The 72,089-nt window shown below is 37.9% G+C and overlaps 3 protein-coding genes across 6 annotated transcripts in view; 1 reads left to right on the forward strand and 2 right to left on the reverse strand.

The window, feature by feature from the left end:
- Window positions 1-5,435: 5,435 nt before the first annotated feature.
- Window positions 5,436-39,279, reverse strand: ppp3ccb (protein phosphatase 3, catalytic subunit, gamma isozyme, b). Of its 2 annotated transcripts, XM_039676119.2 has the most exons (14): window positions 38,904-39,279; window positions 28,846-29,043; window positions 27,639-27,763; window positions 22,142-22,253; window positions 18,678-18,823; window positions 17,662-17,801; window positions 17,436-17,513; window positions 17,229-17,323; window positions 16,894-17,019; window positions 16,459-16,536; window positions 13,046-13,130; window positions 12,169-12,266; window positions 9,485-9,511; window positions 5,436-7,631 (listed from the first exon to the last, which is right to left on the reverse strand). In XM_039676119.2, exons 1-14 carry the CDS (start codon window positions 38,953-38,955, stop codon window positions 7,456-7,458), a joined length of 1,536 nt encoding a protein of 511 aa, XP_039532053.2. In that variant the 5' UTR covers window positions 38,956-39,279; the 3' UTR covers window positions 5,436-7,455. The 2 variants fall into 2 exon arrangements, with proteins under 2 accessions (XP_039532053.2, XP_039532054.2); XM_039676120.2 differs by lacking the exon at window positions 9,485-9,511.
- Window positions 39,280-42,090: 2,811 nt separating this feature from the next.
- Window positions 42,091-53,683, forward strand: htr7b (5-hydroxytryptamine (serotonin) receptor 7b). The gene is made up of 2 exons (XM_039675794.2): window positions 42,091-42,723; window positions 51,011-53,683. The coding sequence occupies exons 1-2, from the start codon at window positions 42,257-42,259 to the stop codon at window positions 51,759-51,761; spliced, it is 1,218 nt and encodes a 405-aa protein (XP_039531728.1). The 5' UTR covers window positions 42,091-42,256; the 3' UTR covers window positions 51,762-53,683.
- A 9,487-nt stretch (window positions 53,684-63,170) lies between these two features.
- Window positions 63,171-72,089, reverse strand: part of dmtn (dematin actin binding protein) — a 19,249-nt gene continuing 10,330 nt past the window's right edge. For all 3 annotated transcript variants that reach the window (XM_039675408.2, XM_039675407.2, XM_039675410.2), the window contains 11 exons: window positions 71,144-71,267; window positions 71,009-71,053; window positions 70,777-70,920; window positions 68,938-69,047; window positions 68,572-68,677; window positions 67,672-67,736; window positions 67,121-67,169; window positions 66,902-66,909; window positions 65,814-65,879; window positions 65,427-65,507; window positions 63,171-64,329 (listed from right to left, as the gene is read on the reverse strand). In XM_039675408.2, coding sequence (XP_039531342.2) covers window positions 64,216-64,329; window positions 65,427-65,507; window positions 65,814-65,879; window positions 66,902-66,909; window positions 67,121-67,169; window positions 67,672-67,736; window positions 68,572-68,677; window positions 68,938-69,047; window positions 70,777-70,920; window positions 71,009-71,053; window positions 71,144-71,267 — 912 coding nt within the window. In that variant the 3' untranslated portion in view covers window positions 63,171-64,215. The remainder of the gene's footprint in view (window positions 64,330-65,426; window positions 65,508-65,813; window positions 65,880-66,901; window positions 66,910-67,120; window positions 67,170-67,671; window positions 67,737-68,571; window positions 68,678-68,937; window positions 69,048-70,776; window positions 70,921-71,008; window positions 71,054-71,143; window positions 71,268-72,089) is intronic.

Here is a 72,089-nt window from a genome sequence, read left to right on the forward strand (position 1 = left end):
TTCAGTACAGTAAAATAAAAATGTCAGGGACTAGATCATGGAGAAGGACAGAATTTAATGCGGTTTTTAAAGCATTAATCAAGACCAAAAGGATCATGTATTGTTCTGCGAGTCTTGTCCAAAAACACCCTTTAGCAATACAACACAGCATACTCAACAGTGCACGCTGCACTTATTATATACAAGTCAAACTCTTAGAATTTGGTTATATTGTAAGATACACCAGAAAAAAAAAATAGCTGTACTGTAGGATGAGCTTTCAGAAGGATTCCAAAGACAACGGCCTTGACAAAGACAGTCCACGATAAAGAGAAATAAAATCACAAAGAACAGCCAAAAGTAGCCACGCCAGTATGTGTGGGTGGTCAATAATGCTCTGCAAACCCTTTACGCCACAATGGGCAATTGCAAGAATCCAACTGTTCAGCTATTGCTAGCACACACGCATATCAACACAGAAACCAACCTTCTTTTGACAAAGAGTAACATGCACAGAATCCACTCATTCGAAAATAAAAACAGGAAAATAAATATATTTACACTGTCGTTCTAATGTTTGGGGTCTGTCTACAACTCTGCATAGCCTCATGAAATGAGTATGATGTGTGTGGAGGTATGGAATGGAAATACATGGTGAAAGGCAGATCGAATGCAATGATTGGACATTTTTTGGTCCTCCTGACCTGCAAATGGCTATCAATACTGTAATGTACCTGTGCAAATGGCTATCAACTTTAAACAATGTAGATTGAATGTAACCAGTTTTAAAAATAGGCTAGCTCTCTAATAAGTGGAAGTTCTTCTCTCACTTTCTGAAATATTTATTTTATTTAGCTCTTCTAATAGCTCACCGCCATTGTGGGTTGCATTGTTTTACTCATCTTCCTGTATATCGTGGGAACTATTGAACGTTAAACATGACCTTACTTGACCATGTCCTTCACAGCAGCAAAAGAGAAAAGTTAGTTTTCTTCATTTACTTAAGAAAACACAAGTGATGCTCGCCTCCACAATGCTAGGCAGAACTGTGGACAGATATGAAAGCGGGAAAAGATTTTTAAAAGCATCCGTTGTCATCAGATTACAAAGCCATTTATTACAGGTACAGATAAACGGTCCCTCAGATTAAATACTGCACATGATTACTATTTCATCTATTGGATTAGATAATCCCATTTCTCATTCAGCATAATGGATGAGACTGGCTTACATTAAATAAACCAGTGTGTTGTTAGTACAATAGCATCTATACACGGACAATGTGCTTTCAGAGGATTATTAAAAAAATGAGCTTGTGAAGCCAATCACAATGACATAGACAAAAAAACCCACAGCAATCCTGACAGCAACTAGCTTGAATTATCCACCTAGCGACCAAAAGCGATGTTAGTGATGACCCTGCCCCTGCAATACCTCACTGTTCAACAAGAGGGTGCTCTCCACTTGAGATCCTTGCTTGAAGCTGGTGCCATATGTGAAAAACAACAACAACACAAAAAAAAAAACATTCTGATTGGTTGATAACTTCTGGCAACATTAAATCCTGTATCCCTCTTACTTTCCAACACTGAACTATTTAATCGGAATGTGCAAGACTTTCACTTCATTAACTACAATAGACAAATAACTAAGAAAAACAAAATGTATTAAAAGGTAAAAGTATGTGTGCTACAACTACAAGCCAGTGCTTTTATGATTATAATAAAATACTATGAAAATATAATAAGACTACAATAACAGTTTGCAATATCAAACAGTACAACAGACTTTCATCAATGCACACACCAGTTGTGGTAAACGGAAGCTCAAGCATTTTTCTTTAACGTGCGAGAAACAATGAGGTTCATTCTAGTGTTACGCATCATGTTTGAGCTCCCGCAAGAACCAATGAGGTTCGATTGAACTTCTGTTTATGGTCACTGATCAATGTTTATATGTGAATAGAAGACTAAATTTAGTCTGTTCGTCATATAAAGCGATCAAGTCTGTTCAGATTCAGAAAATTTAAACTTAACCGCTCAATTCATATGGATTAGTTTAACAAACTTTTTGAAGTGTCAAAGTGGTAGTTGCGTAGCTGTCAATGGAGGAATAATCACTCAGATTTCATCAAAAATAGCTTAAAGGAGTGGTTCACTTTAAAAAAAAAAAACTTTTGCTGATAATTTACTCACCCCCATGTCATCCAAGATATCCATGTCATTCTTTCTTCAGTCGGAAAAAAATTAAGGTTTTTGATGAAAACATTCCAGGATTTTTCTCCATATAATGGACTCCAATGGGAACCAAACGGTTCAAGGTCAAAATGACAGTTTCAGTGCAAAAGGGACTTGTTCAAAGGGATTTAAACGATTTCTGACGATGAATGAGGGTCTTATCAAACGAAATGATCGCTCATTTAAAAAAAACAACAACAAAGTTTAAGTTTTATAAGCTGAAATGTTCGCCTTGCTCTGTTCTGTAATGAGCGTTTGTGACTCTCCTATTCGAATTCGTTTATCAAAATGAACAAATCTTTTGTTGTGTCATTTGGTTCATTCAACAAACGAAAAGATTTGTTCATTTTGATGAACAAGTTTGAATAGGAGTCACAAACGTGCATCACACCCTAACCCTAACAGAACAAGGCGACCATTTGATCTTATAAAACAAACTTTGTTATTTTTTTTTTTAAATGTGCGATCGTTTCGCATGATAAGACCCTTATTCATCGACTGGTGTCGTTTAAAGCCCTTTGAACAGTTTGCAGTTTGCACTGAAACAGTCTTTTGGACCTTGAACCATTTGGTTCCCATTGAAGTCCATTATATTGAGAAAAATCCTGGAATGTTTTCATCAAAAACCTTAATTTCTAGAATGCCATGGGGGTGAGTAAATTATCAGCAAAAGTTTTTTTTTAAAGTGAACTACTCCTTTAATTCGTGTTCTGAAGATGAACGAAAGTCTTGGTTTGGATAAAGTTTAAACTATCCCTTTAAACAATTTTAAAATAGTCTCACTTCATTTTGTATACGCACACCCATGGATATGCAAACTAGTCCCCATCTCCACTCACTCACACCAGCTCAGATCACCTGGGTGACAGTAGTAAACGCTATACAATGCCTGGCAAATGGAAATATTGATTTAATTCAATTATATATTTTTGAACCAGAAATCAAAGCATTTAAAACATCACATTAAGATCCTGATTTGACCTCAGGGGGTCTTTAAATAACACTCATTCACAAGCGTTAAAGAGAAATCAACAGGATGGATGTACTAGATCTAGATCACTCAGTCACTCATCTTTGTAAAAAATAATTAAGTAAAAGCTTCATATTTTCAACTGCCACAACATCAAGATCATCATCATACATCATCGATGATGATCTCCACCCTCCTGATGCCACGCAAATAAAGGAAAGAGAAAAATTACCTAATTAACTGCTTTTTTTAATACTAGTAACTGCTCAAAGGTCAAAAAGGTCTGTGAAGAAAACTTGCTGAATGAGTCATAAAAAAGAAAATGAATCTGATAACCTCCGCACATTCAGCAGCAGACTCAGTCTACGTACATTTTCAATTCAGAAAGATGTGGTAGTACTTTATAGGCTCAGTTACACTTAAATTATACATTATCATATTAAATTGATTAACCTCGCATGAAGAGAGCTTTATAACATACTAATTAAAAAACAGTGTATAATTGCAATAATTGGGTTAATCAGTTACAAGTAATAACTATCTAATTTATTGTAAAATCATACGAGTGGTTTGTTTTCCTGCAGGACTTTCAATGTATTTTCCACGTGATCTGCTGACTGATAATGGAAAACTGACATTCATGCTTTTAGCACTTCTTAGAATTATTCAGGTTGGTCGTGAACGAGCAGGCTTTAAAATGGCATTGAATAGGTGAATAGAAATATGCAACAAACGCAATTTCAAGGGCCTGCTTCAGTTCAAGGCCCTTCAATAAAACAAAAGCATGATTTTATTTTGTGTTCAGCTGCATCCTTCACACCAATCTAGTCTAACAACGCCATTCAACAAGACCTTCGGATTTGAAAACTGAGCTTTTCAAATAACAAACCCACTTTCAGGGTATAACACAACATGGACGCACCATTTTATCATGTTGCTGCACATGACTAACATTCATGCACAGATGTAGTTATTAAAATATCTAATAGCTTGATAATACAACTAAATATAAACGTATTCAAATACATGTTACTGCACTGTAAAAAGTGACCAGTTGACAACTTAAAAGATGGGAAACCAGTTGCAATAAAACTAAGCGACTGAACAAATTAAGTAATGTGAACTTAATTCCACAACTTTTTTTTTTCAATCACGCATGGTTTATTTAGTAAATTAAAGCCACCGGTTTCCTCACTTTTTTTAAGTAAAGTATACTAATCAGTTTTAATGGTTATTTTAGAATTTTATCTATATCAGTTTTCATTCTAATTTTACGTGCTTGTCATTTTTTCGTTTTATAAATCTATATTTTTATTTAGCTTCATTTTTATTCCAGTTTTAGTCATTTAAGTGCACCAACTTCAACCTTATTTTAGTTAAGTGCCAAGGCAACACTTATTTTTTTATAACTTTAACAAGTTTTTATTTTATTTTATATGTTTATATTTTATTCTAGCTTTGCTTTATTTCAATTGACGAAAAAGGATTTCAATAGTTTTAGGCAACAACAATGTCTTTGTGTGAAACTTAGGCTTGTGTCGGCATGTGCTTGTTTGTGTGGGCTGTGTTCAGACAGGTAACTACACTAGCTGTCCTTTAAGCACAGAATGTTGAAAATGTGAGTGTCGTAATCATAGGAAACCTTGGCGAGCACAGACAAGGATAAAAAAAAAGAAAATGACAAAGGGAGTTTCACAAAACACTAGATAGCCATCAATCAGGAACTCAAATTGTAAAAGCAGATGCAATATGCAGAATCTGGAAACACAATTTAAAGCAGCCAAATAAAGAAACAACACCAGTTTTTTTTTCCCCAACATTTTTTGTATTTCATTTTACTTTCATTTTTAATGGAGCGATACATCAACATAATTCGAGATTTATAGAGGCCTCGCAATACAAGTACTTGACACAAACTCCTCCTTGCCCTCTTTTAATAGCTATTAAGAAAAAAGATCTTAAACATTTTTAGTAGATTCTGCAAGATATGTTTGGAATTTGCAACAGAAGCCCTCCTATAACGGGGTCAGTGGTCCGAACGCCCCCAATTCCTCTCCCATATGAAACAAAACCCTGCCCCTTCCACCAAAAACCCCCGACTCTCACACCAGACATCCCCTTTTAAATTAAACATGAAGGAAACTAAACAAAATAACAGTTTGCAGAGGCTCATAACATAAAACAAAGACTTGAAGAGACAAACACTTAAAAAGAGGACACAAAAGGTGGTCATGATCTTTTGGTACCTGTTTAAGGATGTAGGCCTCCCTCATATTGGTTTTATATCGCAAAGAGTAAAGCGTCAACAGGTGTTTTTTTTTTCTTTTTCTTTACATGACTGCATCACTGATTTGAGCACTCACCTCTTCTCAAACAAATGCAGAGGCAGTGATCATACAATCAGCAGTTGTTTTGTCAATGATCAAAAGCCATATATTACATTAAAACACTGATTTTTCTTTGGATGAAATTTACTTTAAACACAGTTATGATAACATGTAGGTTTACCCTCGTCAAGTCTCGTATTACGGTGCGCCATGAAAACGGAGTGTCGCGCAAGGCATACAGAACCTGAAATGCTTGCGACGTTAAATTAAGCAAAAAATGTGCGAGCGACTACCTCAATGCCTGCACACAGAACTCTCGCTATAGTTATTAGCATGGCACATGACCTCAAACGTGTAGCGTATGGGAAGTCAAGAGTCTTTTCGCAGCGAAATCTCCAGTCACTGGATTTTATGCAATGATAACGGTACAGTGTAGAAAAGAAAAGGAAACAAAATGTCTGAAAAGACAATTTGGTAAACAGTTCTTGCAAAACCTGTCCTTCTCAAAACACTCAGTATAGTAAAAGCAATCAAAATAACATTGTTTTTCTTTAGGTAAAAGCAAAAGATGAGGCTTTAGTCAATCATATGTGTGGAAAATGGTCCACTAGAGAATACAGGCGTTTAGAAGAGCGTTCTGCTCAACTATAGAAATACTAGCGCTGAATATACTTACAAGTTTGTTGATGCAAACCTTTATAGGTACAAAAATTAGACAAATTGAAAAACAATGAAATGGGGTGTAATGTTAAAAACATCCAACTGGTGGGCTCAAACAGGCAAGCGACACTTTTCGGTTTAACTGATTTCATTTAGTCGAGATGAGACGGGATGTTAAGGCATGTATGCTTATTTTCTGAGATGCTTAACGTTTCACCTCATCCAGTCGCATTAATCATATACATTATGGGCGGCAAGAAAAACGTCTGTGTAAAATCATGGCAGTTAAACCGTGCCTTTTACCACTATGGTTCTAACAAAATGCGTCTAAAAGTGTTCAAAATTATGGCAGAGGCCGATAAAAGCGCGACTGACTACAAATTGAAGAAAAAAAAGCAAAGAAAAAACAAAAAACAAACTCCTCCAACCATCTTGCGGGATGGCTTTTGCTTTTTCAACTTATTGATTACAAATCAGTATAGTAATTTGAGTTATGAACAGGAAAAAGAAAACAAATGAAACAAAGTAAACATTACATTTGGTTGAGGGAACACTTGAAAATGTACATGTACATATAAATGTGTCAACACTTGTTATTAATGCACTCCCCTTAGCTATAATTGGCATTATGAAGGTTTTTTTTGTTAGTTTTTTTTCACATTGTTTCAATAAAACCTTTTTTTTTGTTTTGCATCAACAATTATCATACTCGCTTTGGGTATTCACAAATAAGCATTCTATATAATTATGTCAGCCAAAGAATTCCTTTGCCAAGCGCACAAACAACGATAACGTAATTCTGCCGAGCAAGTCTTGGTTGTTTAAAAAAAAAAAAAAAAGAAATGTCAGAAATAAATCTAATTTATAAACGTAAATTTACAAAATGGATTGTTTTTTTTTTGTGTGTTTGTTTTTTTAAACTACTGAAATCTAAGATGACCTTACACCACCCCAATGCTATGTCTATATATATATATTCTGTTTATGTACACATGTAATATTCATCACGTATGTATTCATTCATCTCAATTTTTCCACCATTACAGATCTTACATTTCTTATCATCTATATCAATAAATAAATAAGAACCATGGTTTGTTTTTTCACTACGCCCTCTTCATGGTATTGTGCGATTCTCCCCGAAACGGTCCTGGAGAGTTTTGCATGTAGGGGGCATCACCTCTACCAAAAAGAGAGAGAATGAGAGGAAAACAGAGGGAGAGAGAGGGGGAAAAAAAGAGACAGAAAGGATGAGGGAGAGTGCTAGGTAGCTGCTGGGTTACTACGCCTGTGCGTTGGTGCCGTTCTTGTCGGGGGAATTGGCTGCGTTGATGGAGTTGGCAGTGCTGTCTGGCTGCACGCTGTCCCTGCGCGGAGGCATTCGCTCGTTTATCCGGTCCAGTCCACGCGCTTCTTCGAAGCTTTGGATCTTGTGTTGAGGGTTGAAGCCTTGGATGGCTGAAAGTATGGAAGCACGAAGTTAGATTGCTTAGAATGCTTATGAAGTGACATACAACAATGACTGTTTGCTTTCGTTTTGGGAATTACTTGTGCATATTACCGTGTCAGTTTACAAGATTAAACGAGCTACGTTCAAGCCATGTCGTAATTACATCAACACTATCACTGTCAAAGTGAATCTCTAGGGGACTGGTGGTACATCGGTCATGTAGTACAAGTCCGATCTCTCAGGAAAAAAAAGAAAAAAAATCTACAAGCTCTATAATGACGTAAACACTTTTTACAAGTAGGCATCTCGTAATTATGGGAATTACGACATGGGGTGAAAACACCGTAAGATTTGAGATTTTCAAATCCCAAAAGGGCTGCAAAGTTATCTTGTAAACTGAAAAAAAAAATGATTGGAAATTAAACTGAAATTGCGATATGGATTTTTAAAATGTAAAGGCTGCGATTGAATTAAATAAATGTATGCACATCAATGAGTGTTTCAGAGTGTGTCTTTTAAACGCAAACAGCTCAGTTCACAGGAAATGCCACACAAATTCAGCTGAGCTCGGGTTGCTTATAACGTGCATTTGGGAACGCAACATGCGCCAGCCATCTTGCCAAATTTATAATGAGAAGTACTTATTAACTGGCTATACAGGATTCCTATGGTTTTCCGCCAAAATAAAAGTTTAGTGGTTTAACGTTTGAAAATGAAGTAAGAGATAATAAATACTATTGTAATTTTACATTGATATATTACAATAGTAACATTAATTATTTTGGTTAATATTTTTATTTAGTAGTAATAATAATAAACTACTTTTTTGTAGTAATATGGATAAAACAACGAAAAAAAAAAAGAAAAAAAAAATTTGAGGCCGGCAAGTATGCAGGAGTGATCCAGCTCTCAGATTTCATCAAAAATATCTTAATTTGTGTTCCGAAGATCGAGAACGAAGGTCTTACAGGGTTGGAACAACATGAGGGTGAGTAAATACTGACAGAATTTTCATTTTTGGGTGAACTATCCCTTTAATGAAATTGAAATTAGTCTCTTTCCCACCCACAAATCATGCAGTCCTACATTCCAACATTAACTTATTAGACTTGAACATTTCCAGTCACTAAAGTCGCATGACAACTAAGAGAGGGCTGTTCTTCCCCAAACAACTAAACAAATCAAGCATGAGAAAAGTAATAAAAATAAATAAAATAAAAAGAAGTTGAGGGTGTACAGTAAGGGTACGATTAATTTGGATAGTATTCACCAGAAAAACGCTGATGTACCCACGTGAAGCCTGACATTAAAAGGCAAAAACAGGCCTAGATTTGAGTTTATTTGTGTGCTCTTTGGTCAGGAAGTGAAACTGATAAAAACAAAGATTCAGTCTCATGCTGTGGTCTGCTCACACCCCTGCCTCTGGCTTCCCCCTTTAAACAGCTGTGACTGAAGCGCTGGCGTTCACGAGTGTGAGACTTTTTGAAACGCCTCTCTCAACGGCCAGATCTACCAAAGTTTATCCTGAGATAGTTTACCCAAAAACAGAAATACAGTCATCACTTCATTGTGTCATTTTTTTATCCGTTTAGTGGGCCAGAAATAACATATCACCTTTAAATGCAAACAGACAAAATGCAACAAAACACCACAAAGGAGCAACAAACAAATATCTCAACGTGCAAATCAAACTACATTTCTAGCTTTAAAAGTAACAAGCATGTGAACTACATACACACAAATACATAATGATATTGGTGACTACAAAAGGACGAAATGCACACGAACGACAGACAGTAAATCACAGGGGGAGGGTAACAGACAGACAACACTGAGAAGGTTTCACAGATGTCTTGCATACCTTGTGCTTCCTCTGCTTCTATGGTGGCTGTGTAAGCATGAGTAGTAGTGCCATGCCCAAAACGAACGGGGAAAGAAAGTGAGTCAAGTTATCAATGCAATCACAAGTACATTCAAACCCCCTCCCTGTTGCCCATTCATTCATCTTCCCCTCCCAACATAAGCCCAAACGCTTCACATGCCACACAGGAAGAAACCTAAAAGAGGTTAGTTTAGTTGCTTCATTCAGGACATAAACAGATTTCAAAACTAGTTTTTACTTGGTGAGGTTTGTTTTTGAGAAACCATGATTTGAATCTGAGACGCAAGGCCTTCTGAACGACTCTTGACATGGGCAGAGTCTATTTTTACAGCTGAAGGTATACAATAGCCAAACAAGGAGAGGCTTTCGCCGTAACATGTACTGTATACTGTATGTATGAAGAGTTTATTTGTGGCCTTCACAGGAAGGAGAGGCAAGACAGTTTTGAGCGATGTGTTGCTTTATTTCTATTTTCAGCTTCTGAAGAATCTTATTATTTACATCCCCTTCCCCCAGTGCGCCATCAACACGTTACAATCACAAGACGGTGTTGCATTTTATTGTGCCTTGACGTCTGACCAATAGAGCAAGGCCTTTCAAAATGTAATGTCATAGACCTCTACATATGAAGAGTCCCTTAGAAGTGCACAAATAAATACCCATTTATACTATGGCTGCACGATACAATATTGGAAAATATTTTACTTGTTCTTTTGATATATATTGTGAAATGAAGACAATTTAACCCAGGGACCACAATGGAAATAAGTCTTAGGGCTTTATTGTGTCATCCCTGACTATTTATGTATTTTTAATGTATGACACAGATTACATTTCATATTTATATATATATATATACACACACACACACACACACACACACACACACACACAAGTCGTCATATATTTATATATATTTAAGTCGTCAATTGAAAATCAATCAAAACCAGATGACTTGAATAGCTCTATTTGAAAAGAATGAATCATTAAAAAATTGTTCAGGTGATTTTTTAGGGGAGATAATCTGCATAGAAAATAAATTACATATAGGGATGCGATGCACAACATTGTACGTCATGATTGTTTTGATTTGCTTTAAAATATTATTTAAATGACTGTGCAAAGTAGTGCAAAATGGCTACATAAAATCATATGGGCTACATACAATTTTAATGAGAACATTATTTAATGTTGAGACTTGTTTTTGTAATCAGACTCTCAAAAAAAATAATGAATTTTAATTTAGATTTATCGGCGTTGTAATTATCGGTATCGGCCAAAACGTTCATATAAATGCATAGATCAATACAACAGAACAGAAATACAAAAGTCTAACTATTCATGTACAGAAATTGAATCAAATGTAAAATTACACTATATGATCTGTAACAAATATTAATTATATTTAATTTATACATTAAAGCTACAAAAGTGATTTTCCCTGACATTTGTTTGATTAACAGCAGCAGGTTTATTCGGATGCTGTTTTCAATATAAAGACACGCATCCGTTTTCTCTCAATTGTTTATGTTTACAAGGACACTCACCGAGAAGGGCGTTTTGACGTGTTTATGTCCGTTTAAGCACAAAAAGACGAGAAAGAGACCTAAATTCGATGTTCGTGCGCTGTCTGCGCACAGAAAACAATGCACGAGCCCCGAATTAAGTTTTCGCATGTTCTTGTGCTTGAATGTTTTAAACTCAATTTAATCTATAAACTGAGGCCTTAAACAAGTGCAAAAGATAAACGTTCACTCTGTGATGGTTAAACTTAGCAATCAATAATGCAAATCACATGCATTCTGCTGCGTACGGACCTCGGACCAACTTCGATCCCAACTTGTACAGCATTTATTTGAAATAGATTTTCAAGGTAACAACTTAAAGTCTATGCTTTAGAAAACCAACTAAATTGAGCAGTTTTGGCAGAACGGTGGTCTTAGGAGTGCAGTGCTCAGACATGTTAAGCTATTGTGCTCATATGGGAAGCAAGCCAATTTATTCACCCTAACAAACAAGTGTTTTGAGCATGTGAAACTAGTGATTGTGATATCAGTGTGTTTCCAAGTGGATATTAAGATGTTCTGAGTGGTGTTTAGCACATTGCTAGGATGTTTCTAGGAAGGGCGACTAGTTTAATCAAAAACAAACCTGACCATGTTAATGTGGCTGTGAGTAGGAGGGCAGCAGGGTGCAGCAGGCGGGTGAGTTTTTACATTAAAGGCCAGGAGAGGAAGCGTGGCACACCGACAGGCACTGTTTAAATTGGGTCATATTGCGTCAGCCATAAGCTCACAGGAGCCCCTCTCACAGTGAAAGCATCACCCATAGCAGATCCTTGGCACTCGCTATGATCTCAGCAGTGCTTGGAAGTTTTTTAGGTCCCTGCCAGGGCAGGAAAACTGAAGCGTGTTGATTGAAATCCCCTTCATGACCAAACCCTTCTAAAATCTTCCCCCTCTAAACGATATCACTTTCTATAATGGGTGTGTTTCACAGTGAGAGAAGCAGAGCTGCCGGGCAAGGCGGTGACAGCAACAGGGTGAGAGAGAGTTATAGACAGAAAGACTGAGAAAGAAAGAGCGTAACAGGAGCAGGGGGTTGGTGGAGAGCCGGTTACACCCTCCACAACACCACTCAATAAGGCCAGGAGCAAGACTTACCGCTCTGTAGGGTCTGTCTGCCTCCTGACAGGACACCCAGAGGCAACGTCCCAGTAGGAGTCAAGCCCTTTAACTGCAACACACTCTCGTTCTCCTCTCTGAAAATATAGATTTTCTGTATTTACATCAATGACAAATAAAAGGGTTTTGAAATGTGCAAAGCTCTTAGAAACATACTCATTGTATTCACCATGGTTTCATGTGGACTTTAATAAAAACAATTGAAAATGGTATAGCAAGGTATTTATGGTATTAATTTATTGAATTGAATTGTCATGCGGTCCAATCAATAAAAATAAATAAAAATTAAGACTTATTGACCAGGAAACAGTCATGAGTTTTTCTAAATAAATACATTTTTAGGAAACACTTTATTTTTAAGGTGACATAGTTACACATGTACTTACTATAGTAACAACAGTAAATTATGCATAATTACAACTAAAACTAACCCTAAATCAATCCCTCATCCTAACCATAACTGTATACATGTAGTTAATATTATTCAGTACTTATTTGAGTACAATGTAAGTACGTCACCTAAAAATAAATAAAGTGTAACTCTTTTATAAATAGATTGACCAAATTCATATTTTACAAACCTGCATCGAATGCTTTTAAAGAATAGAATTTTCCCCTTTTTTTTTAAATATATATATATATATATATATATATATATAGGCATCCTGTAAAGCTGGAAATACTGTCACAATATTTTTTTTTTCTGGAAATCATAGCTGCAAGTTTTTTTTTTTTTTTTACAGCAAGTATAACAGGATATTTTTACAGTGGTCAACATCTGTTGTGCAGAAAGGAGAGTGTGCGTGTCAAATTTCTGGCCATGAGGGATGTGTGTGTGTGAAGTGTGCATATTCACCTAAGAACAGAGAAAACTCTGGCCATTTTGCCAATGGCACGAATCTTATTTCGGATCACCTCCTTGCGGACTGCTGGGGTGCCACCTGCCACAAAAGGGGAGGGACAGAGGAAAACAAAAATACAGAGAAAGAAGGTTAGAGTCTAGTTTCATTGATAGTACATGGGGACAATTTTGCTATATATACACACACATCTATCTAAAATTATAAAAGTAAAGATGTTATCAACATCGTTACTGCAAAGTGCAAACTAGTCGTAATCTGATGGCTAGAATACTGCAGATCAAATGAGGCATTACATCCTGAATCCCATAAGAAAAAAATAAACCCCATTTCAAAACTTAAAGGCTCACAGACACACAGAGGAAGTGTGTCAGGCCAAGTTAAAATTATGCACCATTCAAAAAAAAAAAAAGAAAAAAAAAAAGAAGGACAAATCAATTGGGCATCAAGAACAGTAAATGGGACACTGTATTCCTTCATGACAGCTCCCCAGATGTGCTCAGATCGGGTTCATCTGGTTTCATTACAGCAAGAGTGGCATCACTGTACTTTCATGGCTCTTACGTTAAGAGCAGCAATTCATTTTGAAATCACTGACGTAACTGAATGGAGACAGTTTGGGATAGTTTGTAAAAACGGTTAGGTTAAGGGCGATGCATGTTTAGCTAGACGTTTGTAATAAATTTGATAATTTGCAAAAGAAACAAAAAGAACATTCTTTGAAGGCATTCATGATGTAAACTAAGCACTATGTACTTCCTGTCTGCAGTGTTATATGCAAACAGATAAAACAAAGCAGGACGCCCATTTAATCATCACACAACACAGAACACAGAGTTCATATTTAAAGCAACTTTCACACGAGAATATAGTGTCCTAAATAGAATTATATGGGTTATTCACGGAGGACTAATGCACACTAATCAGAGAACTATTATTTGATGAGATGAGGGGCAAGCAGATATATATTTAACAGAGCTGAAATCCATTTGAAGAGAAAAAAGAAAGTGAAGAAAGGAGCTCTTTATGCAAGACGGCTAATGGAGCACACTTTTTGTTACATTTAAATTCAAGCAAATGTTGATTACATTATTATTGCTGAGTGGGAAGTAAAAAAATCATACCAAATATTAAAATGTTTCAGTCTGGGGTGAGTATTTTTTATTTTAAAAGAAATTGTCACTTTTGATCAATTTAATGCATCCTCACTTAAGAAAAAGACATTATTAATATTACAAAAGTTCATATTTAAAAAAAAAGTGTTGTTCTTTTGAACTTTCTTTTAATGACGTTAGGCAATCATTACAGTTTCCTTATAGGAAAAACAGATAATTTTAGAATGGGTCAGAATGAGCATTGAAAATAATTGTTGGCCAACATACTGTATCTTTGTTTTTCAGAATATTTAAAGGAACACTCCGACTTTTTGGGACTTTAGCCTATTCACCTTACCCCCCAGAGTTAGATAAGTCCATACATACCTTTTTCATCTCCGTGCGTGCCATAAGTCTGTTTGACGCACCCACCGCTAGCCTAGCTTAGCACAAAGACTGGATGTGAATGGTTGCAGCTTTCATACTGATCCAAATGAGTGGCAAAATAACGCAAACGTTTTCCTATTTACATGTTGTGGTTTGTATAGTCACAGAGTGTGCAAATATCAAGGCCATATGAGACACAGACATCTTTTGACCGTATAAATACTATATTTTCTGAAGGGGAAGCACTGCTACTTGGGCAGAGTGATAACAATCACCTGAGACGCACCGTGACGAGGAGCAGAGAGTTCGCTTCGCTCAGCGTTGGAATAAAGAGTCAGCAATTACTAACGTTAGATAGAAAAGCATAGTTTATCATGGGTGTTTGCTTTATTGTATGAGCTGTGACAATAACAGGGGAGACCAGGTAATACAGTACCATGTTTCATTGATTTCCAACCAAAAACGCACCCAGATTTATAAATATCACATGAATAAATAATTATTATTACAGGAATCAATATATTTTAAATGCAATTTATTAGCTGAACCAAATGTATTCAACAGTAGCCTATATAATATACAGTATTGCATTACTATAGGATAGAATAAGGGGAAAGTAATAGCACAAATTGTTTTTGCACAATGAACTCACAGCCTATCGTACCCTTTTGCACGCTCAAGTTCGTTATTTCCATGGTTATTTCAAATTTAGGCTAGGCGCGCAGCGCGCAGGGTGCAACTTCAACGCGGTGAACGCGCTCGTTTTTTTTCCCCCAAGCGCGTCCGCACCGCATCAAGATAAAAACATATTCATACCCTAATCATATAATAGTCTCACTAACGTTACATTAGATCTGGCTAAAGGCACTGTTACAGTAGGTCATCTAAAAACATAACGGAACACTTACCTCAGCCGCAGGTGATCCACTTGTCCTGTCTGTGCTATCGATGGGATGGCCGTATCCTTCAGCACATTATGGTCCGTGTGGCAAATTCCATTTTTTCAAAATAGTCGTCCATTGAAATGTACCGAGCAAACATAATGTCCCTTGATAATCTTAGGTGTGTTTGGATAAATATCCAGAGTAAGTTAGCCATTTCTTCATCCAGTCAGCGTTTTTAGTTGGAATTCTGTGAAACATGGTTACCTCCCCTGTTTACAGTCGCAGCTATTTACAATAGAGCGAAAACCCATGACTCTAAACTACGCTTTTACTATTTATAAATTGCTGACTCTATTACCCAAACACCGAGCGAACTCTCCGCTCCTCACCACGGCTTGTCTCCGGTGATGCGGTTATTACGCCGTCAAAGTAGCAGTGCTTCGCCTTCAGAGAATAGTTCCCAGGTTTTATACGGTTAAAAGATGTCTGTGTCTCATTTGACTTTGTTATTTGTACATTATGTGACTATACAAATCACAACATGTAAATAGGAAAACGTTTGCGTTATTTTGCCACTCATTTGGATCAGTATGAAAGCTGCAACCATTCACATCGAGTCTTTGTGCTAAGCTAGGCTAGCGGTGGGTGCGTCAAACAGACTTATAGCACGCACGGAGATGAAAAAGGTATGTATGGACTTATCTAACTCTGGGGGGTAAGGTGAATAGGCTAAAGTCCCAAAAAGTCTGAGTGTTCCTTTAAACTATATTAGTTAGGAGTAGTTTCAGCTGTTGTATCAAAATTGGATTCAAGAACTGTTAAATTTCCCAGGTATCTAATATATTAAACAACCGTTTAAGCATTTTTTTGGAGGGGCAAGGAAAAATCTGAACCACTATTAAAAAAAATCTTTAGCAATCTTTGATCCCTCACCTCTAAAAAGAAGTGGTATCAATTTTAAGTCTAACTAAATTTATTTGAAGTAAAAAAATAAAAAAAAAAAAAAAAGCTACAGTGCAGTAAAACAGCTTTACATGTTCTTACCTTCACATGTGTCATCTCCCTCTGACATAAGCTCATCATCTGAGCAGATGTTTAACACATTGACCAGCATCTCTGTTACTGAAGGCACATAGAGAGAGAAGACATTACATGGACCACCAACATATGCTCTCCGAAACAAAAATTGGTCTACTACTATTTATTGCTCTAATACTACATACATGTCATACTTCATAGTGTTCAACATAAGGACTATGGTCATTTTCTACAGATATGAATTTGCTTAATCCATCTCTTAGCAGATGTTTTGTCTGAATACTTCCTTGAGGATCAATAAAGTAAACCATCAGGACTGATAAATCGCTAAACTCATTTTAAAACCACATCCAATAATTCTGCAAATGCACTTCTAATAGGAGCCAAAATCAATGTAAAAAAAAAAAAAAAAAGGCTAAGCTGTTCCCATTTGCTCTTTACCTTTCTCCCCGACAAAGGGCAGTGACCACGTGAACACATCCATGAAGTTGGGCAGCCAGTACGGGTGAGGGGAGCAATTGAACTGCCGGATGTTCATAACGTTGTTCTCATATTTCAACACAGCAGCTTATGGGGTGAAAGGACAAACAAACAAAAAAAAAAAAACAAAAAAAAAAAAACAACAGAAAATATGTTCTGATTTTGTGAGACTTAATATTTAAAATTGAAAGAGAAATTAGACATTTTCATTTTAAAACTGGCTTGCCTTATTGAGAAATTGCATATGGCTAGATATGAAACAGCACAGGTTCAAAAGCTTTTTGGAGAGTTCTTACCTTTATTGTTATACACATCTAAGTAGTTTGGTGCAGAGAAGATTGTGATTAATGATGGGAAGCCTGTCGTCTGACTTTTTCTGTACATTCGATACCTAAGGAGGACAGTGAAATGGGACCAAAATTGTCAGGGGTTCATTTAAAAACAGCTGTTAAAATTGAACAGAAGTTCTTGCTGCAAATAGCCTAGTTTAAGAGTGTGCTCACCCTGCATCTTGGGCTTCATGTGCTCTTATAACTGACAACAAGTTATTATTCATCAAAAAGTCACATACTGCAGGGTAGCTGTTAGAAACAGAGAGAGGTGTAATTAGCGATTCCAGTCCATCAGTCAAAACGCCATGACTAACATTGAGAGGTGCGACTGTGAATAGGGACTGAGTAGGCAGCTATCGAACAAATGTGCAAGTGGGTAGACTGTCAGCTGGAGTACCTGTAGAAATAGGAACATCCTCTCACACTGTTGTGACAAAAGTGCTCTGAGCTCTTTTCGCTGCCGTAGTCCTCACCAGGGTCAGACCACAGCAGGTCGCACATCGGCCCGAAAGCTGGCGGCTCTTTAAACCGGTCTAACTGCAGACCAAAGCAAACAATCAGACCATCTTATCCATCACTGCAACAATACAAACTCAATCTGTTTGAATTCGCATAACATCTACATGAACGGTGAGGGATTAATGAAAGAAGAAAAATCGCAAATCATCCTCTTGTTCAGGCCAGTGGCAATTTCGTTGATGAATAATTTGTCGTTAGTTGTCAACGACATTTTATCCCTGATGAAAACAAAATCAAATCCAGTAATGATGAAAATGTTGGGTAGGGACAATTTTGGGAAGAGATCCAGTCAGAACTGATGTCAAACGTGGTAGATGCGCTGCATGTCTCATACAAAAAATGTAAATGTTTGGGAGAAAGAGAAGAGCAAACAAATGGATGAATCTGAAAAAGCGTGACTGCGTAAAAAAGAGCTCACACAGAATGCCGCCTCTCAAACGCCAGTGCACGAGTATTGAATTGAGCTCTCTTTTGCATCTGACTAAATGTGAACGACTAAAACATTGTCAAAAAACCCCCAACTAAATCTAAAATTGCTGTCAAAATGAACACTGGTGAAGGTTGATAATAATAAATAGGTATGAGTCAGGGTGGTCATTTCAAAATGATGAGGTAGATAAGCGAGTTTACCAAGATTCCATAACGTTTTTTTTTTTTTTTATCTTTCTTATCTTAGTGGCAGTGCTTTAAATGGGATCCTTCTCAGAGAGGGTTTCAGAATGTTGACAGCGTGCTGTGATTTAGCGGCACAACTCCCCCCTTTAAAAGCATCATCAACACACGGATCAAAGCGCTGCCTTTGTAACATGTTCACCATCATCTGGCACTGTCATACCCAGGACACAGAATACCACAGGTACACATGAACAAAGTGGCGCTTCACATCTTACTTACTTTCCGGATGTCGTCGAGGCAGGTGACCTCGGGGGACAGGCCTCCGTGAACGCAAAGGAACTGCTGGTTGAGCAGAGCGGCCAGGGGAAGGCAGTCAAAGGCCTCCATGCAGGCATCGTACACCAGCTCAGAGTACTTAATCTTGCCTGCAATGAGAGAACCACAATAAAAACACTCATGTATATCTGAACAGGCGCAAGCAGGGTGAATGAGCTTTTCAAGCCAAGGCTGTCACGCTGTCCGTTTGACATATCGCAGTATTGCTGGGTGGGTGAGGGCAGATGGGCTTGCCAACTTTCCAAGACTGGAGGAATAGATGAAGGAGGAGGATGTTGCATGCCTTGTTAGGCGATGTTACAGCAGAACCTCGTGCTAATTGGGATGAACTGAAGAAACCAGCGTGGCGGGAGGCTGATTAAAGGAAGCTGAGGCCAGACACCGGTTACACGTGGAACAAGGGCCGCATGCCGCCGCTAAATCCTGACATTTTAGAACGTGCCAACCGCGCAGCGTATTGTAAACAGCAGCACTAACAGATGAGAAACAGGCTGCCTCGTGATGAGCAAAGAACAACATTGCAACGCGCCGGCAATTGGTGAAGTAGCACATCATAATCAAAGGCTCTTTGATTAGCTTGATGGAGAAACAGCCAGAGACACAAATTAGGGATGTGCAGCATGACTTCATTTCCATAAGTTATAAACGGACATTTTGTAACTGAATAGGAGTCTCTGTAAGTGATCCATCTGAAATCAATGGATTCATTCCATTGAAACAAATCCCATACTGAATGCTGTAGATAAACAGGTCATATACTGTACATGTGATGTGCTGACCTCGCATTATAATCCTTTTGCCATTATAGCCAATTTATTACAAATCAATTGAATCAATAAGCAGTGCAGGACCAGTAAGTATAAACTCAATACTATTAACAAAATGCATCAAAAGTCAGTTAACAGACTATAAAGAAGAAGAACGCGTCAAGTTATAACTGTTCGTTACCATGGCCAATGCTTGAACGACTGTGATTGAAAGTGCTTCTCATGTATGCGAAATATTTGTACAGAACAAGCAGCAGAAATCACAACTATATATTATTTAAAGGGCACCTATTATGCCCCTTTTTACAAGATGTAATATTGGTCTCTGGTGTCCCCAGAATGTATTTGTGAAGTTTCAGCTCAAAATACCCCACAGTTAATTTATTATAACCATTTGAAAATGTCATTTTGGGGCCTGCTTAAAAATTAGCTGTTTCAGGGGGTATTCCACCTTAAATACAAATGAGCTGCATATCCCCGCCCTGCCTTTGGATGAGGGCGTAACTTGATACCTATGGCAGGCAGTCGGTACTGAGAGAGTGAAGAGACGCGCCGTATTGAATGTCATTCAGAGTACGTTTGAATTGGAATATATAAATAGTATGAAGAGACTCCGGCAGAATAAACAAATGAGAATGGACCAGTACGTCTCGGTATGGTTATTTGATACTTTTATGTACTTTAGAGTTGTAATCGCGTCCCATTTGAAATGATGGATGTCCAACACACACACACAGACACTAGCGCAATTTTTTGAAACTACATACACATACTGTGATAAAGTTTGCTACGTACGAGCGAAATTACATTTATGCGAGGGACCTGTGGCGTCATGTTTAGCTACTTGTCATAGGTGCTTCTGTGGCAAATGTGAGAAGATGGCTAACTTACAGAACACCAACATATATGCAGTTTTTAATACAATATCTTTAAAAATATATATATTTATAAACGTGTGGTTACACACTATACAAACAAGGTTTTAAATTATTTACACAGACATCCTATGACGGCAATAACTTTAGACGCATTTGTTGTTGAATTGGCTGACATTGACTGAAAAGACTATTTGCTCAAAAATCATAAAATACACTTACTGTTACTGGGGTGACGGTGGATCGCAAACAGTAGATGACAATCCACACTTGAGGATTAACTTTTAAGCCACAACAACAGGATTAACCCACGAGTCCACGACAGAACATAAATTTACGTTTCCAAGAGACATTACCGGCTGTCGTCGTTGAAACAATGAAGGATGGTGTGTACAGATCACCGAGGGCGGGGTCTAGGCCACAGCCACACTGTCAATCAACCCCCTGTCTCCCGTTCTACGTCACAAAGAGCTGGATCTCAGAACAGCTCGTTCTGAGGCAGTGCATATGATTTATTGAGATTGTAAAAAAACTACTGGATGGATTTTTATCATTCTAGGGTGGTTTTGCTCACACACTGCCAACACACATTTATGTTCAAACACCATGTAAAAGTGAATTTTCCATAATAGGTGCCCTTTAAGGCCGGGTATTATATTTGTTAACTTAGGATATTGATATTGGATCTGTTGTTATTACTGGTAAGTAAGTTTCATTAACAATGGTAGAACAGGTAAAACATTTCATACTGGTATTGTACATCATAGCCAGTAGAATAACTAGCCAGATTGTAATATCCCAGTTTGACATGAGTCAAAATACCCCATTCCCCTAATCACCTTCTGAGGGGACATTTCTCTGAACCCGTCGCGAGTAATGAAAGAAAGCAAAAGCATACAAGGTCGAAGGCAAAATGAAATGATTTGCTTTCTGCTCTAGATATAGACCTCATGCACCAGAGAAACGTGGGCGCCGTCATCTTTAGAATATTGTCTTTGAACTTCCCTTTTTACGGTCGCTCTGTATATTTCTATGGCATCGCTGTCGAGGAGTAATTAGCTGGTGAAGTGGATTTACTTATTGTAGAGTTAACAAAAGTTATCATGAGCATTGTAATGTTTCTCATAAGCATTGTAAAGCAGATGTTGACTGGGAATTTTTTTACGAGCAGTTCATTCATACCTATGCAAGTTCGCTGTGAAAATACAGACCGGAAGTCAAAAGACAACGAGCGCAACGCTGAAAAGGGGCGGGGCTACATAAGGTCTATAGGCCTAGAATTTTTAACAATGTAAAAAAAAGAGGGCTGAGAAAACTGCACGGTGGCAGCTGGAAGCATATTTATATTAGCCAAAGTATTTAATGAACGCATACAGGGCAAGGACTTTATAAAATTGCATAAATGACAGGTGTTACAATTTTGCACAGATTCTGTGTGGGTCTGCTTATGATCATCAGCTGCTGGTGGAAGGGTTTCAGTTAGCTGTCAGAGTTTGTCATGACAGAAATGATGGCTGATGTAAATCTAAGTGGGGAGGGAAGAGCCCTGACGAGCACCACGGGATTGTGATTGAGCTCTGTGCCTGTGGCCCGTCATCCAATACTCTCAAGACGACATGAGCTCTCTCGGGATGCCATGGAAAAAATTGCCATGACAGAGTTGAATGATAGGATGTGGTAAAATCTCATTTCGCTCTCTTTATAACGCACACACATACACACACACACACACACACACACAGTGTTTCTAAAGAGCTGAGCTTACATTCTTGTTTAAAGGTGAAGTACTCCGTGAGATGCCGACACTCGTGGTTGCCCCTAAGGAGGAAGAGGGTGGTTGGGTGGTTGATCTTCAGGGTCCACAGATAGAGCACACACTGCAGATGCAAACAGAACATGCACATCACCAAAATGAACCACATACACTAGCAAAACTTTCATGTATATATGATTAAAAACAGCTGATCTGAGCAGATTATATCCTGTCAATCAAAAGGGGGTGGGAAACCATGTCACTCTGCAACTCATAAAGTGTGTGAAGTTAATGACTTTTTACTGTTAACCCTTTAAGCGCCAACGTCGCAACATTGCAACAAGACGTCGTATTTATGCCACGCACGCTTAAGTTTGCACAATGGGAATGGGGATGGCATTATCTACTATTTCCTATTACGCAACTGTTCACATGCGTTTTACTACTATAGAGTATAGTAATAATTTAGAACTTTCTCCCGTTATTGTTGGTTTCCTCTTTTCTAATCATTTGGAATGAGAATATAAAAGTAAATTAAAACATGCAAATAAGTTCAAACATCAGTTCAATATCTACCATTTCCTGAATATTATGAAATTCAAGAGAGATGAGTATATCTACACCCCACATAAACTTTGTCATCCCCAACATTTTTCTAATTTACAGTAGATCTCTATCTTTAAGCCCTTTCAAGCCACAAGCTTTTGAAATTTTGATGTCAAAATCCAGCATTTAAAAAAAAAAAAAAAAAAAAACCTTGGTGCCTAAAGAGATAATATAATGTTAAAGTAGGGTCTATTTGAACCTATGAATACACTATGAAACAATAAATGGCATTTTGAATAAATGGTCATAAATGTGACGTGACAGATCGCTGCATCTCAGTTCAAGCAGCAGCGTTAGCCATGTCTTTCTCTAAATGCATGTTACAGCATGAAAAAACATGCATGAATATCAAAGCTTTGTTAGAGGTAAAGTACAACTTACCGAAAAGTATCATGCTTTGTGTAATCGCTCCGTTTTTCAACCACTGAACGACGTCAATAAAACAGCTCGTCACTTTACAGCTTGTGAACAATGTCACTTTACGTTGCATGTACCTCAGAAAAGTTACCCAATACTCACAGTTTGTTAGTTAGCTATAAAAACACTAGGGAGGAGCTTATTAAAATAAACAGTAGTTGAATATGTAGTGGGATCCCTGTATTGTTTAACTATATAACTATATATATATATATATATATATATATATATATATATATATATATAAAAATTAAACCTTAAAAATTTTTTAAAAATCAGCAGATATCATTTTGAATAATCAGGTATCGGTATCTCTAATCATTAGTATTTTGATTTAGCTCAAATGCTAATATGCAGGTTTAGTGTTTAAGAGGATTATACCTCCATTACTCCTGATATTTTATTAAAGGAATAGATCACACAAATGAAAATCCTTCTATTATCATAACAGACCACTAATATTGACAGTATGCAAATTTCCTTTATGCACGGAATATACTCTGTAAAGAAGACTATCGTATAATGCAATGGGGTTGACTTGTCCTTCCATTACCAACAGTTCCATCAAAGAAATAAAATAAAATGTTCTTAACCAAGTACTCCAATCAAATGAGTTAAGACATTTTTACACACACACACAAAAAGAATAGAATGCTATTTTTCCCATGAATTAATTTTATTTTAAATCTATTTTCAAGATTTTAACTGGACAATTTTTTTTTTTCTGTAATGTGCTAAACATTGTTGACTAAACAAAAGTAATGATGCTGAAAACTAAGCTTTGCATCACAGGAATAAATTCCATTTTTAAAAAATGTATTAAAACAAAAAAGGGTCTTGATGAACAAGTGAACCATTTTTAGTTACTGTATGTACACAGTAAGAAGTATGCTAGTATCCTCAACTTAAGACTACCGCTTACAGACAAGTATTACCAAAACCGAATCTCACTCAAAACACAATGAACCACAAACACATCTGAGCAGACAAAAAAACATTTTGCTACATTAAGCAAGACTATGATTTCAATCTTTTCACATTCTCTTCTGATATCATCTCTCAACTAGCAAGCACTGAAAAACATTGGCCTGTCTTGTCATAGGTATGCTATCCCATTAAACACCTGCAAGGCTTTTGGGTTCACACCTGGTTACACTAATCACAGAACACCGCTGTATAACAGTGGACAGGATGTTTTCTCTATCCTCTCAGGAAAGATACACTGCGTTTAGGTTATAGTTATCTTTAAAGCTACACTGTGTAACTCTTTTAGATTATTCTTAGCTAAAAACACTTCGTTCTTTCAATTTATGTGCTAATTTATGTACATTTACTTCCTTCAAGTAATAAATTATTCTCGTGAGTGTATAATATGCCATTGAAAACACATATGGGTAAGGGGTTCTAATGTCGGTCGCCATGTTGCCTCTCCATCTTGAATGTACATTAGCCAAAGAGGGACATACCTGATAATTCAAGCTTCGCCTTTTGCGTTTACGTTTGAGTTAACACTCATGGACGAGGTCGAACTGGAAGCCAGGTTAATCTTGGACTACATTGGCCACCGTAGGAGTTAAAATGAAATCGGAATTGAGAGGAACAGAAACTAATATTCACTGGATGGTCATTTACCTTTTGACCACTAGATGGGGGTAAAAATCACACAGTGTAGCTTTAAAAAGGCCAGTCCTATAGTGAAAGAACTACTGAAAACAAAGCGTACTCCGCACAGATCTGGATGTCGGGGTGGGGCGAAGTCTGGTGGCCTAACCTACGAAACGTTTGATGACTGCAGCGTCTCAGTCAGAGGGCATTAACAGGTGGTGTGGCCGATGACTGAAGTTCAGTCCTTTGTGGTTTGTGATGTCCAGGGAGGGAGTAGGAACTTAGCGTGGCCTTTATTGTGAAACACACATGCTCTCTATGCGTCTCAGGTGGCCCACAGCCCTGAACCCTCAACTGTGTTTGATGGTATTGAGCAGCGGTGTGTCTGCTCTCTTACGCCACCTCTTTTAACCATGACATTTCTCCCGTCCCTGAACTTTGCAACCAAAGCGAGATGCAGAGGTGGAAGCTTTGAGGACTCGCATTGGATCATCAAGGCTAACGATATTAAAGACTGCAGCTGATAAACTGGACCAGAATTTTTCTCAAACCAGTTTACACGTAACCTCGATGTTGAGAAACGCTTTGTGGCCTACAGGATGGCAGGATCAATAATCCTTTAATGCCATCTGCTTAATCATTGTGGTTGCTTCACAATGATGATACAGCGCTACAGGCCGAGGAGACATGCTGATTGCATCATCATGCATCCTGGTACAACAGAGGCTGTTTGAAAAGCACAGCCACATGGCATCTTCTGAAGGCCAAGTTCCATTAAAAGTGAACATCTCAAACGTTTATGTGCAAGATGTGTTCAAAGCCTTAATTCAAACTAAACCCAAAAATAAGGTCAGGTTATTTAAATTTGGGTAACTGATAGATGTTTTCAGGTGATAATAAAGGTTTTTTTAAAATATTTTTTATGTTCTGCCTCTCAATGTTTCAACCAAACAAACGTTATATATTGCTACTTAAGCATGTTGACATGGTCAAATGCATTACATCGAGTTGAACATCATAAACTCAAATTCGATTTGTTTTGGCATTTAGACTAAATATATTTGGTTGTCAAACTTTCAGTGTATCATTATGGCATGCTATTGATTGCCAGAGAAAATAAGGATTTCTCCACCAGTTAAAAAAAAAAAAAAAAAAAAAAAAAAATTCTGGACAGTTTAAAAATCATAAACTGAAGCTACACATTTATGTGTTTGTTGATTTTTTTTCTTTTGTTTTTTGTTAGTACCAGGAGAAGAACGTCTACGTACACTCACCGGCCACTTTATTAGGTACCCCATGCTAGTAACGGGTTGGACCCCCTTTTGCCTTCAGAACTGCCTCAATTCTTCGTGGCATAGATTCAACAAGGTGCTGGAAGCATTCCTCAGGGAGTTTGGTCCATATTGACATGATGGCATCACACAGTTGCCGCAGATTTGTCGGCTGCACATCCATGATGCGAATTTCCCGTTCCACCACATCCCAAAGATGCTCTATTGGATTGAGATCTGGTGACTGTGGAGGCCATTTGAGTACAGCGAACTCATTGTCATGTTCAAGAAACCAGTCTGAGATGATTCCAGCTTTATGACATGGCGCATTATCCTGCTGAAAGTAGCCCTCAGAAGTTGGGTACATTGTGGTCATAAAGGGATGGACATGGTCAGCAACAATACTCAGGTAGGCTGTGGCGTTGCAACGATGCTCAATTGGTACCAAGGGGCCCAAAGAGTGCCAAGAAAATATTCCCCACACCATGACACCACCACCACCAGCCTGAACCGTTGATACAAGGCAGGATGGATCCATGCTTTCATGTTGTAGACGCCAAATTCTGACCCTACCATCTGAATGTCGCAGCAGAAATTGAGACTCATCAGACCAGGCAACGTTTTTCCAATCTTCTATTGTCCAATTTCGATGAGCTTGTGCAAATTGTAGCCTCAGTTTCCTGTTCTTAGCTGAAAGGAGTGGCACCCGGTGTGGTCTTCTGCTGCTGTAGCCCATCTGCCTCAAAGTTCGACGTACTGTGCGTTCAGAGATGCTCTTCTGCCCACCTTGGTTGTAACGGGTGGTTATTCGAGTCACTGTTGCCCTTCTATCAGCTCGAACCAGTCTGGCCATTCTCCTCTGACCTCTGGCATCAACAAGGCATTTCCGCCCACAGAACTGCCGCTCACTGGATGTTTTTTTTCTTTTTCAGACCATTCTCTGTAAACCCTAGAGATGGTTGTGCGTGAAAATCCCAGTAGATTAGCAGTTTCTGAAATACTCAGACCAGCCCTTCTGGCACCAACAATCATGCCACGTTCAAAGTCACTCAAATCACCTTTCTTCCCCATACTGATGCTCGGTTTGAACTGCAGGAGATTGTCTTGACCATGTCTACATGCCTAAATGCACTGAGTTGCCGCCATGTGATTGGCTGCTTAGAAATTAAGTGTTAACGAGCAGTTGGACAGGTGTACCTAATAAAGTGGCCGGTGAGTGTATGTAACTTCTGCACATATAGTTTTCCCAAATAACCCCTGTGTTATATTTGTTCCAAAGTGAAAATTACCATATTTACCAGAATTACATGCTACGGGGGAAGTGAAAGATCACACCAGTCTCATGTTAGCAGGTATAAATGTAAATTCTAGTTACTGTAATTTCAATAATATTTGTACTTTTCTTCATGCATAATGCCTTGGCAAATAGACTTTTTTGCAAACAGAGAAGCAAGTTTAAATAATTTTCTATGGTATTCGACAGCATTGAGTTTAACATGGATTGAATCTGTAGCATTCCTTTAAACATGCTTATTTAGGCAGATTATAAAAGTTGTTGACCACTTAACCCAATTTTACATAACGTGCGACCATTACAGATTAACACTCACCTCAATACTGAAATAGCCTCGATCCACATAGTCTCCCAAAAATAGATAGCGCGTGTTTTGCGGGGAACCCCCCACCTCAAAAAGCTTCATCAGGTCGAAGAACTGCCCATGGACATCTCCACACACTGAAGATGGAGACAAAGCATAGTAAGACAAACTCTTGAAAATGAAACAAAAACAGAGTGACATCATTGGAAGTATGTTGTCATACCAAAAACATTGGAAAACCTTACATATCAAATATCACATTGTGTACATGCAAGTAAAAAAAAAATTTGGGTAGCAGAAATGCTAAGATTTGAATAACTGATCTTAAAACCACTAGACGGAAATGTAAAAATAATAGACCCGCACAAAACAGAAAAGTGAAACATATTAGTGGTCACCCTAAACAGGACGTGGGCCAAACCATCATCATTTCCTCTTAAACCTCCACAAGGTAAAAAAGAAAAGAAAAAAAAGAAAAGGTAGAAAACAGCAAGCAGAGACACCGTCTCCATTATGCACACCACCATTTTTTTTGCTTTTCTCTTGTAGGCCAATTATCAGCCCACAGTGCGAGTTATGAAAAACATGAGTGTGCAAAGGGGGGAGTTAAAGGGGGATAGATGTGGATAGACGTGCCCATTTATATCCACACACCTGTTTGTGTGTTCGCTCGAGTCTATGGCGAGTGTTGGGGGTTTCCTGTGGCCTCCGCCGGGGAATTAAAGTGTGGGGGTGTGTGTGCGAGAGAGTCTAGGATGCAACTGTTTCTCTGACCTTTATAGAGCAGCCACATTAGGTTGCTGTGGAAGACTAGCTCCATATGAAAATAATCACGCTCTTCTCGCTGGCTTGAGGATTATGTTGAGGTCAAGACTAAACCTTAAAGATTAAGGATGACATCAGAGATGCCCTATCAAGTCACCATAGAACCTTGAGGGTAATGTTTCATAACGTTCTTTATGATAGGAACCATATTACTGGGAACCAACAACCTAACTCTGATCTAATTTCGCATCTAAGGAAGGAGGCATTTGGGTGAGCACCGTTAACAGTGGGCATCGTGTTTGTCTGTGATCGTACGGCACTAGGTGCATGGAAGAACCTGTGAGAACCACATCCTGGATGTAGATTCTGGTTGTGAATCACGACAGGTTTGTAGTGTCACCGCACAGTGAGTCATCAGAACAAGCATCACACGACTGAGTGCGCAATAGCCTACCTGTGATGGGGGCCTCCACTTCCAGCATGCACTTCTCGTGGCGGAGGATGTTGGCGCCGTCGTTGATGATGCGCAGGGCCAAGTCCTCCTCCAGGCGGCCCTCTTTCACCAGGTGGCTCTTCAAAAGCTCCACCTTGGGCTTACCGTCCTCATACAGCTCTTTCATAGTGAGCCGCGTCGTAGGAGGGTACGGCACCGCTGGGGGGGGAAGAGAAAGAAAGACTCAATTCTTTACTCTTATTAGTCACAGGGAGACCCTGTTGGCGAGCATTATACATTAGAAAAATACTGAGCAACTACAAGACGACATTATGTGTCTTTTTGACTGTACAAAATGGATTACAGCTTTGTGCCGGAGCACAGACCAAGACCCCATATTGATTTGGTGCTACCCGTTAGAACGTTGCAACAAATGTCTAAATTTAAAGCAGCATGCAGAGTCGATAACCATGTGGTGAAGTCAGACTCTCTAATAGCATCCGAGACCGGGGGTTTCTCCAAGTTAAGGAAGTGCAGCTCCTTCACAAATTCAAAGCCAGATGGTGTGAGATAAAAGCACTGAACCATAAACAGAAAGGTGTTACTAAAAATATAAATATCTCAGCCCAAGATTTTCTGATCCACTTTCAGGCTTCAATCAAAAGTAACTCAAAGCTTCTATCTATATTGTTCAAACTAGACTTTGAAATGTTGGTTTAGGCCTGACCCAGCCTAATTGTTCAAGATTTTAAGACCAAGTGTAAAAAAAATATGCAGTTTTGCACATCACTATTGCCTGTGAAAACTCGCCACAATGTTGCTAGGGTGTTCTGGGTGGTTGCCATGGCATTGCTATGGTTGCTGTTCTGAGTAGCTAAGGTGTTCTGAAAAAGTCAACATGATTTATTTTCTTCTGTTTCATTGTCCACCAGCCAAAAAACATACAATAAGCCACACGATTTGAGGTATCGTTCATTGTCACAGCATAAAGCGTGCAGTATGGGTTACATGCTAATGTTTAATCCTAAGCATTATGGATTTTGAACACCAAACCCTAAATGTCATGATGCAAGGGTGTTCTGAAGCCAGTAGCTAAAATATTAGTTTCTCATAGGTGGTTTATTAAATAGAGGCCACTCCATCTTCTTAAGTTGTGCATATTTGGAAGCGGAGCCACTCACAAAGTTACAAAAAATACTGAGCGAGAGTGAAACCTGAGTGCTGAACACTGATGGGTGGGGCAGCATATATTTTCTAAATTCTTTGGCAAAAAACTGAAGCTGCCATTTTCATCTGATAATTCTCTGCAGTCTAAATTTTGGTGCACCCCTATATAGCAATAACCTTAATCTCAATATAGTGTTGGTAACATATTAAGAAAGTGAGCATTACTGTTTGTCACGATCGGATCAATGTGATTTTTCTGATACTCTGAAATAAATTGTCTTGATCGGTGACTGTGAATAAGTTGACCAATGACACTGCTGCATGGCATGATTTGCATTTAACTGGTTTGGGAGGAGAAGAAAAAAAAAACGAATGCAAAAACAATACTTGCACGTGATGCAACACTAATTAGCATTGCTTCAATTCTTTCCCTGATTACAAACTAAACTGATGTGTGAAACTTGACGACATGGTTGCAAGACGACAATCTATTACTCAATTCATGACGATAACTGAAGACATACAGTTTGCAATGAGGTTGTATGAAAAGCGCAATGCCAATCTGCCTTTCAGAAACTAAAAGTGACATGTATGCACGGTAATAACGGTTACAGTTATTGGTCTGAATTTGGGACTCCCACAAAGCTATGTGGGTTATCAGAACACATATGGCTACAGCTGGTCCCATCCCTTCCCCCAACCAACGCACACAGGCCTTGTTAAGACGACATGAAGCCCTTGCCGTTGTGGAGAAGACAGCTTAAACAAACCCTTGACAACCTGGGGGCTGGGATTTTACATTCAGACACAGTGCGCATGGGTGAGTGGCATGCAAACAAATGCCTGCTGGAATTGCTCTGCAACCCCCGAGCCTTGAGCTATTTTCAGTTGCAGGAATTCCACAACATTCAAACCAGTTTAAGAGGAGTGGGGACGTTACGTCCTGAAGTTAGGGTGGGGTGGAAGGCCAGCTGTTGGCATCGATACGGAATCCTCTCCGCTAGGGTCACAGGCCAGGTTGGCACGACTCACTTTTCAAAAGAATGTGGGTCTGGCCGACGGCCACGGCTTTCAGCGCTGGGACCACAGGCATTATAGACCACAATAAAGCTTCAAGCTCAGATGACAGGAACCTTCCAGGGACTCCAAAAGCAGAATTAGGATCAATTTGGGTTTTAAAATCAACATTTTTTCAGGGGCTGCTCAGAGAAAAATAGTCGAGATGTTGGTCTTGTTGCATGCCAGTATGAGGAAGAGAAACAAGGTGAATCTTTCATGCTTGACAGAATAAAGGAAGGACACCTGCTCATTTGCCTATATTAACTAAAGCCGTAACAGGCCTATTATCTGGATCGAGGTTTGAGTTCACTCTTCTGCAGCAGTGGCGGCGAAAATGTGTAACCTCTCAGTGTTGTGCATTTGCATGTGAAAATTAAGCCCTCAGGGCGGGAGGGGGATTTTACTATCAAAGTACCAACATACTGTGAATATGATCTCAAAACCTAACCCAATGAAGTCCCACTTAAAAGGAGGTCAGTTTTCAAAAACAGTGCTTTTGAACTTGGTCATTTCAAAGCAGTCAAATCATAAAAAAGTGCATTCAAACATGCATTTGAAACCAAATTGATTTGGATTCTGTAATCTTAAAGGAATAGTTCAACCAAAAATTAATATACGGTCATCATTTACTCACCCTCATATCGTTCCAAAGTTGTATGAATAACTTTTTTTCTGTAGAACATAACATTGTGAAAAATCTTTTCGCTCATATAAGGGAAGTCAGTGTGGGGTCTAACGTGGTTGTTTTGGACCTCACTGGCTTATTGTTTAGACAAAAAGATTTGAAACATTACTGAAAATAACTTCTTTTTTATGCAGAACCAAGTAGGTTGGTGATTAAAGGATGATAGAATTTTTATTTATGGATGGACTATCCATTTAAGAATAATTTCTACCAGACCGCATGTACATTAATAAGGAAGCTAGAAAAGATGTTACTTCCTGTGTAAGCCTTATCTGTGGTTTTATCACACCAACCGTTTTTTGGCTGAATATTAGAGAATGTTTTAGGTAAGAAATCACATGGACTTGTTCTGGGCAAGGATGACGAGAGCTATCTTAGGAGGTACAAGCGAACCTAGAGAGACGCCGTTGTGTGAGACGGGCCCGAGGTCCGTTAATCATGCATGAGGACAGAATAATTACACAAGCAGGGTGACGTTGACCCTGACAGCTCTAGTTTCTATCTGTAAATAAGCCAAAAGGTCAAAACATCAAATTTACCAGCAGCCTGACAGGGGTCCAAAACTTTATAGCATCAGCTGCATAACTCAATTCCAGACAACAAGCATTAGATGGTGATTTGATTTCATGTTGTTGAATGTTGATGAGAGATGCACCAGTCAATCAGCAGTCAAAAAGTGACCAGTTGCCAATCATGTGCTCAATACAAAAACAAAAAGGTCTGATTGATGGCATTTTTTTTTTTTTTTTTTGTATGGCTGATCTCTTTTCTGGACTTGTACACAGATTGCTTTGCTTTGTAAAATTTCCACACAAATAACATTTTGGGAAATTATTGCTAAGTTTATAACCATGACGTTAACACTGGCCAGAGACAGGACACGCAGAAGTATATATATAAAATTGCAAAAGTAAAAAAGCAGCAGGAACAAACTATATACACATCCTATATTGGATATTAAAGGTCCCGTTCTTCACGATTCCATTTTTCAAACTTTAGTTAGTGTGTAATGTTACTGTTAGAGCATAAATAATACCTGTAAAATTATAAAGCTCAAAGTTCAATGCCTAGCGAAATATTTTATTTAACAGAAGTCCCCTTTGAAAGCATACAGCGAACGTCTGGTTTGGACTACATCCTTCTACTTCCTTAGTTTTTTAATGACGTAACTAGGAATACACAAATTCCTAGTTACGGGGCGTGGTCTTGTTGCGCTCCCACGGAGAAGAAGCACTTCAGCTGCGCATGAATCTGCAATTTATGGTAAGAGGCGCGACATTTCCTGGCAACGTGCGATAAGCTGCTGTCGAATCACAACACAGCAGTTCGCTGGCACAATCAGAACTCGTTACGTGTTTCTGAAGGAGGGACTTCATAGAACAAGGAAGTCATCGGGCCGTTTTTATTGGACAGTGAAAACAGCAGTGTACAGATTGGGCGGGGTTTATCTAAATTCCCATTTCCTTGTAACAAAAAAATAAATAAACCGTGAAAAAGGATTGTGCATCCCTAGTTTTGATGTCTCCCCACAACCACCAACAAAAAAAGCGACCCAACTTGAATTGCTCTTTCATGCCAACCTTACAAGCTTTCAACTGACTGCTGGTCCATGTTTAAATACACAGCACAACAACTAGGCCTACTGCACTGTCTGCCGTTCTCAGCAGGGGAAAGTGAGAAAAGAGTTGCGTGGAAACGTCTAGCAACTAATCAAAGCTTTTAAAGGCACTTAACCTCAGCTTTCCTCCGCCTCCGTGGTATTGTTCCAAGCAAGGCTCGGCTGATGAGTGCGGAGTAGAAAAGTGCCGCAGCAATCCTTGATTCCCCACGCTCCGTGCTTTAGCTGTGGGAGGACTCATCAAGACACGGCCTTGGTGAGAACCTCAACTCCCACTCAGCACTTCAATCATGCCTGAGTTCATTCTCACAAAGATTGTAGTCCTTTTAAAGACAAGCTTCAGTTATTTTACCTTCCAAACTATTTTTTTTTTGGACGAAACACATGAGCATGGAAAATTTTTTCTTTTTACACTCGAGTTGACTGAATTCATCTTTCATCGGCCAGGAAAAGAAATGCTTAGCCAGAACATCTCAAGGTGGTATCAGAATACGGGCGCAACAGCACTCAATGCTTGATTGGTCATTGGGTAGCAGTGGTTTGAAAGTGCTAACAATCAACAATAGAGTGCAACAGTCAGGTTCTGGAAGAACAAAAACTCACATTCATTTTCTCCACAGGGAAATTGACAGTATAATTATTACGTTTAAAGGGTAACTAAACCCCTGGTCAGAGCCTGACTCCACCCACTGGCAATATTTGAAAAATGCTGAAAAAGTGGGCTGACTCCAGCGGAGATAGAGGGGACGAAATAGATGCTAAAACACTCTATCCTGATCATTTTCAATACTCGCAATTCCAACTCCTGCCTCGCTACAGTGGTTTTGCCGAAACAAGCTGGTTCTTATACTGCCAAGGGCGTAGCTCGTGCCAAGAGCGTGGTGAGCTGAAACGTGCGTACGCCACGAAGAACCGCTAACATCCAATAGGAAAATTCAACTGCAGTAGCCACCGTTCAACCTGAAGAGGGCAGCACTAAGACGTTTTTACACCATATATTGTAGAAATAAAACGCTTTATACTAGGGATGTCCCGATCCGATCCACGGGATCGGTATCGCGCCGATACCGGCCCAGAACGCTAGATCGGAGATCGGAGGGGAGAAAAAAATATGAGCGATATCCAGTTTAGCGGCGCAGCCTGTCACGTGATGATTGTTGTGTTTACGCACACGCGCAGAGAATCACTCTCGCTGTGCGCACGGATTCTAATGTAATCGGATTCCACCCACAAAAGCTGCATTTCAGTCTTTTCAGAAATTCATTGGCTATCAGAAAATAGCGTCATTTCATTCTCTATTGCAACTGGATAGATAAACTGTCACTCAAAGAGAGGTAGGTACCGATCTTCACCAGGCACGCTCGTTGGCTGTTGGAGTTTAGAAGACACCCCTAACACTCGCCGATTGGCTAAAATGACCTGTCAATCAATAGTTCATGGGTCAGCGGCCATTTTGACATTCTTTTTTCTCCAATGTTTACGTTTCAACTGAAGTTAGACGGATCAATAGTGTATTATATGCTACGTTCACATCACACCGGACGCGAATCGCGCGTCAAATTCGTGCCTGACGCGTCTAGTTTGACGCTTGACCACTAGTGTTAATTCGCGTGTCAGAATCAAAATCCGTTGGCGGTCATTGATTGTTTTTATGTCGACCGAGCATTCATCAAGAGAGTTACCGCTCTGTATTTACTCTGGAGAGCAGAACAGCGGCGTGGGGGTCATCGTCGCCGTATATTTGTGTCCACCGGACCCTTCGGAGCCGAACCGTTTGGCGAGTTTCACCATTTGCTCGCTCCAGGAGCTGCGCTGGATGACGGCCGCTGTCAGCGGGACTTCCGCCTGTCACGCGCCCAGTTTGATGACCTGTTGTCCCGCATCTGAGCGAGGAACACCCTCGCCCGGCCCCTCATCCATCTAATCTAGCTGTCATTTATTTTTGTTTTGATAATAAATAGAGCCAGCCTTCAAAAGTTATTAACCTGTCCTGTGATTTTTTTCTCTCTCTCACGTCCAGACACGAATTTATGCACATATGTTGATTGTCTTTACAACATAATACTATTTCTAGATATGGAATGAACATTCAATACAAAATGAACATGTCTCCATATAGAGATAATGTTTTAAGTGATGAAACATTTGCTTTGTTGTGCATAATCCCACCATGCATTTAGTCATATTAACAAAATAATTTATTGAAGCATCCAGACACTTCACCACGTGAGCAAGCAGCTAGGCTCCTGATTGGTTAACGCGGCGCGAATTCACGCCAAAGTTCAAATTTTTCAACTCGGGCGGCAGACGCGAATTCGCGTCAAACGCGTGAATGCACAACGCTCAATTCGCGTCATTCGCGCCAACTTGACGCGCGAATGAGGCGTATTCGCGTCTTCCGCGCCCCGCTCCACGCCTCATTCGCGCCGCAGGAATTTTTCACGCGCGTATAGCGTCTTTGCATTGACTTAACATTGAAATCATTCGCGCCTGACGCCCTATTCGCGCCCGGTGTGAACGTAGCATTAGTGCGTCGAAGTTGTGATAGCGCTGTCGGCTAACGCGAAATGCTACTATTTACATTCCATGGATGTTTATTCATACAATTGTTTTGGACTAAAAACTTCTTCAAATTGGATTGTATGGACGCTTTACAGTGAAACCAAACCATTTTTGTTGGAATGTGGACTAACAGATGGCTAATTGGTGAGTTTCTTCCAGTTTGTGTTGGTTTGTTTTGGCTGTTGGTGGTCTGACAAAGAGACAGATTGTGCCCGCTGTGTTGATTGTATCTTAAAATGGTTTACGTCGTTCGAATCACGAGTTTCTCAGCTTTCCAAAGATATGTATTATGTTTACTTTTGTGTTTGTTTTGTTTTGTCTTTCACAAAGTTAAACCTATAAACCACCCTGTGGGCCGTATACGGCAGGTCGGACCACGAAAAAAAAAATATCGGACTAATATCGGTATCGGCAAAAGCCAAAGGTGCGGCATCGGTATCGGTATCGGAAGTGAAAAAGTGGTATCGGGACATCCCTACTTTATACACAAATGTCAAAAAAGTTACTCGAATCAATGACTGGTATTAATAAAGATCCATTCTTATGGATCATTAACTAAAAAAAAAGTTGGTTTAGTTACTCTTTAAAGACAGACCTAATATGAGGTCTGAGTTTGTTAATTGATGGTATACATTTTTGTTGAATCCATCTGTTTGCATTATTTCAACTTACTCTTAAAATAACTGTTTAAAAGCTGAATTCCTGGTGAGAAACCACATTACCCATGATCCTCTACAGAAAATGTCACCAGAGTCGCAGAGAGAGTTGCTATATGCAAGGATTTTGATCGTGCCACTAGTCTTGTACCATGTTTTTTTTTTTTTTTTGTATATATATATATATACATACATACATACTTTTTCACCTTAGTTGGCTTGGTTCATGGATTATAAAGCTTTAACAAAGACTTTTTAAAAAATCCCTATGGGAAAAATGAACGGGAAAAACGCCACTGAATCATTCCACAATCAATGTTCCCTCTCCGCTGTCTTGTTTCGTTGTAAATATCTCAGGTTTCAAGTACAGTAGGCTTGCTATGATAGTTGGTGTTACCAGTGTTCAGAAGCAACACCAGTTACATTTCTTGCAAAACGTTCAACCTTCCGCAACATGGATGTCTGACCACCGAGGCCTACAAAAAATAACAATTTTCAGACAGCCTGCAATTAAACATACGTGTAGCATAAAATCCAGGTGTTGGAGTGCTTAAGCTGAAAAGAGGCATCCAGTGAAACCTGGAACTAATTTGAAGCTGAAATGCTCCTGTTGCTGCAAAACAGGGATCACAGATTCTAGACAGAAACAGGCTTTGGCTCTATTTAATGAGGAGGGTTTTTTTTTTTTTTTGTCTGTGGCGATTTAGATCGCTGAATGGTCGGCCTTGGGAAGCAAGATGCAAGTCATTACGGATCCAGAACTAGACTACTAGAGAGCCCAGTGCTATCAGCTCATTACAGAGACCTAGACGTCTAATTGAGCCTGATCAGCCAAAACACATTGAGCTGACAGCAGCATATAAAAGACTGAGAGGAGAGAACACACTATATATGTCAGCGGACACACTAGTTTTAATCAAAAACAAGACCAAGTTCCCCAGGTGCTTATACCCATGAAGCTACGGACCAAATGATCCAATTAGCGTATTACTCTACTGTGTCTCACTCCTTTGATATTAGAAACTCCCATGAGCCCTTGATAGGGAGCTGACACACCACGTAACCACGGGTCAATCCTGTCTTGAGTTTAAAGATTATTCGTATAAGGTTAATTGGGATCACACGGATAACTTCAATTAGTTTAGTTCTATCTCAGTCAAGGGAGCAAGGTAAAGTGACACAGTTTTTGAGCATAGAGTTATCTGAACTAAACTGTCTCAAAATCACTGACGTTGCCTAAATGCCAAGGAAGGATGGAAGCAAGAGCCACAACATAATATAATGTACGACAATAGCAGAGTCAGTATTTTGCGTAAACCTCAACAGTCTTTCTGAAAAAGTGTTTTTAAGCTCACCAAAATATTTTAACATTATAAAAGTTAGATGAATCTCTCATTAAGATGTATGTTTATTCAGTTTTTAAATATATAACATATATATTACATATAAAGTAAAAACAGAAAAATCTTATTTTAAGATTTATATTTATGTATATCAGAGGCTCTGATGTATATTACGAGCAACCAGAAAGACCATCAAAATTTGTTTACATTTTAAAAAGGTTGCATGCATGCATATATATATATATATATATGAAGAGTTCAGATGCAAAAGCCTCTAAATGCCATTTGAAATTTTCTTCTTTAATGATGATTTTTATCAAACTTGTATATTTAAGTTCAGTAATTTCACTTAAACAACAATTAATAGGTAATTATCATTGCCATTTAAGTGAAATCACTGAACTTAAATATACAAGTTTGATAAAAATCATCATTAAAGACGAAAATTTCAAATGGCATTTAGAGGCTTTTGCGTCTGAACTCTTCATATATATATATATATATATATATATATATATATATATATATATATATATATATATTAGAGAAAAACCTGCAATTTGTAAAATTGAATTTTCTTCTTCTTGGCACGGCTTTGGTAGTTTCAATTTCATGTATCACCGGGGCTTTGCATATTCAGACCACTGAGTAACATGCATTCCCACTAAAATCCCTACAATGGTCTAATTCACTAAGAGCTTTCCTTCTGCGTACTGTTTGCACACTGCAGCTTAAAACTTCATTGATCTCATTTAATTCATGCCAGTCCATCCCATACAGTCTTAGCTAACCTGTCAAATTAGCCATTACATGTGTGTCATTAGACTTTCGAAGTTATCCAAAAGTCAGTCAACACAACAGATGTTTACACTTGTTTATCTTTATATTACACATAAACTGAATGTCACCCATCAGCTACCAGAGCGGGTTAGCTAACACAAAACCAGGAAAACTGAACAAAAACGTACGGTTTCACATAGAAAATGTACCTTTTACGAGCCGTTCGGTGGTGGATTGTTTATTCTGCTCCTTCCCCGACATCCTTCAGTGTTTCTCGGTGGAATAATTGTAATTCCTCCTTGTAGCTGAACCCAGCTAGTCGCGTTAGCCCGCTAGCTCGGCTAAGCTACTGACGTTTCAGTTCGAGAGGAAAGTCCTGACCGCTCCGCTATAAAAGCGGGGAAACGGAGTCAGCGCGCTCGTCCGGGTCGGCTTGTTGATATGTACACTCAAACAGTGGGGGAAAGGGGAAGGGGGAACCCACTATAGCGGCAGAGTTTTATTTTCTGCCGTGTCTGTCCTTCGGGTTTGCTCACACAGGCGACCCAGCTGCTGTCAATTTCTCCGAGGGAGTAGCGATGTCCGATTCGTGAGCGAATCGTTCGGTTGAGTCGGATCTTTTCAGGGAATCGTTTGAACCTGTTCATATATCCTGTCTGAACGGCTCGTGGTCGAATACGACTGAATCGGTTCTTGATTCAACAATACACCGACTCGTCGACAGAACTGTCTTCCCTCTCCAGTGTTTAAATTGTTATAAATGTTTAAAATGTAATTTAAACTAAACATCATTGCGTAACAAGACACAGACATGCTGCCAGAGTAACAAAAAGGAAATAACATATTAGCCTAGACAAGGGCACAAAAGATGAATATAAATACAGTTTTCATTGCTTTTGTAGTAACAGAGCTTTGGATAGTTTCCTTATCAATTTTGAAAAAAATTAAGAAAAGAAAAGAGGTTTAGAGCCCCCCTTTTATGTTGGCCTATGTGACATTTTGTTAGCATGACATAATGTTATAGCCTAATATTTCCCTTCTCATTTGAGTATTCAAACAATCCAAAGTAACATATTTAAAAGGGAAAGAAAAGTCTATTAAAAAATGAAATTGGATAAACAGCAAAAAAAAAATCATAATAATAATAATAAAATTAAAAAATTACCACAATATCTGTGCATTGGGTAGGCTATATCAAAAACAAGTGACATTTTCCTCAGAAGAGTGACACTTTATGAATCAATTTAAATGTAATTTTCTTTTACTTTATTGGTAAGCAGATACTCAGGAACATTATTTCCCTTAATATATGAATATACTACCTCTCTCTAAAAGAGAGCTCTGATATTACAGTATATTTTTGTTGACAATATAGACACAATATAAATGCTACGCCGGTGACGCAATCACGTCACGACGTAAAAGAATCGCTAAATTGGTTGCTGAACCGGTTCTTTAAATTAGCTCTTCAAAAGAACCGATTCTAGAAAATGGCTCAGACTTCATGGGGGAAAGGAGGCGGGGGGACAATAAAAAGGCTGTGTGCGAGATGTTGCCAGTTTTTGTCAAGCGACCACAATGGCCTGTAAATAATAAAGACGTATTCTGGTTTGGTTTGATTGTAACGCTCAAATTCCGTGCCTCACTGTTTTGTCTTTCTTCTTTCTTGTTTGATCCACTGAGTCGCCCTGACTCCCTTCTTGCGGATTAAACTCTAATCCACAGTGCAAACGGATTTCCTACAACATGGCGACAGATGCTCAGCATACATTTGTGGGTCTGGGTAGTGTAGTTTTAAAACAAAGCCTACATCTAGCGATATATGAAGTCATGTGCATCGCTATAAAATTATCCATACATCCGGGAAATCTGATTTTGAATAGCCTACACGAATAGCTGTGTTATAGGTCAGTACAAAGAAACACATTGTGGAGGTTAGAATTAATGGAGATCATTCATAAACAGTAGCCTAATCCAGCATTGTCACCCAGTGGTCAAATAGAGAAAAGTCAGATTGTTTCATGGTTTATAAACCTGACTTGAAATATATATTATTTATACTGTACTAGCCTAGGTATACTAATTTTCAACAACTGTTCAGCCACAGCAGATGTAGATATGGACTTTTTTTTTTTACTAGGCTACCCCATAATTGGTCAGGCTCAGACATGGGCCTATTGTTTTTTTCTGCACACTATAAAAATGTGTCATGATTTGTTATCACAACTTTTTTCTTTTGTCAAATCATTTTGTAATTCGTGTGATTAAGATAACAGCCTAATATTTCGAGTTTCTGTTAATTAAACCAATATTTTTCATTGTGTAGCCTACTGTACTCAATTTGTTTAATTTCAATGAACTCAAAATTTAAAGACAATCAGGTTACTTTTTATGTTAAAAATGTAAAATAATAATAATAATAATTGTTTACAGTGCATTTATGAAGCTGAATGCAGAGAAACCATGAATGATTTTGTTGTTTTAACATAGACTGTAAAGATTATTATGGTACTATGGAGGGGCTACATTAAAATATAAAGAGAGCATTTGACAGTAGGCTATAGAAGTCTATTACTGATGAGGTGATTATCTAGCAAACTACTATAGGCTTATAGTTAATTTGATGCGTCTTTTTTATGGAAAGTTTTTGAAGTCAAGATTCATCCCCAGAGGGCGATGTTCTACTACAGAGAGCTATGCAAGGAGAGTGTTTGTTTTAATAAAATATAGCCACCCATCTGAATGGAACATAGTGATTAAACATTTTTATTTTATTTTATTTTTTATCACACTGCAGACCCGAAAAGGAGTGTTTCGGAATTGGATCGATTATTTATTTAGGCTAGCTAGGCCTAAATTAATTAAAACTGACCTAACTGCTTCTGAATAAGCAATAGGCTATTATTTTTATTCATTCACTTATATTAACATAGCTTTCATATAGTTCTATAGATCTAATATTTAATATTAATATAAATATAGAAAACTTGATGTTGTTATGCAACAAAAATATTCCATCAAAGCTGTTATATTGTGGAATAAAACTGTACTGTAACATTCTGAATCAGAATAACATAGCCTATGTACGGTCTGTGTTAAAAGAACAAAATCATTCAAGGTTTCTCTGAATCAGTTTCATAAATGTAGGCTAAATATATTTTCGCCAATCAGAAACACGAATTTTTCTTAACACCATAAAGTTATTTAATACCAATATTATTTACCTAAGCTTGTTTAAGTGGCGTTAATTTAAATCATATTTTAATTTCAAAACTAATATTTTTATTATTATTATGTGAGTGTTTTGCACTATCAGGGTTCACTAGCAGGTTCACTATTCTTCACAGCGCAGCTCTCAAAACTACTTATAGCCTAGCACGTGTTTTGTTTCTCCCCCTCAGCGGAACGGGGCTGAGACAGTTCTCTGTGTTTCTCATCACTCTCCTCGGGTGTATTTGGTTGTTTGGAGCTAGACTCGGAAAGGTCGTATAGGCACCATGGCGTTCACTGTCCACTTCAGGCGTGCGGAAGTTTTATTCACCGCCAAAATATCGATACAGTGATGTTCACGACACATGGGGCCGAACTGGTTTCAGGGTCCAGAGAGACCGAAATCGCCTTTGTCAATGGGACAACCGAGTTCTCCCCCACTGTTCTAATAACCACGACGGAGCCCAAAAGTAATGAGTCGTGTGGGGAGCAGAAGACTCTGGACCTGGACTTGACTAAGACTGTGGTCATTGGGATGATGCTGAGCACCATCACTGCGGTCACTGTGATGGGAAACACTCTGGTCGTTATTGCGGTGTGCGTCGTGAAGAAACTCAGACAACCGTCCAACTATCTGCTAGTATCTCTGGCTATAGCTGATCTTTCTGTGGCTGTAGTCGTTATGCCTTTTGCCATAGTGACTGACCTGACAGGGGGCGTCTGGCTGTTTGGGGAGGTTTTCTGCAATGTCTTTATTGGGATGGATGTCATGTGCTGCACGGCTTCAATAATGAATTTGTGTGTGATCAGTGTGGACAGGTAAGATCATATGAAGAGTTCGAGATTCTGTTCGAGATGCAGTTTTGGCAAATAATTTGACACTTTTATTAACAAACGTTAAAAGATGTTAAAATGCTTAACAGATCAGTAGGCTATATATTGGTGTATCTATTTGCTTGGTTGTCTTAAAAGCCATGTTATGGTTCTGAAATAATCATTCAAATAGGCTAATAATTTAAAAATAAATTAATATTCTAGATATTCAGAATGTTCTTAATGTTCTTGGCTGGTTTTCAAATAATATAAAACACAATTATAAAGTCCATATATAGTATACATCTATATGTTCAACGGATTATTTTCAAATAATATGCAGCATAAATCTATAATTCTATATTTTGTATAAAATATAGATAGGCAATCAATTAATAGAAAAATAAAACTTGATGAAAAAAGATAATTATAAAAAGAAAATTATATAAATAACCCTTGTAAGAAATATTCACAGACATGCTCCAATATCAATGTGAAAACCTGCCCCAACCTTTTATTCATTAAACACACACAATGTTTATTAATTATTGTTTAATGAAAACTGAAAATCATCCATTTCCATAATATATAGGTGTATATGTGTGTGCAGCGTAGGCAAATAAAACACAAGAAAAATCCTAAAAAAATAAACTGAGCAATACAAAATGCTACCATGTAATATGAGGCTATGAACTACTTTGAAGCTGCGTCCTGGTGCGTATGCAATTTTGATGGTGCTCTTTGATAAAGTTCTGAGCTGGAGCCCCAGGAGGTGAGGGCTGCGTGCTGGAACACCCTGGCTGCGGTTATTCGATTAAAAATTAGGTCCTTTCACGAGTCTCAATGATAAGTGCTGGCCTGACAACGTGTATCTGCTGCCTATCTGAATGTTTTGTAGACAATGTGTAACTGCAGATGAAGTAGAATAACAGGTGATTGGAGGTGGGCTGAGAATTATGCCTATTTACAACCATCCTACTCTTTGTTTCATGAGTGACTATAAGATTACAAGGCTGCAAAACAGGTTTAAACTTTGACTACTTCACTAACTTTTAAAATGACACAGTGAATAGTACATTTTGCAAGTGCCGAAGATAAATAATTCAAGGATTATAGATGGCTGTAGAATTCTCTTTTAACAAGCTTTGTGAAAAGTTTTCTTTTCAACTTGAAGTCATTATTTACTGCAACTTTAAGGCTTCATTTAGAAGACGAACGTTAAAATTACAAAATACCAATCAACCAAAGTCTCCATGCACCTGATGGAGATGTTTCTGTTTTCAATATGGCTTTTCATTTCAATACAAGAGCTAGTTTTTTATGTTGCCCAACAACCTTCAATCCAAATGAGTACAATAGATACTAGGTATATGGCATATGAAATTATTCTTCAAAGGGGTATGACTAGTATATATTAGATATATATTGCACACTTAAAGTGTTAGTTCACCCAAAAATGAAAATTCTGTCAGTATTTATTCACCCTCATGTTGTTCCAAACCTCTATTTTGTTCTGCTGAACACAAAGGAAGATATTTGGAAGAATGTTTTAATCAAACAGATCTCATTCCTCATTGACTACCATTGTATGTATTTTTTTCCTATATGGAAGTCAATGGGGAATGAGATCTGTTTGATTAAAACATTCTTCCAAATATCTTCCTTTGTGTTCAGCAGAACAAATAAACACATAGAGGTTTGGAACAACATGAGGGTGAGTAAATACTGACAGAATTTACATTTTTGGGTGAACTAACCCTTTAATACCATTTACGAATGCATGTGAAAGCGAAAATACAATAGACATAAAAGATCCAGTTGAGGTAAATTAGTGTAATTTATCAGTCTGAGGTAAAGTAGTGTATTTTATCAATTTGAACAGATCCTCTTAATAGAATTATTCACAAAGGCGTTTGAAGGTCAGATGATACTGAAAATACAGTTCTCTAAGAATATCCCCTCTGAATTTTTCTTTCTTTGTTTTCGACTACTGCTGTTCTCTCAAGTTAATTTGCTCTGATACATTTGACGGTTCAAGAGCGCTTTTTGTTACACACTGAACGCTGCGGTGCAACTTCAGTAATATTGATTTAATCTAAACATTACCACCCATGACAATCCTGTCATATTAAGACCTTCAATTTTGCTTTGATCTGCTTTTCTCTTTTGTCTGCCCATCATGCTACAAAAAACTCTTGCATTGTACTAGCTTCAGACAATCAGCTGCTACAACATAACATGGGTTCCAAAACTTACTGAGCTGCTTAGTTGCAAATAGACAGCTTCCTGTTAAGTGAACTTCCTAACTGCCATGAAATCTCATTTGCAATGCTACAAACGGCATACAAATTGTGCTCCACTCAGAAGACGTGCATTTGATTTCAATATAATTGGAAATGACTTATTTAAAATCAATTTAGATTGTGATTTATAATTGATATTAGCATGTTGCTAAGCTAACAGCGCAATACTCAAGCATAATGGGGCTTTTGCAATGGATACTTCTAGGAACTTAGTTCTAGGAACTAACCAGGGGTGTGTTTCCTAAAACCGTAGTTGCTAACCTATTGTTTGGCAATGGGAAATTGCATTGCAACCAACAAAGTTGCTAACTTAGTTAGCAACTATGGTTTTGGTAAACACACCCCAGGGTGGCTCCCCGAGAACTAATGGTTCCCCTAGGAAAGTTTTCTGGTTGCATTTGCACCGCCAGTAAAATCTCAGAAGTGACGTAATGTTGTTGTTGTGACTTTTATTTTGCGCTTGTTGTTGTGACTTTTATTTTGACGGCACTGAAAATGCCAGAGCCTTAAAACACAGTGTTCACATTCTCCTTTTCCATTAGTTTACGATCTGTCTAACAGTCTAACATGATTTTCTCCTCAGCGTAAAGGTTAAGAGGCTCATCTATCACTGTTTTCCATGTTCGTAGAGTTAGTTTGTGGAGTAAATATATAGGCAATAATCTGTGTTTACACAGCCTTTTAAAAAATGTCGGGTGCTGGTGTTTCACGTGTGTTTGGCCAATCAATGTACACAAACGTCACTTTAGTTCCTATAGTGCTGGTTTAGACCCAACTCTGAAGTAGGAGCTAAATTAGTTTCTCCAAAAGAGTTCCTAGAACTAAAAAAGTTCCTAGTTCACGCCAAAATCCGGGTACTTTCGCCAATTGTTCTAGGAACTAAGAAAAGATTCCTCCACTGCGAAAGCCACTATAAAAACAGTTTTGCTAATGTTAACTAAAACTATTAAAATGGCACTGGAACGGCCTTCTCTGTTATGGACACATTTGATTAGTTTTACACTTACCTAAAGGATTATTAGGAACACCTGTTCAATTTCTCATTAATGCAATTATCTAATCAGCCAATCACATGGCAGTTGCTTCAATGTATTGAGGGGTGTGGTCCTGGTCAAGACAATCTCCTGAACTCCAAACTGAATTTCAGAATGGGAAAGAAAGGTGATTTAAGCAATTTTGAGTGTGGCATGGTTGTTGGTGCCAGAGGGGCCGGTCTGAGTATTTCACAATCTGCTCAGTTACTGGGATTTTCACGCACAACCATTTCTAGGGTTTACAAAGAATGGTGTGAAAAGGGAAAAACATCCAGTATGTGGCAGTCCTGTGGGCAAAAAATGCCTTGTTGATGCTAGAGGTCAGAGGAGAATGGGCCGACTGATTCAAGCTGATAGCAGAGCAACTTTGTCTGAAATAACCACTCATTACAACCAAGGTATGCAGCAAAGCATTTGTGAAGCCACAACATCCACAACCTTAAGGCGGATAGGCTACAACAGCAGAAGACACCACCGGGTACCACTCATCTCCTCTACAAATAGGAAAAAGAGGCTACAATTTGCAAGAGCTCACCAAAATTGATTGGACAGTTGAAGATGGGAAAAATGTTGCCTGGTCTGATTATGCCTCAACTTCTGTTGAGACATTCAGATGGCTGAGTCAGAATTTGGCGTAAACAGAATGAGAACATGGATCCATCATGCCTTGTTACCACTGTGCAGGCTGCTGGGGGTGGTGTAATGGAGTGGGGGATGTTTTCTTGGCACACTGTAGGCCCCTTAGTGCCAATTGGGGCTCGTTTATATGGCACGGCCTACCTGAGCATTGTTTCTTTCACTTATGGCCACCATGTACCCATCCTCTGATGGCTACTTACAGCAGGATAATGCACCATGGCATAAAGTTCAAATCATTTCAAATTGGTTTCTTGAACATGACAATGAGTTCTAAAACGGCCCCCACAGTCACCAGATCTCAACCCAATAGTGCATTTGGAAAGTGGTGGAACGGGAGCTTTGTGCCTTGGATGTGCATCCCATAAATCTCCATCAACTGTAAGATGCTATCCTATCAATATGGGTCAACATTTCTAAAGAATGCTTTCAGCACCTTGTTGAATCAATGCCACGTAGAATTAAGGCAGTTCTGAAGGTGAAAGGGGGTCAAACATAGTAGGGCCTATTAGTATGGTGTTCCTTCCTAATAATCCTTTTGGTGAGTGTATTTGGCCAGCTTTTGAAGCTTGCCTTAGTTTTTGTGGTGTAGAGTACACCTACAATGTATCTCAATGGTTTTTGCAACAGCAAATGTTGTTTTCAAAGTCAATTACAACAGCAGAAAATGTTATGCTGTGATTACATTCGGCCCATGACTGAAGTACACAGAAACTGATTTAAGTGCTTGCTGATGATACTCAGAATGAAATGCATTCATCCACCTGTCTGAATTAGCTGCTTTTGTCTGGTGTACTGTCTCTAATGACTGAATATGGCTTTCAAAGCTTGGGTTTTGTAACTACCAATGTCTGTCCTTGAAGTCCCTTTTAATTCTTTTGCTGGTTCTCAAAGTATTTCTCATTAGGAGTCACAATATCTTCCGCTCATTTGCTTGACCTTCAACTGTTAGCATCAGTTGTCCAATCTTGAGAAGTTCCCCAGACTACATTGTTCATATCCTATTTTACTTTTCCAATTTGAGTACTGTTTTTAATCCAGTTATTATTCCAGTTTTCTGAGAGGCGTCTGCAAGCGGTCTGTATTTCATCCAGTATGACAGGAGGCACAAAGAGCAAAATGGAGTGTAGACAGTACTCGACATCAAAAGATGCTACCCTGCTGATTTAGTCTATATTTGATAGCACAGTGTTTGATGATGACATGAAGAGGCTTTCAGTCATCTGCATATCATGAGTGGTGCTTGCTAATACAAACATCACTAATACTATTGCTCATTTGTACTCTATAGGGTTATTTGAACAAAACTTTTTTTTAAATAAATAAATAATGATTTATCTTTAATATAACCTCCAAATTATATTCAATATCTTTAACTCATTATGTTTTAATTATCTGAATAATAAACTAAATTAAAAAGTTAAAGAGAGCACTTTAGCAACTATTATAAAATGGTTACATGGTTCAGCGATTTATATGGAGTTTCTGTGTTGGTGTATGAAAGGTTTTAACCACCTTAAGTGTCAGGTCCAATAAGTGTGTCTCTAAGCCCTTTCTTGATCAGAGAGGGATTCTCATGCGTGAAATGAAAGCTTTTATTTTTAGAAGTGGGCAGGAGTATAGAGACTTTCTGCTTTAGTAGGTAAAGAGAAGCCAATGTACTGTGTGCTATTCAAAATTTAGAGAACCTTTAGTTACACTGAAGTCTTTTGAAATGCTCACGTATGTGAAACGGAATTTGATGAAATCAAATTTTGATGTATGAATGCAGTGATTTGTGGGAAAATCTCTAGAGAATGTGATTTTGTTTTTAATTTTAAGGATTCAAACCTTCAAAGCTAAACATATTGGATCACAGTAATCCCCAAGCCCCAGCTCCAACTGTAAACTTTAGAGGCGCGTTTCAGTCTCGACATTAATGATGTGGACTATGAGAACAGAAACATCTGTAACAGGCTATATTCCTTACTTCATGTCCAAGGGTATACATATAAGAATTGCATGGTGAGTAGCATTGCCGCAGTCTGTAGCTTTTTTTGGATTAAAAATGATCCAAAATACATATTTGAGAAAATACATTACCAGCATCCACAACTGCTTGCATTAGCTCGATTCTAAGCGGTAAGTTTGTAACAATGCTTTTAATTCCAGTGGTACTGGTGGATTTCCGTGGGAAATTCAAGCACGTCTTTGCGTCATTACGTCACATCTGCACACATAAAGAAGGAGTCTCGGCTAGTGTAAGACTAGAAAACTGGAACTGGTTGATATAATCAATGACCAGTGTCTTCTGGAGACAAGAGGACCTTGCTTGAACAACACACACACACACACTCTTGCAGAGGAAGCTCACACAAGAATATGTGTTTTTAATGTGAATGTGATAATCTTAAAGGACTGTTTAGAATCATTTCAAAAGTCTCAGGGTGACTGGTAATAATGTCTCATTTCCAAAGAAGTTAAAGAAAAGGTAATAAGGTTTTTAAGAATATAGAAATATCTTGCACACAAAAGGGTGTGTCTTTGAGTTAATCACATTCTACCTTTTGCCTGAATGCAAACTCTCCTTCCCCCAGTAAACATGGTGGGGGTTTCAGTCCATTGTAGTTTGGTGATTGGATCAGGTAAATTTGGTGATTAGATCAGGTAAGGTTTGGCTCTATTTAAGGAAAATGCACAAGAGTTCATGGCTGCTATTCTGTATCAGATCAGCCCATGATGCTGGGTCTTCGAGGCTCGGCATTCATGTAATATGTTGGGTAAAGTTCTTTGAAACATCTAATGGTTTGCTCTGATTATCTTGTGGAATTCTAATACATTTACCTGACGTAATAAATTGTTATATTTGGCTATTCTAACGGACTTTGACTTTATTTTCATTAGAGTTAAAAGGAATAGTCAAGCATTAACTACTAAATGATGCACAGATATCATTGATAAACCCTTTTCATTTTATGGAGTCAGATGAAACGATTTAATACATAAGATTAAATGTATTGCATTTAATTAAAATTCACTTTGCTTGGAAAAGACGGAACGCGCTTGAAACCTTCACCACGAATCGAACTCCGCCATTTGGACCGATTTCGTGGCCCTTTTTACAGCTAGTATAAGCTATATTGTGTGTGAGGTTGCTGGAGGTGGAGATTTATAGCCTTTTCTCACAGTACTGGATATAATTAAACTTATCAATTTGATGGCGGATCCAGAAAGGTTCAAATGATAATCACCAGTGACAACAGATTCATCCGCTGTAAAATGCGAAAGACTTCCGAATTCGAAGTGGCTACAGACAAAAAAAGAGACTGCAACTGGTCCCATGCAAAAACAAGGAGACATATCGGAAGGGCATTACATGTAGTCATGCAATGCCTACATTGTTAACATTAACAATTTGAGATCAAAGAATAATTTGCACGGTTTTGCGTGAAATGATAAGCGATTGTTATATTTAATCAGCGCGATTTACTGCAATGTCAGAACCAGAACAAACGTGGATGTTTCTTACTAGTTCAGATTACATTTTCCAGTGTAAATTCTTATGTTGGTCTTGGTCATACTTCCCAAAAACAATAATGTGTGATTCTGAATGGCAGTATCCACACCAGCGCGATTATTGACGGCTTCACACTCTAGCCCATGACACCTCAAGAAGGCTCGACAGTGACTCTGGCATCCCATAGTCACCCCCCTCCGTCCCCCACTCTACACAGCCCAGCTTACTGATCTTTACATCCCTCCTGCTGCTGAGGTTGCTCCTTCCTCGTAGTTCACATGTGACCTAACCACAATCTCACAATCTCTATGCAACCCAACCATACGCGCCAACCCGTTATATGTATATAAATCTAATGGGGCGTCCGAAAAACTGAGTAGGTACTACATTTGGTGAGGAACACAGGTCGTGTGCCTTTCACTGTCAGTGGATTTACTACTCAGAATCTCGGCTGTAGTAGTAGGTCATCCTGGTACTTTACGCCTAATGTTTTATGAATACTGTGATTTTGGACTTTCTACAAATTTCACATACTGCTTTCCCCCCCTGATGCTACTTTTGTTGGCCGAGTTGCTTGGTTAGTTGGATTGTCTGACATACCAGAGATTTAGTTGTGAACAATGATTATTCCACTCAGTTTGTTGGCAAAATTCAGGTCAGTAGGAATTTATTGGGTCTGGTGATTTTGAGGAATTTTTAGCCATATCTGGAATATACCAGGGTAGGTGCAAGATCTTTGGGTTCAGTCGTTTTGAGGAATGCAGTTCGCTGCTAAACATTTCCATAAGTTACCTCATTAAACGCGCTATCCTCTGTTTCCACAGATACCTCGGAATCACTCGCCCTTTGACCTACCCAGCGAGACAGAATGGACTGCTTATGGCCAAGATGATAGTCGGCGTTTGGTTGGTGTCTGCATCCATTACTCTGCCACCATTCTGCGGTTGGGCTCAGAACGTCAACACTGCGGGAGTGTGTCTGATCAGCCAGGATGTGGGCTACACCCTCTACTCCACAGCTGTGGCCTTCTACATTCCAATGGTGGTCATGCTTTTCATGTATTACAAGATTTTCAAAGCTGCCCGCAAAAGTGGGGCCAAACACCACTTCGCCGCACTTCCCCCAATTCAGATAGCCTGTCCTGAACCAGTCTTGGCCACCGTAGAGGGGCTCTGCATGCAAGGGATGAAGAACCCTGCAGCTACCGAGGAGTTTTCCACCCTCTCCTGCCTGTTGAACCGCGAACGTCAGAGCGCCTCGATTTTCAGGCGGGAGCAGAAGGCGGCCACCACTCTTGGGGTGATCATGGGAATTTTTTCGATCTGCTGGTTGCCGTTTTTCCTCTTCACCACAGCGCGGCCGTTCATCTGCGGGCTGCTCTGCAGTTGCGCCCCTGTCTGGCTGGAGCGGGTACTGCTTTGGTTGGGCTACACCAACTCGCTCATGAACCCTTTCATCTACGCCTTCTTCAACCGAGACCTGCGTTCAACTTATAAAGACCTGTTATGCTGCCGTTATCGAAACATCAACCGCCGACTCTCGGCTATGGGAGTGCATGAGGCTCTAAAACTCTGACTGCTCTCAATCTGTTTATATAATTGGGTGGTGCAAAATACATCCTCTTGGCTCGTCTATAAGTCAAGAAACACTGTTTGGAAGGAGTTCATTGGGAATCATAATAAGTCAGATTCATCAAAACATCCCAAGACAGTGAAGTTTCCCACGTAGCATCACTGGAAAAACATACCTCTTTTTTTAAAACAAACAAACATTAAAACATACCTGTACACACAACTCAATGCAATTTTTAGCTGAAATGAACGCTAGTAGCTTGGTGGCTCATCTGGTACATCATAATACTTGTGATGTGCTTGGGTTGAGTCCCATGAAAGAAAATGTGTTAACACTTTAGAATACTATTCTAACTACTCAGGAACAAATGAGTAACGCAATATTAACATTCTAGTAACTACTATTTACTAACAAGAAACTCTGATGAATGAATTAGTAAATAATAGCGCTAAGTTGAATGAGTTCATTACTCCCCATACAGTGGGGATCGCTTGAAGGCTTTTAAAAGTAACAATGCATACCATTATGCTGTGGCTAGATGGGTAGAAGTGCAGTACCTGGCCACCAAGGATTTATAATCATGGGAAATGTAATAAGTATTATTGAAAACAATTTAAATGTGTGATTTTAGTGGATGTTTTCTCTGACTAGGTAGCGTTGTTAGCTAGTTAAGAGGCTAACAGCTGGTAGCTTGCCAGCTGTTAGTCACGGCTCATGGCTAGCTGTCATTAATCTGGATTAGGCCTGTCACGGTAGCCATTAAATCATTTAATCTTTCCTTGTTTATTTTTCCGGCCACGATAATTTCCATTTGAATGCTTGTTTGTTTTCTTCCCCTCTCTCTCTCTAGACCCTTTTACAGCCCACGTGATCAAATAGTTGCTTGCGCATTTTGGCAACGAAAGTGGTGTTGTTTCCCACTGACTGTAACGTGTTAGCAACTCCGAAAGTTTATTAAAACGGCTTCCCAGCTTCAAAATGTCTGGTTGTTGCGTTTACGGTTGCACTAATCAATATTCCACCAAGGGGCTTAAGTTTTATATTTGCGACAGAATCACGGCCATTTCAGAAGAACCGGCGGTGCCTGTGGCTGCAGGCGATTAAACGTGTTGATTGGAGCGAGGACATAATAAAAATCCGCTCGCGTAGCTTGACCGAGCTTGACACAATGCTGATTCTCGCCATACTTCCGTTGCCAATATGCGCGCGCATACGTTGCCACGTCATCATTGTGTACAAACTGTAAAAGGGTCTATACCAAAGAGACTGGATGACAACTCTGTTAATGACTTATTTTACGTGAATACTCTCCAAAACGGACATTTAAACATAAAGTTGTGTGTATTTGTCCATTCACACACGAAACAGCTCAATTTTACATGCGCGCTGTATTCATACTTTGCAGTCACGTGACTACCATGGATACCTGGCGGGCAACAAAAGCTGACAAAATTGCGAATCAATTAACTATTTAGTAGACCATATGTCACCGAATGTTAAAATTAGATATCAAGAAAAGATTAACATACTCGGAATGTGTGATCCATCCACAGCACCCGCTGATGTTTTCATTGCTTTGAAGCTGGCAAAGTCTCAACCAGACTCGGAGTTTGGAGATATTTACATATATCGTACAGAGAATCTGTCACCTTACACCGCACAAAAAATGAAAGCCTTCAAAAGTACAAATTGTTATCTTTTTTTCAAGAGTGGATGGCTTAAAAACGCTGTCATATGGGAGGTGAAAAACAGGAACAACTTCATAATCAAAGCAAAGGTCTGTATGCTTATGTTTGCAGAACGTTACACAAACTTGGGGATATTCAAATTAATACTGTGAAGCTGCTTTGATGCAATCTATAGACCATTTCACAAGATGTAAACAACACCGGTCCAGAAGCACTTCCTGTTTCAGTTTTTTAACACTACATAAAAGCTGGGATAAAATACAACCAACAGAACATTTAAAACTGAATCAAAAAGTTCAACAAACATCTTTAAGATGTTTTCTTTACATGTGAAATAAAGAAAACAGTTACAAACTGAAACAGGAAGTGCTTCTGGACCAGTGTTGTTTACATCTTGTGAAATGGTCTATATAAAAGCGCTATATAACTTGACTTGACTTGACAAATTGATCTGTTCCATCGTGTGATGAAGTCTTCATCTGAATATGTACACCCTGCCTGCCGGGGAATGACAGCTTGATAAGTAGTACAACATAAAAACTTATGTCAACTGTATCATATATGGCTAGCACAATGTCAAACATTGTAGCCTACCTGCTTATCCACTCCACATAGGATCAGACAACAGACAAGAGCAGCGAAATGCGTATAATCATATTAGCAATCTGTAAGGCTGTATAGTAATGTGTGCAATAGTATGTATGCAAAGTATCTGTAAGTAATAAGTAGACGGAGTACAACAGTAACGTGTCATTCATTCTCCATTTATTCATCTTCTCATATCAAATCACGCAAAAGTTACAGATGAACGCGTTCTCGCCACCAACTGGCAAATGTGTGAGTTAAGATTACAAGACTGACATTCTGTTAGGATGTAATGTATAGTAGTGTACATGTAGTAAGTGTATGCATGCAAAGTAATTGTATAATAAGTAGATGCATATTAGATCAAATTAAATTAATTAAGTTGATCAAATTAAATCACATAGCAGTTACAGATGAATGCAACTTTTGTTCATTAAAACTGGCGACGTCCTGGCACGATCCTTAATTAGTTTACTGGGTTTTGTTGCTAGAGAATGACATTCTTGCCCGCCATCAGCCAGTACTTGTGATATCACGTGCAAATTATGAATAGGGGTATATGGCTGCACGCTTTCTGTGAGTGAGACATGATACATACACACAGTCACACAGTCAGACGACTCGATTTGAGACAGGAAAACATAAGGAGATTAAAAGAACACACTGGATGTATTTTTATCGTTATGTGATTGTTGTGTACAGGCACTGCCTACACACATGTCAGTACAATCAACTTGTAAAAGTGCATTATATGACCCCTTTAACTACAACTACATTGTTGAACTTTTAGATTCTTACACATCAGACAGGACATTAAGATCAACTAACCAATCCCTGCTGGCGGTACCCTATTCTAAAAAGAAATGAAAGGGTGGCCGAACTTCTTCAGCTGTGGCTCCCAAGTTGTGAAACAGTCATACCCGATTAGCTCAAACAAGAGAAATCTTTAAAGTCAGCATGAAATCAAATTTGACAAATCTTCTTTTTATATGTAATATTGCAGTGTTTATTTAAAATGTTTTATCTGTGCACTTCATTATTTAAAAAAAAAAAAAAATTCATGTACCCTTATGATCTTTAATCAAATACATAACCCTTCCCTCCCCCCTCGAAACGACCTCTCTTCTCTCGGTCGCGTGCAATGGCGAAAGGGTGCGGCCAGAGCCGATGAGGGTGCGGCTATCGATGCATCGACTCTCAGCATTCAAATCTGCCTCCATTTTGTTTGCAACACCCAACCTCCAACGATCCAATCAATTCCCAAAGGATGAAATCAAGCTCCGCCCTACTTTTTTTTTCTTCTATTTTCAGAAGCCGTTTCACTCGGATATACGTCACAACAAGGAAAAAATGACAATCTCAACTTCCGTTTCATGCCAACTTTAAGTCTCAGTTAAAAACGTATCTTTTTAACTTTAGCTTTTAGTTAAGGGTAGTGTACAGTGTAGTTATTACTTACTTTTAGTTGGTTTTATTTCTCTCTACACTAATTTCATTATACTGTTGGTGGGTGAGGGTGTTTAGTCATGCGTTCATCTGCTAGGCTTGATAAATGTTTTTATAGATGTATGTTTTTACTATAAACTGTGAAGCCCTAAATGCGCAATACATAAACGTTGAAGTAAGTGATCTAAATTTACATGTAGCCTGCCCTATATATCATCTGTGAAAGGCGTAGGACCATAAAATGTTTGTCCAATCATTGAATTCAGTCCGAATGCACACCGCAAACGAAACAGCAGCTGCCTTTTACAGTTCCTTCTGAGCCAAAACAATGAGCTTATGCAGCGTTCACGCCATAACTACTGTAATTTGTTACAATAGAGACTTGAAGGTACTGTGTAAATATGCATGGAATTCTACTGCATTATTAACCCTTGAAAAGTGTTGTGGCATTAAAACAAATTAAATACAAATATTGTACTTATTTTTTGGGATCTGCATTTTTCCAATGTAAATGTGTTGTTGTCTGATGTAATGTAATCTAAACGGTGAAATACATTGATTCACAAATGGATTCAGGGTCTGTACATATTGTGACCAGATGTGCAAAATATTATATTTAATTTAAACTTCTTAGTCAACACATGTTGTATCAGTATTCTGCTTGTACATGCTTTTCACTGAGTGTTTGTTTTGTAAGATGGTGTATAAACTGCTGTCTCCCACTGTTTTCTTAATAAACATTTCCCTAATGAAGATCGCATTGCATTTCACATGCCTTTCATTAGCTTACACTCAAAGCCCAAGTGTCTCCGTTGCTTGTTTACCATGTTTTAGGTCTTGAATGTGATTACAGCAAAATCAAATGTGTTTAATTAAAGTCAGCATTTTAAATCTGACTAATGCAAAAGTAAAAAAAAAAAAAAATACTTAAAACGTGTGCGATAGCTCGATTCCTCAAGATCGATAAATCTGAAACATGGCCGTGTAATTGACACTTTACACAAAGCAAAATGGACATTGTAAATGCCTCAATTAATCGGAATCGAATTAAAGCAGTTCTTCTAGAGCTTATGAAATGGAATCAAACGGATTCTCTGCCCACATATATCTAACTCTTCATTTCTTTGAGGAAAGTTGGGCATACTAAACGCCAATTTGTGTAGAGCCTCTGCAAAACAATTTAGCAGAGTGCAGATGAAATATGACAGCTTCATCAGAGGCAGAAGAACCACACGCATCTACACCATGAGCGGAGGTGTGATGAAGCTGCAAGATGCATCATTTAGCACTAAGGAAATAGTACAAGTCTGCTGCTCAGAATCATCACATAACTTTTTTGTGATGAGTGCTGCTCAAGGCCTTCTGCACACACTTTCATTTGTGAACTGAAATGCAAGTTCTGAATTAGATCTTCTTACTTGAGGGTTAGCCATCTGCCCTGGTTTCTCCGTCTCACAACATTGCTTCATTGAAGTGACAGATTCTGCCATCTCCATTTCCCCTTCTGGGTGATAAATAAACTCTGAACTTTGCTTAAAAGCCACCATGAAACGCAAGTTGCGATAGGCTTTTCTTCCCTATTTTGATGTAGGCCTATATCCGAGTGAAATGGCTTCTCAGGGCAGGACTTTACTTTTTCCATGTGGAATTGATTGGATGGTTGTGGTTTGCCATTGGTCAATCTCACGTGATTGACAGGTTGTCCTGCCCTCGGGCCAGTAAACACGTCATCAGAGAAGAGATGTCACTACAAGAGGGAGGGGAAGTTATTTTTTATTAAAGATTAATTCAGTTTTGAGTTCTCAATTTTGATATCATGGTGACTTTAACCTTAAAGCATTAGTTCACTTTAAAAAAAAAAAAAAAAAACGTTTGCTGATAATTTACTCACCCCCATGTCATCCAAGATGTCCATGTTTTTTTTTTTTCTTCAATCGAAAAGAAATTAAGGTTTTTGATAAAAACATTCCAGGATTTTTCTCCATATAATGGACTTCAATGGACTACATCAGTTTCAAGGTCCAAATGATAGTTTCGCAGATCTTTTTTCGAGTCATGTCGTTCATTTTGTTCGTTGAATGAACAAACGACTCGAAAAAATATTTGTTCATTTTTATGAACGAGTTCGAACTGGAGAGTCACGAATGCGCATCACAGAACAGAGCAAGGCGAGTATTTGTGCTTATATAACTTAACCCTCCTGTTATCCTCAAATCTGATAACACTTTTTACCCTCTGGGGTCAATTTGACCCCAGCAATTTAAACCTCCACAATATGTTTATTTTTTTTTACAAAGGTTTGTCTCAGTTAGTTTATGTCTTTGTTGATTACTTAAGTAATGTTTTAAGTTGACATCCACCCACCACCCCCCTCCCCACCCCACCTAACCCCACCGAACCCCTTATACATCCAGAATAGCCATTGCACGACTATGGACAAATTTACAAATCAACATAAAATCTTACTGATTTGACCTAAAATTGGAAAAGTATAAATACATCTGGTGTTTTATTTGTTTTATAATATTTCTAAGTATAGATTTATGCAATCTATGACATTTGGAAAGAAAAACTATTTATTTTATCAAGGATAGTAACACGAGTTATGTTTGGGGTCAATCTCACAAAAATTATGTTTTCTCCTCCCCCATGGCACGGGAAACATCAAATTTCTCACAAAAAATGATGTTTTCCCCTCCCCAATGCACAGGAAAGAATTATTAGTTATCTTGAGAATTATGTCACATGTCATGTGAACTACTAGTAGTTCTCGCAATATTACAGATATGGTTATGTTTGGTTAGAGCCCTAAAACAGAGGGACGTTTTTTGAAAATGATATTGAATATGTAAAATTACAATGAATATTATAAATTCAAATTATAACATGTTATAATGACCTCAATATAACAACCAAAACAAATGTGTGTGAAATTTTAATATTTCTTCTGTTTTATTATACAACTAAAAGAGCCTGGGGTCAAATTGACCCCAAGGAACACCGATGCTACAAAATTTGTACAGGACTTTGAAAAAATATTAGCAGGTTAATTTTATGTTTACAGAGTTGTCCCCATTAAATTAGGAAAAGTCATTAAATTTGAAGCAAAAAAAAAAATATATATATATATATGTTTTTACAGATGTTAAACATTGAATGGGGTCAAATTGACCCCAAGGATAAGAGGAGGGTTAAACTTTTTTATTTATTTTTAAAATGACCGATCGTCATTTATTCATCGACACTTATTCATCATCTGGTGTCGTTTAAAGCCCTTTGAAGCTGCACTGAAACTGTCATTTGGACCTTGAAACTGTTGGACTCCATTGAAGTCCATTGGAGAAAAATCCTGGAATGTTTTCATCAAAAACCTTAATTTTTTTTCGACTGATGAAAGAATGATGTGGACAAAAGAACTTTTTTTTTTTAAAGAACTAATCCTATATAATCCTAAATCTATAGCACAGGAAGACAACATTTGTAGGATTTGACGGGCTTTGGACATGCAAAATCAAGTCGAACGGCTGTTGTGATCAGTTAAGACGAATCCCAAGGCTGCCGTTTTTGCTTCATCATCAATTTATGCATCATAAAAACTTCAAAATGAGATGATGATAGATTATGATATTTCAAAGTGTTTCATCACTCAACAGGTCTCATTTACAAAACGTGAGCAATGTGAATTTCCGTGTAAAACAACACAATCAATGCTCACTACATAGGATATTAGTCGCACATTATACTTTATAGTTTTAGAACTCGTTTGCAAAATAAAGTACATTTACAATGTTGCATCTGCTTAAAGGCACGGTGTGTTTTGAGTAATTAAAAGTGCAGTCTGTAAGAATAACAACTAGTGGTCGAAATAGGTACTGCAGTCCAAAATATTGGATATCATTGTTTCTCCCGCCACCTGCTCCTCACTCAGACTGGACGACGTTCACACTGGTTGCGAGTTTGAGCACAAGCAACATGAACAGCAACTGGACAATGAAAATTGACAAGCTGGTAGGCCTAATGTGCAATATCACAGACCAAAACAGAAACAAACACAAACATTCCAGCCTGGAAACACACATTTCAAAGTAAAATAACTGGCTGTAGAAGTGTTTTTCAGAGAAATAAGTATGCGAACTTAGCATGTTTCCTCTAATTAAAATAGGATCAAAGTCAAAGGGGTGAAACTTAAAAGTGGTTCAGTTAGAATTTATGCTGCTTTATATGGGGGATTATTAGGCTTTACTTCTGATATCGTTGCACATTTTTGACATTCGCTGTGCCCACACATACAAAGTTTCATTAGGCCTAATTGTCATTCATGTCTTAAAGCTTCATGCTGCGAAGACATGAAAGGAATGGAAAAATACATAACAGATTACCGTGTTCGCAGGCCACGTTAAAGATCAGCATAATGGAGCACGTGCATTGCAAAACGGAAAAACTGAAAAAGCTGCTGTGGTTTTTTTTTTCAATGCACTTGGCTTCCCGGTGGCTATCTTTTGTCTTGGTCTGACTCACAGGTGGTCACGTGACCTGTCTCCAGTCATTCTATTGTGGGAGTGAAACAGCCAGAAACCCATTTAGACCACCAGAAAGTGAAAGGTACGGACCCGATGGGCCACCTGAGGGGTTGCCTTTCCAATCATACAATGGAGATCTGCAGCAGCGCTCCAGCGAATACAATTGAGCTCCACATTGTGGACAGGCTGTTTAATGAGGGGGTGCAGGAGGGAGGGAGGTAGGGGAGTCGGCATGGATATACTAAGTAAAAGTAAACTTTCAAAAGTGTGGTAGAAGCAGTGTTGGGTAAGCTACTCTAAAACTGTAGTTTGACAAGCTACAAGCTACTCGTAAGTTAAAGTAGTTAAACTACAGTCAAGCTACTCTTTTGGAAAAGTAGTTAGCTACACTACAAGTTACTATCAAAAAGTAGCTAGCTACATTGAAACTACTTTTGCTTTTTTGAACAACGTATATTATTAATAACTGAATAAGTGTCTGAGGACAGAAGGGGACAACAATACTTTTTGAAATCAAAATTTTATTGCATTGTTTTAAATACTAAATGTTTAAACATTTAGTGTTTAAAACAATGCAATAAAATTATGATTTCAAAAAGTATTGTTTTATTACACACAACACCCAAATATCTCAGAATGTTTGTCAAAAGTGCAAAATTGTAACAAATAGGCTACAACATTGCAAGAAAAAAATATACATCCAACATAATTGCATGTAGAACATTTTTTCCAAAAAAAAAAAAACGATTGAACTTGGACAAATAAGGCCATGGGTAATTAACTTTAGTTGTTTCTCCATCCTCCAAATCTGCCGTCACATCTTGCTCCATTATCATGTGTGTGTCAACACACTTCTGTACGTCAGTGAACCGTTAGCCGGATGCGTGATTAAACAACAAGTGGCGGTAATGGCAAAAAAATTAGTTTGTAATCTAACAAGAAGAAGAATATCCTTGCATCTCGCTGATTCGCGCAGGCTCGACAAACACAATGTAGCTTTTGCTCGAGCTACACCGCTACTTGCTGCATAAAGTAGTTAGCTACTGGAAAAGCTACACTGTTTAAAAAGCAACTGAGCTACTGCCAAGCTACTAAAAAATGTAGTTAAGTTAGTAGCTTCGCTACTTGTAGTTAACTACTCCCCAACACTGGGTAGAAGTTAGTTTGACATTTAACATCCTGATGATACACTTAGTTTCATAATATTGCTATCTCACGACCAATTTGTATGAATTTGTAAGAGTGATTAAAAGGTAGCTAACTCGTAAGAATAGAGTGCCGAAGTTACGACATCACTCTGTAGGCCAAAAGGCAGAAGTGAGTTAGCATTTTAGCACTACCGGTTCCCTCGCTCTAAAGTCTATGGGATTTTTGAATGGGTTTTTGCTAAATCGCCTGAAATAAGGTCTGTGGTGAACAAAGCCTCTAAATATTTTCACATTTCGATCTATGACATAGAACACACAGTTATAACCTGCTTGTGTTTTTTTAAACTTTATTGTGTACACTTGTGTTTAAAAAAAAAAAAACTTTATATAGGCTTAAAAATGTATACATTTTGGATTAACTTGTAAAGATTACCTTGATAGACAAAACGTGTAAGGGTCAAAACTCTTTGTTAAACACAGATCTTATTTTTTTGCAATTTTCCAAAAGTCTATGGGGAAAATGCATAGCTTTTCGAACGAGGGGACCCATGCGCTGCTAGCTTCCAAGTTGTCCTACAAAGTGACGTCATCACTTCGGCACTCTATTGATACAACCTCGTACGAATTTGTACGATTTGTCTAAACCCATGTGATGGTTAGGTTTAGGGGCGGGGTCAGGGGTATGTCATTCGTACAAGTTCATACGAATTGACCAACTCGTAAAATATGTACAATTTAGCTAAAATCGTACTAATTCGAGTGAGGTCGTACGAATTGTTACGAATTAGCCACCTCGTAAAATTTGTATGAATTATCGTGAGATCGGGTTGAATTTTTCTCACCGATTATGCTAAAGATTTGAATGCGAAAATACACCATTATTTTGGCATTTATTTTCAATTATACCCTATGCAATAGTAATTCAATTTATTATACAGGTAGCTATAGACCTTATGCACCAGAGAAACGTGGGCGCTGTGAAAATACAGACCGGAAGACAAAAGACAATGAGCGCAGTGCTGAATAGGGGCGGGGCTACATAAGGTCTATAGGATATGAGTCTCGGAATATACAATAGGCCTACAGTAGTCCTGACAGAAGTATTGAACACTGCTAACACCTTGTGTTCAGTTATATGAAACAGACAGGAAATCTAAAACACTTTTCCTTGTTCACTTTTCCAGTGCCTGCTTCTCTAAATATGCAGGTAATTATGTTAATGTTTTAGATTAAAATGTCTTAATGTTATGCGCAAATAGTTTAATCTACCGTGTGATTAATTCTGTGATGTCCACGTGTTTCTGAAAATCAGTGAATACTTTGTACACTGACAGTTCCTTTTTATCACTATAACATGGTTATAATTTAAACATTTCTAAAACATTAAAAAGCCAGTTAATTGGTTATGAGTTACTTTATCACATAAAAATACAATAAATGCATGTTTATAATATAAAATATAATTAAAAAATGAAAATGATAAAAGTTAGTTTAAAGTATGTAGTAACTTATAATGTAAAGTAAAAATATGCACTTTTTATATCATTTTTTAAAGGTTTTATAGGGTAAGATTTTAAAAAAAAAACTGTTTATTTAATTCAGCAAGGGCATTCAATTGATCAAAAGTGTAAGGTTAACATTAACATTGTTAGAGTCTTTTGAACTTTATATTCATCAAAAAATCCTGAAAAAAATATTTTTTTTTTCACGCAATTTTTTTGTTTCCAAAAACGAAGCAGAACATCTGTTCTCAACATTGATAACCAGTGTTTCTTCTTGAGCATCGAATCATCATGACTTCTGAATGATCAATTGACTGAAGACTGGAGTAATGATGCTTTTTTCTCGGTATATTTGATCAAATAAATGCCCTCGGTGAGCATGAGACAATCAAAAACATTCAAAATCTCACAGACCCCAAACTTAGTTCTATTTAACAAGACAACTGCACATATGCAGATTATAATGCACCATGGTTGTTCATTAAATTAAATGTACCAAACAAATGTTTCTCGACACAAAATCTAACATGAAGCTTTTATTTTTTCAACTTAACACCGTGTTGTTACAGAAAAACGGTGATGAGACAACTATGACCAGACACATGAACGTTGGACAGTGTCCAGTATGATTTGATAACACCTATGCCATTTCAAAAGACTGCAATGGAGAATAACTACTAACGGCAGTGGAAAACCGTATGTATGCATCGACAACAGACATTTGAAATTGAAGTAAATGGTTTGCTAAAGGCTTCGTGTGGAACAAAGATATTCTAGTGTTGTTCAGTAATTACAACCTACTGCATGAAGCACCAACAGTGTACGAGAACCAAAAGCCAGATCTTTCCAGCAAGCCTGAGCTTAGTTATGTCAAATTAGTCCACAATATAACACTGTTGCTATTAGCACAAATGGGAGTCATATTTCGCAGTGGCTTGTATCGGTAAAACTCAATAAATTTTGTATACTCAGTGTCCATGCATTTTTTTAATGACTGAAAAAGGAACATTTCATTTTTTTCAAGGTGTTAGAAATGTTCATCTAGTGTTTTTTATAAGCTTAACTGAATCAACATCACGAATAGATAAAAATAACATGATATATGTACAGTGCCAGACATGTTTGGGATACAATAAATTAAGTTTATAGTGTAATATCAGTGAACACAGTTGAAACAAAAGAGATGGTTTACAATTTAAACTTTGTGTAAATATATAGGCCTATTATCATAAACTTCTCTGGGCACTTTAAGATTTTGAAATAGACATAAGGCGTAAAGAAAGGGCTGGAGCGGTTTATGAAATCGATAATCCATCACTAATAATCTGAGTTTTCATATATGGAGCGACTGTAGGGGATGCGGAATAGTCATCCCTGTCTTTATTATGTACACCAGAGATATATGGAGAGACTGCTGTATGTGTGATTGAAATAACGTCTGGTAATGTTGAGTCATCTTCCTTACTTATCTTGAAATGTCTGCATAGCATCCGTCTTAGATTAGAGTGGTTATTACTAGCGTCTCTGGAGGGAGAGTGTTTCAATGTCCGAGTCCAAATGTCCAAATGTTAGAAAAGGGACACTTTCTTCTTCAGGTCATTCCGTTTCCATAGCGACAGACGATCAAATTCTGTGATGGCCATTCCAAATAAGCTCTGGAAGTCTTCTGGAGACAGATGCCTCTATTAAATACACAAATATAATATATAAATATATAAATATATAAAAACAGTCAGCCATTTTACAGACGTGCAGTCTGAGACAAAATCCTACAGTTTAACTTCAAATATTGCACTAAATATTATATGAAAATTCAGTTTATTGTTTCTCACCTACACTCTAAAAAATGCTGGGTTGTTTTAACCCAATTTTGGGTCAAATATGGACAAACCTGAAATGTTGGGTTAAAATGTAATGTAAAAATTTAACCCAACGGCTGGGTTAGTCCATATTTGACCCAAAGTTGGGTTAAAACAACCCAGCATTTTTTTAGAGTGTAATATGAGATGAGATATATGGATACTGAAATCATAATATTTGTTTAGAAAAGAAAAAGTGTTTATACATTTCTTATATTTATGTATTTTATTGACATTTATTATTTGTAGTGGGAGTGTTTAAAAAAACATAATAATAATATTATTAAGAAAAAAAGCAATTTTTTTATTTTATGAAAATGCATTCATTTTTTTATTGTGGTTGGAGGGTTTGGAAAAATGCAGTAATAATAATAAAAAAAATTTTAAAAATAAATATATTTGTGTAGGAGTGTTTAGGAAACATTTAATAATATATAATTAATTAACAATAATGAACAACAATACTAATCATAAATGAACAATAGAGAATAAAGTGTATTTAAAAATATGATTTATTTGTCATGGGGTGTTTAGGAAACAACAACAACAATAATAATCATTTATTAAAAACAGTATTTATTTTAATACATTTTTTATTACAATTTAAATGAACAATTTGAAAATATTAAAATGCATTTAAAAAATATTATGTATTTATTTATTTATTTGTCATAGAAGTGTTTGTTATACAAATAAATGAACAATTTAATAATAATAAAAAAATAAAAATATTATTTATGGAAGTGTTTGGAAAACATAATATAATAATAATAACTATAGTAATAATAATAATATTTTAATAATTATTTATTATGAATATTGTTTTAGGAATACTATTTTTCTTTTGAGCTGATAGGTGCAAATCAGCTAAAATGAATTAACTCTTTACTAATGTTCACTAGTGCTCATTTGGGACTTACCTCTAATCTGGTTCTGTCAACACCTGGAGGAAGCTTACTGCGCCCTCTGTGGGTCACAATCAGCATTTCATATGGATATATCTGAAGGGACAGAGCATATTATTATATTTTGAGGACATTATATTCAGTACTCATGCTTTTTGATTCATTGGACACAGAAAACAGGCCAAAGGCTTCCAAAAGGTTTGCTCTAGGGAGAACGTTTACTGCACATTCAGCCTCCAAAGTTTTCAGTTCAATGTTGCCTTCAGTGATACTGCCATATTGAATTCTGCATTCAATGGATGCAAGGCAGAAGCAACATGGATGTGAGTGAATGTATGGCATGGGGTTAGAAGAGAGAAGCAGAGCATGAAAACTTTGGAGGTCTCTTAAGATCTGCCTCACCTTCTGTTCCAGAATACTAGGAAGAGAGTTTCCTCTGTCCATTCTCCCACTCTGTGAATCGCCATTCTATGAAGACGCCACCACCCCAGCCCGAGACAAATGCCCCCCAGGACAAAGGAGATCAATATGAGACAGGTACATTTAGAGAGGAGGGTTTCATTACATCCATAATAATGAACCAGGATCATTTGACTCATTACTAAAGGGGTCCTATAATGCTTTTCCACTTAGTTAGGTTAACAACATTAGTTAGGTGTGTGTTTGTATTACCATAGTTTTCCGACAAGTTTCAAGTTTAAATGGTGTATAACATCATATCTAAAATGTATACGAAAATTACAAAAAAATAACACTGATCTGAAATGTCCAGTGAAATCTGTGCTTGCAAAGTCTTTGTATGAAATCCATTCTGGATGATCCTCTTGTTTGTAAACATTCTTAAGAATCAGGGTTGAATTGGTTTGAAATTGAAGACTTTTCTAAAAAAAAAACTTTTGCCAATAATTTACTCAGCCCCATGTCATCCAAGATATCCATGTCATTCTTTCTTCAGTCGAAAAGAAATTAAGGTTTTTGATGAAAACATTCCAGGATTTTTCTCCATATAATTGACTTCAATGGGAACCAAACAGTTCAAGGTCCAAAAGACAGTTTCAGTGCAAAACTGCAAACTGTTCAAAGGGCTTTTAAACGATTTCAGACAATGAATAAGGGTCCTATCAAGCGAAATGATCGCTCATTTAAAAAAAAAAAAAAGCTCAAATGGGGGTGAGTAAATTATCCGCAATTTTTTTTAAAAAGTGAACTACTCCTTTAATATTTACATCTGAGCAGATGTAGATATTAAAACAAGCTACACACCCCTAACACCCCTAAAACAAAATCAATGGCATATAAGGGCATAATAGGACCTCTTTAAGTATGCAAACAGTATGTGGTGATCACATGAGTCAGGCGCCATGAAAAGGAGTGTAGGCTAATTAGTAGCAGGAACAGGATGTGGTTTCCATGTCAGAGCCTATATCTGTCAGCAAATTATAAAACCCAAACGCCATGCTTGTTAAATCAAATAAACAACACCATCTCACCTGTACACCTGAGAAACATAACAAGAAAAAAAAGATTAGAACGCATAAACGACAACAACACAGAATCATTTTGGAAATACATTGGAAATACAAAGGGGGATGCACCAAATATTGGTTCATACTCATTTCGATCAAATTATTATTCTGTTAACATTCATAATGGAACTTTAATGTATGATGAGAATCTTGCTTGTGTATACTAACGTTTTCTGACCGTACCTGTTTTTACTTTTCCATTGTCTGTGGAGGGAAAGTCTGCAGACTGCAGCTATATGCCGAGAGAAAAGAAAAACACAGGACACACATTAAAAGACTACAGGGACATCTGAAACAACAGTTGGCATGTTTGACACATGATTGGCACTACTTAAAAGTGTCACATGAAACAGAGGATTTTTTTAAAAAGTCATAAAAAAAAAAATGTTAATATTATAAATTAATACTATCAATCAGTAAAGAAAGTCTATATTTTAATCATTAAAATAAACAAAGCTAGTAATAAATATTCATATTTAATATTATTAAAAAAACATAGGACATTAATAACCAAAAGATTGCATGTTAATTATGACATAATCTTAATAATCGCTTATTCATTATTGTTATTATTAAAAATAAAAATGGATGATATTAATCAGTAAAAAGACTATTTTAATTAAAATTAATAATTTAAGTAATTCATATTTAAATTACAATTATATTTCAATATTGGTCAGGGGAGGAACATGATTAAAATGTATAAAATACATTTAAAGGTGAATCTCGCTTACCCTTGTGAGGCCTGTTCGACTGCAAGGAGGTAAAGAAGTGGATTTAGTAGCACTGGCTGATGATCCTGCAATGAATGGAAATGAAACATTTAATTATAAGCACAATTGACATTTCTCTCTATAGACTTTCTACTCACACAAACGTATTTCATCATTTGAACACTGGGTGTCCTCTGTGACTTGCAGAAGAGATAGAAGAATCATTTTTGGTTCCCCAAAGAACTTATTTTAACAATCTTTTTTTTGTCTTTTTTTTTTGTCAAAAAAAATGTTTTGTCCCTCTATAAATAATATTTCGTACAATGGAAAGGTTCCACGGATGTTAACGTTTCTTTTCGGAACCACAGATACCAATAAAGAACCTTTACTTTTAAAAGTGTATCCTTTTTGGATTCAAAAACAAATACTCAAGCAATGTTGAAGTAGCCAAGAAATCTAAACTCCCCCTAGTGGCTGCAAAAATTATTTTGCTGCCAGTGTTGTCTAGCAACTCTCTGTTGACTTTCAAGCTGGAAAAACCAAACTCTAGTCAGGCCAATCACATCATGTATAGAGTCGGCGGGCGGGCGGGCGGGCTTATCATAATGACGACAGAGATGCGACGGTTCACAAACAAAGAATGGCTGCTGCTGCCGGTGAACAGCTATCTTTCGATTCGGCTTTGGCCGTGACTATAATTAATTTAAAGTTAAGCATTTCTTTGAAACATGAACAAAGAACAGCACTTGAGTTATTTTAAAAAAAGGAAGATGTGTTTTGTGTGAAGATGTGTGAGAATTTGAACTTGAAAGGCAACCGTTTATCGTATTGAGTTCCCAGACCTAACATCCTAATGTAGGCCTGGCATGCATTGCCAGGCTAATGTTGAAGTGCACTAAGACTAAAACAGACGTCACGTACCCAAATGTATGTTTGTCCCATCTGGCAAGGAACGTGTTTTTCTGCGGATGAGCCCTGAATTCTCTATTTCCTCCTTCAGGATTAATTTTCCCAAGTTGGACTGTATCTGAAAAAAACGAAATAAAACAGCTCAGTCATGATTAGAAAGCTCCATTAAGCACTGGCCTCATGTTGTGTGTGCATATCCTTCCAGCACTCCCTTATTTTAATAGTCTGAACAAAACACTTAATCATCTAGCCTTACAGAAAATATTCCAGCCCAGCGTCTGATTAATTCTAGACAGACGGACATTGAGGGATATTAATCTGAACAGGATTTATTGATATGGGGCAGTGAGTCCTGCTCCAGACGAAAGCTGCTTTCACCTTGAGGAGTTCCTGTTCCTGGAGTCTCTTTGCATCTTCAGTCAGGTCCTCAAACTCATCGTCCTCCATTGGTTTTCCCTGCTCGGCTGCTTTCTTTCTCCACTCGATCTCTGTGAGGAATTGACAGACGAAGTAAAAAAAGGGTATCGCCCTTGAGCGTGTACCAATGAAGGAGCTTTCGCATCAGGTAGATATAGTAAAGACCAGCGGAGTCCCCCGAGAACTAAATGTTCCCCCAAGACCATTTTCCTTATTGCATTCTCACCGGCAGTTGGATCTTTTAAGTGACGTAAGCCTTAACTTGCGTGGTCAACAGTCCTTATATGTTATTAGATAGAACCACATAGTACCACAGTATACAGAAAAGTATTCTAACGTTTGTCATGTGGGTGATGCCGAATGTCGCTAGCTGAGCAAAAGAAAAAGAAAAAAAGAAAAGAAAAACGTAATCATGTTTTGCTTGGTCCCTTTAAATTTGCATTGGATTTCCTTTGGCGTAAATGCTGAGAAGTGCCTGGACTTTGACGTTGGTCCATTTCTCGCTGTTTTTCATGTTTGCGAAGTAAATATATAGGCTATAAACTGAGTTTATATGGCTCTTTTCAAATGACGGATGCCAGTGTTTCGCATGCATTTAACCAATCAATGTACACTTACTAATAAGGCAAAACACAAAGTTTACAGCATTAAGTAAGTTTATACTGTAAATACAGCCCTCTATGACAAAATTTTAATTGTCCGGTGCCCAAAATGGTCGATATAAAAATACTGGGTATCATTCGGTATGTTGCACTGAATTAAAAGAGAACAGTTTTTGGTCAAACTGTTCAGAAATTATACGCTAATATATAAATTTTTCATACCTCCTGCCCAGTAGGTGGCGCTGTGCCAAAACGCTGTGGGTAGCCCCAGGTCATGCTTGTGATGACATTTACCAACTTTGGTCTGAAAAATATGCTAAAGCATTGCAGCAATATAGCAATAATACATCTATTTTGACGTGCTCTTCGTCAAATTTGTTCGCACGTTATTCGAGAACATTTTGGTCTATCAGCATGGTCTGAAGATGATGAGGCACTTTTGATGAAAATCAGACAAACATTGCGTCATAGGATACAATCGAATAGTCTTGAGCCAAGGAATAAGAGGACAAAATGTTGTTTAGCCGTTGAGGTAAAAGTTATAAGCGCAAATTTGGACAGTTGATGGCGCAGGAAGGATTGAGTTAGGCCCCGCCCACACTACTGCATTTTCGCTTAAAAACGGAGAATTAAAACGAATACAATCTCTGTCCACACCAGCGTTTTATCTGCGTATTAGAATTGATCTCCGTCCACATTAAAACGACTGACGATAATGGCTGACGAATCAGGGAAGGAGACGTCATGACTGATGACACCCAATCATAGAGCCGAGCGTGAGCCTCTGCGTCATCGTTTCTAAACTCCTCTGTTTTGGCCCGTTCTTCACTAAACGTCCTCCGGAGTTTCAAAATGGAAAGCGGAGCTGTAGCGTTTCTAAACTTCTCCGTTTTAGGTCATTTTTTCCGTTTTAGTCTGGACGGGAGGTGCAAACGTAGCAAAAGGTCTCCGTTTTTAAACGAAAACGCAGTAGTGTGGACGGGGCCTTAGAGACTCTAAATTTGAAATGTATATAAAAAGTTAACTAGTTTCTGTAAGTATGCATGCTTCTCTAAAGGTGCAATAACAGAATGAGGAAAAAAATGCCACTTTTTACTGTCAATGTAAAGCAGTGTGGAGCAGGAGACAAATAAAATGTCATTGTGGGCGGGGCTAACTGTCCAATGCGTCAGAAATATGAAAGCTGATGAGCATTTACCCATAGTAGCTAGAGAGGGTGGACAGGGCCAGTACTCGGTCTCTATCTTTGAAGGCTGGTTGGGATCAGGTGGTTGGGCTGCTGGGAACTTGGAGGACTCAATGATGACATCATGTTTATTATGAGACATTCCAGTCTCTCTTTCTGAGGACAGGGAAAAGACAAACATCGTTACCAGTGAATCTGTCCTTACACCTTGGAAAACCTGTAAACATTATAAATGAACAAATACCGTGTTTGTAAATTGGTGGTTTCTTATAGATGTTGATGCCACTGTCTGAAACAGTTACAACAAGGTGGACAGTTACAACACATTTGAATGATTATGAAACATTGTGCTCTAAGAACCCTGAGATGAACAAAGCACCTGGCCTGTGGAAGTGCTGCATGGGGCCTTTGGAAGCAGGGCTGATTTTGCGGAGGTGCACCGTGGAGCCCATGTTGGACCCTCCTGGAGAACCCTGCTCTGGCCACTCTTTTGAGGAAAATATCTAAAGAAACGCAAAAGAATTGCATTTACCTTCTATTATTCTGGAATGCATATAATGAAGCACTGGCGTATGGCAATATAAATTCATGTTTCAATTCCGACGTTAAGAGTGGACACAATTTAAGCACTCAGCATGTTAACAGAAGCCAGACCATCATATTTCACTGCCTGCATCAATAATATGACATTGCAAACTCATGCCTTACAGTAAAATATGCTAACGGAAGTCAGAAGCATAGAATGCTGATTGATTCCATGATTCCAATGTTCTAGAGTAAATCAAAATTGAATTAAATTACAATTCTGGCTGACACCAATATGAAATAAGGATAATACGTGGATAATTCTTTATCTTCTAAATAATGATTTGTTGAATAATGTTGACTGCACCACAATAATGTGAATTAAAGACATTAAATTAAAGCATAATAATAAGTGATCATTTTAATAGTTAATATTATTAATATTACAAGAATATTATGATACTACAATATTTTATGAAAAACAGTATTAATTATACTACAAATTACAAATTATTAATAATTGGAGAAAGATTACATTTTAATTATTATAAATAACAATGTTAATTAATCGATTTTATTCATATTCACATACACAAAAAAAATGTTAAAAAAAAAATCACGATTTGTAAATCACAACATTTTTTCTTTTGTCAAATCAACTTCATTTATGTAGTTCAGATAACATAATATTTTGAGTTTCTGATGCTTAAATCAATCTCCTTCATTGTAGTAACTCAATTTTTCCAGTTCAATGAACTTAATTATTTAAAGGCAACCAGGTTACTTACTTTTTAAGTTAA

The sequence above is a fragment of the Pimephales promelas genome, chromosome 23 (assembly GCF_988280905.1).
Source record: "Pimephales promelas chromosome 23, fPimPro1.hap1.1, whole genome shotgun sequence".
NCBI classification, from domain to species: Eukaryota; Metazoa; Chordata; class Actinopteri; order Cypriniformes; family Leuciscidae; genus Pimephales; species Pimephales promelas.

Coding starts and splice junctions, on each gene's coding strand:
- ppp3ccb (XM_039676119.2), bottom strand. CDS start 38,955: ATGTCGGGGAAGGAGCAGAATAAACAATCCACCACCGAACGGCTCGTA. Junction 27,764..28,845: donor AGTGGAGGCCCCCATCACAG/GTAGGCTATTGC, acceptor CTCCATCTTCAG/TGTGTGGAGATGTCCATGGG. Junction 13,131..16,458: donor GGGAGATGACACATGTGAAG/GTAAGAACATGT, acceptor CTTTTGTGGCAG/GTGGCACCCCAGCAGTCCGC.
- htr7b (XM_039675794.2), top strand. CDS start 42,257: ATGTTCACGACACATGGGGCCGAACTGGTTTCAGGGTCCAGAGAGACC. Junction 42,724..51,010: donor TGTGTGATCAGTGTGGACAG/GTAAGATCATAT, acceptor CTGTTTCCACAG/ATACCTCGGAATCACTCGCC.